The 70,855-nt window shown below is 42.1% G+C and overlaps 2 protein-coding genes across 7 annotated transcripts; one reads left to right on the top strand and one right to left on the bottom strand.

Moving 5' to 3' along the window:
- Positions 1–13,008: 13,008 nt before the first annotated feature.
- Positions 13,009–26,879, bottom strand: CCT5 (chaperonin containing TCP1 subunit 5). Of its 4 annotated transcripts, XM_086469007.1 has the most exons (12): positions 26,736–26,879; positions 25,837–25,897; positions 25,588–25,752; positions 24,875–25,073; positions 23,905–24,097; positions 22,824–22,973; positions 22,376–22,495; positions 21,777–21,962; positions 20,672–20,809; positions 20,099–20,279; positions 18,169–18,345; positions 13,210–13,245 (listed from the first exon to the last, which is right to left on the bottom strand). In XM_086469007.1, the coding sequence occupies exons 1-11, from the start codon at positions 26,838–26,840 to the stop codon at positions 18,218–18,220; spliced, it is 1,626 nt and encodes a 541-aa protein (XP_086325133.1). In that variant the 5' UTR covers positions 26,841–26,879; the 3' UTR covers positions 13,210–13,245; positions 18,169–18,217. The 4 variants fall into 4 exon arrangements, with proteins under 4 accessions (XP_086325134.1, XP_086325133.1, XP_086325131.1 ...); XM_086469008.1 differs by lacking the exon at positions 18,169–18,345 and having other exon boundaries at positions 13,009–13,245; XM_086469005.1 differs by lacking the exon at positions 13,210–13,245 and having other exon boundaries at positions 18,059–18,345.
- A 116-nt stretch (positions 26,880–26,995) lies between these two features.
- On the top strand, positions 26,996–37,374 carry ATPSCKMT (ATP synthase c subunit lysine N-methyltransferase). 3 transcript variants are annotated; one of them, XM_086469097.1, is made up of 5 exons: positions 26,996–27,022; positions 27,831–28,114; positions 30,351–30,488; positions 31,678–31,728; positions 36,617–37,374. In XM_086469097.1, exons 2-5 carry the CDS (start codon positions 27,836–27,838, stop codon positions 36,812–36,814), a joined length of 666 nt encoding a protein of 221 aa, XP_086325223.1. In that variant the 5' UTR covers positions 26,996–27,022; positions 27,831–27,835; the 3' UTR covers positions 36,815–37,374. The 3 variants fall into 3 exon arrangements, with proteins under 3 accessions (XP_086325223.1, XP_086325222.1, XP_086325224.1); XM_086469096.1 differs by lacking the exon at positions 26,996–27,022 and adding an exon at positions 27,149–27,274; XM_086469098.1 differs by lacking the exons at positions 26,996–27,022; positions 31,678–31,728 and adding an exon at positions 27,149–27,274.
- Positions 37,375–70,855: the final 33,481 nt, after the last annotated feature.

Below are 70,855 nucleotides of genomic sequence, written 5' to 3'. Positions count from 1 at the left end.
TGAGTTGAGCCTGGGTCTGTTAACTGGTTAGACCCCTTTGTCATCATCATCCTTCCAGTTAGGAATTGTTGGCAGGAAGAAGTGTAGCTGTTCACTAAACTGGGGCAGAGATGTGAAAGTGCAGGCAGATATGAAAGTGATTGCCCCAGGTTGTGATAATGGTCAAACAGTGTCACAGACCAGTCATCTCAGAATTAAAATGTTGATTGTTGAAGAGAGCATTTAGGCATATTATCTGGGCTAACCACAGCTTACTAATGGCCCAGACATATAGACTGTGTTGTGATGATGGCTGGACTCAGGACATAAAAGGGAGGGTAGGACCAAGTTGGATAATGGGGTTGGTATCATCTCCCCCTTCTGCAGAAAGGCTAAGGAAGGTCACTGTGTTAGACTGGCTGAGACAGTGGCCACAGGCAGAGCAGACATCCAGCCTTCAGGACCTCTCCAGTTAGGATTCTGGGGTCATTTCTAGAATCTTGCAGCTTATAAACTTCCTTCTGCTTTGTCTACTCAGGCGCTATATTACCTCCATCTCCTTCCCCTTAAACCCTGCTAAGTATTATTGCTAGGACTGTGACTGAAGGTCTTAGGAAGGATAGCAAAGGACTAATCCTCCATATTCCCCGGAGTTCCTTTGTGGCCTTGTCTCCTGAACAAGACTGCATGCTGACTATCCTGTGTGACACGTCCCACTCTGCACACAGATGTTAGGTCTTGAGACTGCAGAGGCACTGAACACCAGATCCCAAAAATGAGTGGGGAAAGCAATTCAAGCCAGCGAATAGGAGAGGGCAGATGCAAGACTGCATCATGCCTGTGCTTGTCTCCTCCCACACTGCTTGTTCTTGAGTTTTGACTTTTACTTCAAAGACAAACCAGGTCAGAGCTTTGATAAAAAACACAAAATATGACCTTTTTCTGAGCAAATGTCCTGCTGAGCACAAGGATGGAAAGAGACCATAGCTGGGGGATACAGATGGTGGGAATTCGTTATCTTTCATTCTCGCTCATGCAGGGGCAGGTTGGTGACAACTGTAGTCTGGCTGACGTCTTCTAAAGCCGCCTGTAGCTGAGAAGCCATGAGAAGTCATAAAGGTCCATTGTCATGCCAAGGGATCAAAAGCTGCAGGCTTGAAACTGGCTGGGTTAGAAGACACCTGCTCCCTGACTATGAAACATGCAACGGCTCATGGAGTTTCAGCCATTAGCCTTTTTTCACCTCTGTCCTGCAACCCTGAGTCGAGAAGCAGGAACCAGAGGGAAATGCCTTGGACAGAGAAATCAAAGGAACTGTCTCAGTGTTTACCACATCCTGTAGCTTGGGTTGCACAGTACTTCGCTACCCACACTATAATTTTAGTTCTCTTTGTGCTGTGCTGGGCTATCTGTGTCAGTGCTGACCACAAGAAGAGAATCAACTGCTACTAAATCCCATAACGATTCTCCAGTATCTTAGACTTCCCTGCTTATGATCCATCCAAGGTCTGACAGCCGGCCATGCCAGCCAATAGTCTGAGCTTGCCCATATACAGGCTGGCCTGTTGCTGTGGGTGTGTTTGTTGTTTTTCCTCTGGGCTGACAGGCAGCTGGGCATGTTTATAAGCCCTGTGCCTTGGCCCAGCTTTGTGCAAGAGAGGGAGGAAGGGGGATTTGGCTTGGCCCAGGGTGGTGACAGAAGGTGGTCACAGATGTCATACGGACTAATTGCACTTCTAGCCCTTCTTTGCTGTTCGCAAGCTGCCCTCCACCAAGGACTTGTGTCTCTGGCTGGTCCCTGTGTCTCAGGGTAGAATCACACAAGGCTCCTGCTTCCACTTTGGGCCCTGGTAGCCACCTTCCGTGTGCTAACTCTGAGTGCAGCTCCCACCTAAGCTATGCTTACATTTCTTAAGAGACAGTGAGAGAGACAATTTGCGACTGAACAGATTTATTTAAATAGGGTTCTTAGGAGAAAATTTATCTTAAGTGATAAAAGTCTGTTTTTTAGTTTGTATCTGACATCTAGCTATATAGAACTGGCTTCAGGCAAAGCAGTCCTGTTACCATGATTAGAGGCTGCTGAGATGTTTGCAAACAGCCATTTGAATAGGCAGCTCTGAGTCTCCTGTCCTTGTTCCCAGCGCTGCTCTGTGCCTGGCTCAGCCAGCTGTCTTCCTTTCCACTGGAGGAGTAGGAGATGGAAGCAGAGCAAGGACAGCAATGTGCAGACATTGGTTGACATCTGCTGAATCTGCTCTCTCCAAAGCCAGGTAGGGAAAAAGCTACAGCTTTCACATCCCCTTGTTCTGCCATTAGCAGTTGTTGCAGCTGACGCTCGGCCTTGAGAAATTATTTCATCTTCCTCTTCAGGAAAGTGAATCTTGCAGAAATTGCCAAACAGAGCTAACTCATAATCAGCTTCCCCAGGGGCATCCTGGGCAGGCTGAACTCCTGACAATTCCTTCTGCAGACCCTCTCTCTGCTTTACCTTACATCCCTCTCCAAAGCTACTGGATAACTTTGGTTACTCAGCCCTCTTGGTAGGAATCAAACCACATTTAATTGTTTGTACCTTTATGATACGCTAAGCCCTGTATCACCTACAGGTGAGTTCCCCAAGGCTCATGGGTGTGGACATGCTTACATGCCCAAACCCGTGAAACCAAGCAAGATGAGCAGATGGTAAACCTCCATACCTTTGGACGGGTCAATACAGATTGAGTGCAGGAATTCCACTGTACACCAGACCTATGTGGTGGATCTGACCACAGACAGACACAAGACTGTCCTAGCCCAGGATCATAGCGTTATTGCATACAGCCACACATGTCCACAGCAGCATGACAGTCATAGTTGTGCTGTGCTCAAGGGTATAGATTACCCCAGCTGGGTGGTGAGCGCTGCTCCATGTATATGAGGCTTTAGTAACATTACAGTGCTCACACTGAAAAAAGGCACTTATCGGGGACCTCTTTCCTCCTTCAGATCCTGAGGAGCTTTCAGGGATCTTCCTTGTGTGATGCTCTTTCTTTTCTCTCCTTTCATGTTTCTTTGCTCCACCTTTCTCCCTCCTTCAGCCTTTCTCACTCCTTCAGCCCTGTTTCTGTATCACTTACCCATCCACTATTTCACCTTCATGGGGGTCATCCTGCTGCAGAGAGAGTATCCCTTGGTACAAAACCCTGGCAGACTTTATGCTCTCAAGAAGCAATACATGGTGCTCAGTGTACAATTCAATGGCTCCTTTCACCGGGCTGGGAAAAGTGCTACTCTCTTTCACTCATGACTCATTTGAATCAATTAATTTCCTTGCACCACTGATCTGGGGAGCTGTAGCAAGAAGAGGCATGCACTTGTGTCCTCAGATTCCCCTCCCTCACACTCATACAGCTCATAGTACTTCAGAGACTGCAGCACCTTTATCCCACCAGGACTGTTTATCACTCAGCTTAAACCAGAAGAAAACCCGTGCACAAAGAGCAGCTGGTGGTTGGGTACAGCTGGTAGCAGTGTGGGAATGGACTTCAGCAGGCAGGTTGGGCGGCTTCTATTCCCAGCGCTGGAGGAGGTTAGGGCAGAGGGAGGCTGGACCTCCTGGTGACTATCTGCAAGTCTTTGAAGGCAGCTATTGCCAACCTCTGTTTGGGTTTACTGTTGCTGGGCTGCCCCACGATCTGCTGAACTGGTTGGTCTCTTCTGTACTGCTCCATAATGGAAATCTGGGGATTAAGTGGGAGTCACAATAGGCAGCAACTCTGCCCTGCCCTTGAGCATCCTGTCACCCTCCCACTGGTTCCTAGTGCACAAGGGCACAATCAGGAGTTGGATAGGGCTGGCAGAGACCTGGCTACAACAGGATGCCCCTATCCTTTCTTTTCCTTCTGTCAGTGTGGGAGACAGATGAGTTCATGGCACATGGCATGTGAGGGCTGCCAGGTGGCACTGGCCAAAGGAATGATGGGGCCTCAAGAGGGGAAGGCAACTGGCCACCTACCACCAAGAATGTTTGATTCAAAGGGTGGACACCTCATTGATGAGAAATTTGAACACAGAGCAAAGTCCTGAGTGGTAACTCAGGTCACTCAGCAGGCTGAGGCTGGGAAGAACATTCAGTAATCCCGACTTCAAGTCTCCTTAACTAGTAGACATATTACTGTTCTCCCAGAGTTAGGCAAAGAATTGGAAGTCTTGATTATGAGTTCTCATTTTCCTTTCCACCTCTTCCCTTCTTACCATTAGCTCCCACCCCTTGGACTTCAGCTTGGGACTGTATTCTTTGAAACCAGAGCCTTGACTTCCTTCCACCTTGCCTTCAGTTTGCAATTCACTGGACTCCTTGTTATACCTGCATTGCGGTCACCCTCACTTTCCCATTGTGTGTGCCAACACTGCAGTGCCTCTAGAGGTCAGAACCAATACTTCTTGTTTTGCTCACACTACTATGTGATTTCAGCCAACATATGAAGAATTTCAATAAGGCTTTCTGTGTTTCACCACCTCAGTACAGCCGCCCCGCTCAGAGCTCACCCATAACAGACCTGGCATTAGTCTCTTCTCATAGAAGGCTATAACGAGTCTCACAGCTCTGGAAAGACAATTCTGTTAGTCCCTAAGTAGGATTTATGTGCAGTTTGATAAATGCTATATCAGACCCACCCTGGGAGTCTCTGGGATGGCCATATTCTCCACCCATAGTGTTAGTCTACACTAATCTGGCCACAGCAGGAGCCACTTGGAGAGATCTCCAGGGTGGTCTGAAACTCCTACCTGAGACTCATGCAGCAACTAGTCAAACACTTAATTGTGAAGGTGGCTAGAAGTTCAGTCAATTGCTTGATCACACATTGGTCCACTGTCTCAGATCAGTCCATTGCCTCATCTATGCAGCTGAATAGTCAGGGAGTTCCTGGACCACCAGGGGAGTTAAGATTTAAGCATGCTGGGTGTGGATACAGAGTCCTGCCACCCAGCTACACAACACTTATAACTCTAGGACAAACTCGAGTTTCATGCTTGCAACTTAAATTCCATATCTCTTGCCACACACCAAATCACTACAGAACGAGTGACATGAAAGTTTAAGCTGGTCTTATTCAATGACATTAGTATTTTGCTGTAGTTCCAACCATTTTTGCTGGGCCGGTTGGCCAATAATTCATGAAGTCTAAGAAAGATAACTATCTTCACAAGCCCACAGAGTATTTCCACAGAAGCAAAATATTTGGGGCATTTCTGTTGCTGGAGCTGCATGAAAGAAAGGCACCAAAATCAATACCTCTCTGTTTAGTCAAAACAATTTCCTCAGGTAGTTCCTTTCTGGGTTGCTTAATGAATAATTTTTCTTGTCTTTATTAAAGTAGACCGGTCAATAATCATGCAGTTTGGATATTATATAAGCAATGTTAATCGCATAACTCACCACAATCCATATAGGCTCTAAATTCCTAACGTTGGGGAAAGCAGAGGCAATAATGCCTGTATGGACCCAGGTCCTGTTTCCTGTGTTCCTGGCATAGCTACTTATTTGGCCAAGCTCTAGTACAGATTTTCTGATTTTTCAGTGGCTCTTGGGACTGTTTTTGGCTTGCTAGCGGGGGATGGCTGAGTGGTGTCTGTGTGTTAGAATTATGCAGGGGAGAATAGCAGGTCAGGACCAATGCTCAGGTTGGAGTAGATTGGATTTCACATCCCTGCTTCTGAACTTTCTAAGCTTGTTCTTAAGGTCTGAAGGCAATGTCATGGGAAATTGCTATTTTCCCATAGGTAATCATAATCAGATGATCGTAAAGAAAAAGCAAAGAGAAATGGGAAACTCTGCTAGAGGTGAGGAACCTTTCCTTACCAAAAGCAAGGCATTCGCATTTGCAAGGCAGTATCTCTTTAGGATGGATAGTGTTCAGCTCCCTTTTCTGGATTTTCCCTTTATTCCAGGGTCTCATGGGATACTGGCAGAATTTTTTATGCTGATTCTCAAAGCTGTTGCTTTGCAAATCTCCCTCATTAGCCTTAGCTTCTTTGTGATTCGAACATGTATCTACTTCAGTGATAAATCTGCTCACCATTTCATTGCTGGATCATTTTACTGCAATGAGAAACCAAGGGCTACTACCTGTCGGCCTGCAGGCAAAGGAAGAGCTTGTGTTGACACATATTGCTTAGATTAAAAGACTAAAACTCACCCTTTGGTATAGCTTGTCAGGCAAGCACTTACACACCAGTCATGTCTGGGCAGTCAGTAAAGAAGATAATTCCTTGCCGGCATCCTAGGGCTGAAAACAAGCATTTAAGAACAGAAAATCAGCCAATACATGTCTTGAGACAGAATTCACAGCCTCAGAGCTGAGGAATTAATTGGATTGCCTTCAAATCTCCACATTTTCTTTCCTTGTAGTGCTGTCGATAGGGTAATGATTAGGGAATAGCTATGAACAGTTTCTGAGAAAGGGCTTTATAGCCTTCTCAAACCCACTTTTTCAGGCCTGCACCTTCACCGAGATTCAGTTATGTTAGTAAGCAGAGAGGATAAATGTACACACTTTTCTGTCAATGAATAAATTGTACACAAAATTAATTCAACATGCCTGGATTAGGGGCTGCTAAACTCTGGCAGCACGTAAACTGGGATACGTGTGAACAATTTCCTGCACGCTCTTTCTGCGTCCCTCCTCCGTGATGGAGCACAGCCTGGGCGTGCACTGCTGCTGGTCACTCAGGTCCTGTCTTCCACAGAAATCCTGGCACATAGACCAGAACCCAACAGGACCAGGCCTCTGATTTGGACAATCAGGACACCAGGGCTGCTGAATTACCTTCTCTGTGTGCTCAACAAGACCTCTGCTATTTCATCTGTGGCACTAAACCCCTCATAGGAGCTAGCCAATTTTCCTTAATGACCTAAAGCAGAGCCCACAGGTCAGGCTTGGAGGTAAGGATTATAATCCCACTGCACTACCTCTCGTGTGCAAAGGTCCTGTCCCCATTTTGCCTCATCTGTAGAGCAATTTCTTGAAGCAAAGTGGGATCTGGCTTTTTGCAGTACCTTAAAGGGACCGTTTCACTACAGGGATCCTCATTACCACATCTCAGTTCCTTGGATGCTCACACTGCTGTGTTGCAGTAGCTGAAGCTTCCAGCGCTGGGAGTGTGCCAAGGATTCAAACACTCATACCCACTAACCCCTGCCTCAGGAATTCAGATTTGCCTGGGACTTGGTAACACGACCTGTTTTCCACCAGCTCAAAACTGCTCCCTCCAGAACTGAGTTTCATCTTCTCCTATGCTTAGTTTCAGCCAAGAAATCGAATCACTGTTAAACATCCACTGAACTTTGTTGGCCCTGTTAGTTCTGCACTTCTGCTGAAGAGTGGGTTTTGAAAAAGGCACATCTCTGCTTATGTTCTCTTCTCTTCTCTTCTCTTCTCTTCTTCTCTTCTCTTCTCTTCTCTTCTCTTCTCTTCTCTTCTCTTCTCTTCTCTTCTCTTCTCTTCTCTTCTCTTCTCTTCTCTTCTCTTCTCTTCTCTTCTCTTCTCTTCTCTTCTCTTCTCTTCTCTTCTCTTCTCTTCTCTTCTCTTCTCTTCTCTTCTCTTCTCTTCTCTTCTCTTCTCTTCTCTTCTCTTCTCCCTCTCCCTCTCCCTCTCCTCTCCCTCTCCTCTCCCTCTCCTCTCCCTCTCCTCTCTCCCTCTCCTCTCCCTCTCCTCTCCCTCTCCTCTCCCTCTCCTCTCCCTCTCCTCTCCCTCTCCTCTCCCTCTCCTCTCCCTCTCCTCTCCCTCTCCTCTCCCTCTCCTCTCCCTCTCCTCTCCCTCTCCTCTCCCTCTCCTCTCCCTCTCCTCTCCCTCTCCTCTCCCTCTCCTCTCCCTCTCCTCTCCTCTCCTCTCCTCTCCTCTCCTCTCCTCTCCTCTCCTCTCCTCTCCTCTCCTCTCCTCTCCTCTCCTCTCCTCTCCTCTCCTCTCCTCTCCTCTCTCTCCTCTCCTCTCCTCTCCTCTCTTCTCTTCTCCTCTCCCAAGCAGGAGCTGGAAGATACATACTTTTTGTACTAGCAAAAGAGAAGAAACTGCTGCAAACTTTCTTTGTCAAGGAAGAGGAGACACGGCTTTGATGATCTGTCCATCTCCTGGGCATTCACCTGGTCCCAGCATGAAGGAGCAAGACAGAGGGCCTGACCCAGATCCTGAGGAGTCAGAAATGGAGCTCCCACGGGAGCTTTTCTTAGGGAGTGAGTCAACATAGCTGAAAAGCAAGGCAGAGCAACAAGTATTAAGAGGATGTGCCATTGCAAGCTTGTGCCAAAGTTACTCAGCAAACGGTCTTTCCTAGGTAGGTTTCCAGTCATTTCAGTCACTCCTACTTCCCCAGCACTCACCACACATCACCTTCCGTCCCTCTGAGCTCATTCCGAGCCACTAGCACTTGCACTCACTTAACCTTAAGTATTAGTGCTGCCCTTAAATCAAAGGCAGTGCTGGAAACTTGCCTTTCCCAGCCTTTGGCCATCTTCCAATTACAAGAGACGTGTTAATGAGAAGACCTCATATCTAACCGTCTAGTCAAACCACTTGCAAAATGATACCCAGCACAGTAGCTGGATGTGAAAAACAGGAAACCAGCTAACGTCAGCTCAGACCAAGACACAAATTCAAACAGCAGCAGAGAGCAGGGAGAATTGACGACCATCTGGGGAGAGCACATCAAGAGATGGATCAAGGGTCCTTGGAGAAGCGTTATGGTCACTGGAAAACCCAGCTGAGCATGAGGACTATCAGCTCCTGCCAGTGGGTTACGGGGACACATAGCTGGCAGCAGGCAGCAGAGGAGTCAGTGATGTACATGTGGGAGAAAGGTCAGGAGATTGCAGAGGGCTTTTCACTTGAGAGCTGGGTGGTGGGAATGGTCAGTGAGTGATGAATATGAGCAGCTGGCAGAGAAGTTCACCACGAGACAGTCCAGTTAGAGAGTGGGAACTCAGCAGTTTTAATGTTGGGCAGGTTTTTTTATGATACTCTGAGAACTAGGTGCCATAGGGCACATAAATCAAAGCAGCTTCTTGAAACCGAGACAGTGTGAGGCCCTGATGCCCTGAGATCAGAGCAGCTGAGGTGACACTGGATAGTCCCCTGCGTGCATTGGCTGTGTTTGTGCCAGCAGGGAACCACTCCCTCCTGATCTGGGGTGAAAAAATAAACTACATTTTGGAGGAATCATCTTGGTTACTTATGAGTATTAGGGAAAGAGAGGGTTTTCTTCATACGGTGTAGAAAGACACTATATCAGAAATCAGAAAATCTTTAAATTCAAAGCAGGCTTTTAAATATTTGGGTTATATTTATTTTTCTTTTTTAAAAAAAAACATTTCAAATTAAATGTGAATTCAATAAAATCTTTTCAAGACTGTTCGTTTAATATCCAACTAATAAAAAGATTTAAAGGGGGAAAGCAATGCTGCTTCAGCAGTATCTCTGCAAATTGTGATGAGTTAAAGCTTTTTTGCTTATTGAAGTGGTACAATATTGATCCAAACATAATTTTGTTTTATTTTATTTTATTTTATTTATTTACTTTTGCCAGAAAGTAGGGTATGGAAAGAATGTATTCTTCTTGTAACTTTGTATTATGTTCCAGGAAAAGAGGCATCTTTAAAGGCATGACCTAGTTTTGGCTAGAATTAAGTTAATTTCCTTGCTAGTAGCTGGTATAATGCCGTGTTTTGGATTTAGGGTGAGAATAATGTTGATACCACACTGATGTCTTAGTTGTTGCTAAGCAGTGTTTAATACTAAGTCAAGGACTTTTCAGCTTCTCATACTGCCCTGCCTGCGGAGGCTGGGTGTGCACAAGGAGCTGGGAGGGGACACAGCAAGGACAGCTGACCCAAACGAGCCAAAGGGGTATTCCATGCTGTATGATGTCATGCCCAGTATATAAACTGGGAGGAGTTGGCTGGGGGACACTGCTGCTCAGGAACTGACTGGGCATCATTCAGTGAGTGAGGAGCAGTTGCATTGTGCATCCCTTGTTTTGTATATTCTAATTCTTTTATTATTAATATTGTCAAATTATTAATATTTTAATTATTATTATTAGCATTATTATGATTTTCTTCCTTTCTGTCCTATTAAACTGTCTTTATCTCAAACCAGCAGTTTTACCTTTTTTTTTGGATTCTCTCTCCCATCCCACTGAGTGGGGGCAGTGAGCAAGCAGCTATGTGGTGCTTAATTGCCGGCTGGGGTTAAACCACGACAAGGCCTCTTTAAAAGTCTTAGGCAGCTACATAATTTTGACAGTCACAGAATCACAGAATCACAGAATGTCAGGGGTTGGAAGGGACCCCTGGAGACCATCTAGTCCAACCCCCCCTGCCAGATCAGGACCACCTAGAGCAGGTCACACAGGAACGCATCCAGGCGGGTTTTGAATGTCTCCAGAGAAGGAGACTCCACAACCTCTCTGGGCAGCCTGTTCCAGTGCTCTGTCACCCTCAAAGTAAAGAAATTCCTCCTCACTGTTTAGTTGGAACCTCCTGTGCTCCAGTTTGCGCCCATTACCTCTTGTCCTGTCACTGGGCACCACTGAAATAAGACTGGCCCCATCCTCCTGATGCCTGACCTTTAGGTATTTATAAGTGTTGGTAAGGTCCCCTCTCAGTGTTGATAAGGTCTCTCAGCCTTTCCTTGTGAGAGAGATGCTCGAGTCCCCTCATCACCTTTGCAGCCCTCTGCTGGACTCTCTCCAGTAGTTTCGTCTCTCTTGAACTGGGGGGCCCAGAACTGGACACAGTAGCCTCACCAGGGCAGAGCAGAGGGGCAGGAGAACCTCCCTCGACCTGATGGCCACCCTCTTCTTCATGCACCCCAGGACAACACTGGCCTTCTTGGCCACAAGGGCACATTGCTGGCTCAGGGTCAACTTGCTGTCCACCAGAACTCCCAGGTCCCTCTCTGCAGAGCTGCTCTCCAGCAGGTCGACCCCCAGCCTGTACTGGTGCATGGGGTTGTTCCTCCCCAGGTGCAAGACCCTACGCTTGCCCCTGTTGAACCTCATCAGGTTCCTCTCCACCCAGCTCTCCAGCCTGTCCAGGTCTCGCTGAATGGCAGCACAACCTTCTGCTGTATCAGCCACTCCTCCCAGTTTTGTGTCATCAGCAAACTTGCTGAGGGTGCACTCTGTCCCTTCATCCAGGTCATTGATGAAGGTGTTGAACAAGACTGGACTCAGTACTGACTCCTGGTGAACACCACTGGCTAAAGACTCTGCTGCTGATCACAACCCTCTGAGCTCTGTCCTTCAGCCAGTTCTCGACCCACCTCACTGTCCACTCATCTAACCCACACTTCCTAAGCTTACCTATGAGGATGTGTGGGAGACTGTGTCAAAAGCCTTGCTGAAGTTGAGGTAGATAACATCCACTGCTCTCCCTTCATCCACCCAGCCAGCCATGCCATCCTAGAAGGCTATCAGATGGGTCAAGCATGATTTCCCTTTGGTGAATCCATGATGACTACTCCTGGTAATCTTTTCCTCCACATTCTCAGAGATAACAGCCAGAATGAGCTGTTCCATCACTTTCCAGGGATGGAGGCGAGGCTGACTGGTCTGTAGTTCCCCAGATCCTCTTTCTTGCCCTTTTCAAAAATTGGAGTGACACTGGCTTTCCTCCAGTCCTAAGGCACCTCTCCTGTCCTCCATGACCTTTCAAAGATGATGGAGAGCAGCTTAGTGATAGCATCTGCCAGCTCCCTCAGCGCTTGCTGGTGCACCCCATCAAGTCTCATGGATTTGTGGGTATCCAGTTTGCCTAAACAATCCCTAATCCAGTCCTCCTTGACCAAGGGAAGAACTTCCTTTCTCCAGACTTCCTCCCCTACCTCCAGGTTCTGGGATTCCTGAGGGCCAGCCTTAGCAGTAAAGACTGAGGCAAAGAAGGCATTCAGTAACTCTGCCTTCTCCATATTCTCTGTTACTGGGGCACCCACCTCATTCAGCAGCGGGCCCATGTTTTCCCTGGTCTTTCTTTTGCTATAGATGTACTTGGAGAAGCCCTTCTTTTTGACATCCCTAGCCAGCTTTAATTCCAAGTGGGCCTTAGCCTTCCTTGCATACTTGCATACTCTGACAACATTCCTATAATTTTCCCAAGTGTCCAGTCACTTTTTCCACATTCTGTAAACCCCCTTCTTCCAACTGGTAAAATAGAGGAAAAGATAAATTTGGCACCAATATTTTTTACTTGCACCCCCAGGGCTTTAGTCTTCCTTGGTCCCGCTGAGTTTCTGGCTCACGGTGTCATTCATACACATGAAAGAGTAACAGCGGATAGTAGTCTGTGCTCTTGACAAGCTGTGGCACCCTCTCGGCAATGTCTCGGATCTTAGCTCCCGGAAGGCAGCATACCTCCTGTGACTCCCTGTCAGGTCGGCAGATGGGCGCCTCAGTGCCCTTTAACAGAGAGTCACCCACTAGGAGCACTCATCGTTTCTTTTTACAGTACCCGCTCTGTGCTGCTGGTACAGTTTCTTCATGCAGACCTTGCTTGTGGGTGTCTGTGTCTGTTAAAGCTTCATATCTGTGTTTTGTTGTGATGCTGGAGGGTGGAGACTGAAGCGGGGTCTTTACGCAAATGAGGAACAATCTGCCAGTTCACCAGTGTCAGCCAGTCATTCCCTGTTCTTTAAATCAGCTAGTTTTATCTATAGCACAAAGTTTGAAAAGCTTGCCTCAACATAGTTGTACTTAGATGACAAGGATGCCTGTACCATATCAGATCAAAGGTCTAATATAATTAAATATCCTGTCTCTTAAAAAAATAAAGATGAGGGCAATTATATGGTGATAATTCCTCAAAGACACTTTCCAGCTTTCAGCAGATTTTGACTTAAAAGGAGCCTGCAGATGGAAACTTTAAATTTAGTGGTCCTTGATTATTTTTTACCCCATGGATCTGAAAACCGAACTACACATTGGAGTTCATGGAAGATAATATACAGTCCTTATCAGTACACCCACTTGGTGGAGAGAAGGAAGAAAGAAAGGAATCTCCCTTGATTTTGATGGAGGTAGAGAAGAAGTGAAGTTGCAGCCAAGTAGGATGGGAATCCCTGAGATACGACCACAGGACAGGTGAGTATCCAAGTCCAGCATCTTAGTTCACTCTTAGCATTTTGAAGTTGCTCTTTACTGCTTTCTCTTTAGCCATTGCATTGGGATACTTTGAAGATGAAGCTGATGCAGTCATGATCTTTTCTTGTTGGCAGGAAACACTGTATCCCACTGCAAACAGAAAAAGAGTTAGAATCCACATCGAGCACTTATAGTCCTGTATTACTCAGATGCTCAACTTTTTTGAGAGGGAGAGAGGGCTTATGGTACCTCATCCCACAGAGCTGGTGCCTTCAGCAGTCCTTGATAACATTACTCACACTGACATTTGTTTTCCTAAATCTAATATTTTATTCTTCTTTCCCTGACTGAAGTCCCAAGTGCCCACCACTCACTGTAAGCAAGTGATCACATTGCGCTGATTTTCCCGAGGTTCCCCAGCTTCCCTTTGCTCACTCCACCTTTGCTTGCACAGTCCTTCTTACTCGTACACTGTGGGAGAGCTGTCTTCCCACTGCCCATCCCAAAGAGTAAGGACTCCTTCAATGGCCTTCCGAGGTGCTCCTTCCATACAACTTCTGGCCACTGTTCTTCTCCAGAGCTCCTTGACTTCACTGTACTCAAGCAAGAAAAGCAGAGCAGGTCCAGCCGCGGTGACCAGGATCAGTGAAGAGTCAAGGTCACCAGGCAAGTCCAACTTGACAAGGCAGGGCTACGGACAAGCCAGGAAGTCAAACCAGCATCAGTATCAGCAAGGCACAGGCATAGCCGAAACACAGCTCAGGCGAGGAGCAAGGGCACGGGCCTGAGCTGAAATGCAGCTCTGGAGCAAAAGTGGGAGGGCTTCTCCCAGCTCTTTCTCACCCCCAGCATTTTCCCCAGCAGTCTGATTCAAGGTGACACAGGAGTGCCATGCTGGAGCTGGCCTTGAGCACAAGTAGCCAAACCCCTGGAGGGGGAGCAAGGGGAGCGAACTCAAGGCCCTGACAGCAGCGTCCCATGTTCAATGAGCACCCCCACACCGGAGAGCTGGCACAAATCTGCTTCTCTCAGCGCCCGTGGTGCTGCTGCTGTTCAGCACTGTGGGGCAGGAGCCTCACCATAACACAGTTACCAGGCCAGACAGCTCGGGGAGGAACCTCACAAGGATGCGGATTCTAGTGCACGTACACCCGCCAGGTATTGCGGGGTTCACATCTTACAGAGAACGTACTGGAGTTTTACCCCCCAGTCATCTGAGTTTAGCAACTGTCTGTCTTGTATCACAGAGATGAGTTGTTTACAAAGCAAACACTGTCAGTCCATTTAATTGGCTCTTTAACATGGTGAGAAATGTTCCCTGGCAGAGAGTTCCCGGGAAACCCTCCAAGATATGAAATGGAGAGGTACTTCTGTGCAGGGAGGACAAACAAGGCTAGTCTACCAGACCCAGACTTCACAACTGAACCATCCCTCCTTGGATGACGTTAAGAATCCAGCGGGTGTAATAACCATACCCCACAGGCAATATAACAGTAATTTTTAACAGAGCAAGGGGCAGTCATGCCATTCTGCCACAGCGGAGAGAGGCTCTCACGGTGCACTCTTTTCTGTACAGCCTTAGCATAAACACGTACAGCCCAGGCAGGTTCTGGAGCCAGTCAGCTTAGTTTAGGTAGGTCTGGGTCTAGATATCCTAATACCCAGGTGTCCTGGTATTACGGAGAGAGCTGGCAGACCTGCCTATTAGCATGGCTGCTTGGCTTGCTCCACTTGTCATCCTCTCTGTGGTTGCCTGTAAGCTTGTCAGATCGGATCGTTTGGACAGGAACTGCTCACATTATGAGGCATCTTTCCCTGACGCCTAACACAGAAATGATCAAACAGAAAGTTTTTTTTCTTAAGCAAAGGGAAAATATGTTGGCATTAAAAAGCGTCAGTTTGTAGAGAAACACGGATGTTGTTTCACAGCTCTGCTTAACCCTGTTCCTGAAAAAAATCCACTCAGACCTGATTTCTCTGAATCGCTGCAGCGCACCCAGAGTCAGAAGCCCAGCCCTGGGTGCAGGGCACCCCGCAGCTGCCACGGGCCAGCTGTGACTGAGCTGGACGGAGAGGAACCTGCGAGCTGAGCTCCTGGCAGCCTCGCCTCCTGGGCCTGCAAAGACGAGCGTTGTGTCAGCGTGGAGATGTGAGACAGTGGAGAAGGAAAGGAGCCCAGGCCTGGGAACGCAGCAGGAGAGACTAAGAAAGGCTGGGAAAAGCTGGTTGGTAATAGGGGAAGCAGAACTAGCGGGACAGAGGCAGGGCCAGGGTAAGGTCCTAGGCAGGTAGGGAAACTTGGATTTAAGAGGGCACATGGGGCCAGTCGTGAAACTGGCTCAAATAACTGAGCCCTTGAGGGGAATTCGGAAAAATTCAGGTGCTGCTGCTGCTGCCACACGGGTGCCATGTCAGTGACGCTGGGAAAGACCTGCCAGGCTGCTTCAGCTCGTTTTGGAAAGGCGGGAATGCAGCCCGCTCCGGCACCGGTATGCCTGGGTTGCCCTCCGGTGGCGAGCCTTGCGTCTTCCCTGGAGCAGTACCTGAAGGGCCCCCCGCCCCAAATACACAGCTAGGCAAGGCTTTTATTTCCTGATGGTTACAAACACACCATGATTAATTTGAGTATCAGTGTTTGTCTCCCGCAACCTTATCGTTATTCAGATACATTTGCTCTGTTTTATTTGGCCAGAGGCAGACCACAGCACAAAATCACTGGTATTCCCACTGTTCTGTCAAAGCAAGTTCAATTAATCCCGCTGTGAAAGTGTAGCAGTTTGAGCTGCACTGGTTTCATTAATTTGGTTTAAAATTTTCAGTTGTGTGTAATAAAGGTTGTTTGTCTTCCAGTTACCTCTATGCAACCATCGTTGGCAATGCTAACACACATTTGTTATGCTGAAGAGCTGAAGCCCAAGGCTCTAAAAAAAAAAAAAAAAAAAAAAAAGACTTCCAGACTTCCTTTTCTTACAATTTTTCAAAGCTCCATCACCAAGCTTCAGACTTTCCGTACTAAGATCTGGTTGAGCATTAAAAAATACTTAGGCACAGAGTACAAACCCCTTATTTCCGTAAGTCAGAACAGCAAAACCACATGATTTCACAATTTTTAAAATAAATTCTCCTGCGCTCCTAGACACTTCTGAATTACGCAGTTCACAGTCAGAACCTGCTCTTGCAAGAAAAAAAAAACAACAAACCAACACACCACCACCTAATTCTGACCAGCCCTCAGCTCACACACCCTTAGAAGGTACCAGCATGGCCAGCTTAAGGTTACCCACCTTAAGCTGCCATGAACCAACCCCATGCACCGCCCGGGGAGCACAATCACGGCTTCCCCCCGAGCTGCAGCACTGCCCTCCCTCCTTTGCCTCCTCCACCTCTCCTGCTCAGGACGCCCATCAGCAGAGCCGTAGAAGTGCTGTGCAGTCCTGTCCCTTTAAAGCAGTCACCATTTCTAAGCCCCGCCAAAAGAAAATGTAACTGGAGGAGAGTCAGCTTTGAAACAATCTGCCAACAGGGGTCACTGGTGGGGACAGGACAGGCGTCCTGGTGCTGGCTGGGATGGAGTTAATTTTCTTCACGGTAGCTGGTACGTGATGGAGCCCTGCCTGCCGCTGGGAAGCCGGGAATGAATTCCTTGTTTTGCTTTGTGCGCACAGCTTTCGCTTTCCCCATTAAACTGTCTTTACCTCGACCCAGGAGTTTTCTCACTTTTACTCTTCCAATTCTCTCCCCCACCCCACCGCACGGGAGTGAGCGAGGGGCTGGGTGGCGCTCAGCTGCTGGCTGGGGTTAAACCCCAACAACAGGGGACAGGAGTTGAAGGGAAAAACTAATAAAATGTGAATAACTGTTTTCTCACTTCCTTGCTATCACCTGTACAACATCACCATGAGGTGGAAGGGGTACATTGGTACAGTCAAATTACTCTTCAGTTCCAGCTACCACTGTTTTCTTTTTGTATTACTGAACACAGTAAGAGATGGCTCTACGTGAGCCAACGTGTCCGTGAGATTTTAGATGCCTCAATCCAGAATGCCAGACTTCAGCAGCAGTAAAACTGATTAAGTGCTGTTGTCCACTGAATTGCACGGAAATAAAGCTAATTTATGCTTTATTATAACCAGGCCTGGAACTTTCCCACCACAAGAGTCAAACTTGGTATTTCTACCCCTCATCCTCTAACCAATACTCTGGAGGATTTTGTTTGACTCCAGTAATGTATAAGCACGGCAAATCATTAGAACAAGACCAGCTAGCTAACAGTGGTCAGTAAAGAAGAGTTTCCTCTGTACTGTCATGCTCTGAGACTATGCACACGAACTGTAACACAAGTGATGTTATTTTCCAAACTTCCCTATCTTTTGAAATCTGAAAAAAAATTGCATAGTGGTTCTGGTCTACCACTTGTTTCTTGCTTGTAATTTCACCAGCAAGGCACCTCACTTGTCCATTTTACTCTACCCCTCAAGGCCATACTTGGGACTTAACAGAGTAAGCACACTCAAGTGTACTAGTACAGACAAAAGTTTTGAGGGGGAAAAAACCCCCACTTAGCTGAATGTGTGTGCCCCTGACAAACTGCTCCCTGCACATAAATAAGGAACACAGTTAAAGGGTACCACAAGAGGAAAAAAATGGAAGCAAGGGGAAGGATGAAATACAGGTCCTTTACATCTTCAGACTGAAACTTCGTATTTGATATATTTAATGTATGAGAATTACTGGAAGCTACAGTAATTCTCTGCTTGCTCCACTGAACAGTGACAGACCTTTTAAAACGAGTCTTGTATGCTTTGCTCACCAACAGCTAACAGCGTTAGCTGCAGGAGCAAGGGAAAAGGACCCATGGAATTTTCTTACTGCATTATCAATCTTTCTCCTATACATTCAAAAAAGTGTTTTCTATGAATATTCATACCTAGGAAAAGATGCAACGATACTTCTGAAACAAGTCTTGAACGACCAGTGCTAAATTGTATTTTATTTCCAACAATTAGCCATTACAGTATCCGAAACAAAAAGTATCCAAAATAAATAGCTGAAGATGAAGCATCAGAACACTACCGTCTTCGCTACTGCTGTGGCCCCCTTAACATTTCTCGCTTTTCAACCTTCACTCCTCAGACTCTCCAGGCCGACGGATATCATCAATCTTCAGAATCATTCTAACAACCTGAGTCGCCAGAGAAATCTGCTGTTTCTTACCAATCAAGGTTTCTATAACATGCTGCTGCTTCATATCTGCCAAGAAGAAGCAGAAGAATTAGATACCTTCTTCAAATCTAGATACAACATTTCACTTGAGGCAGGTAATTTCCATGTAATTTTAAAGAACATTTTAAAATTACTACTCTTGGCCACCACACTTGACAGACAACTTGTACGAACTAGGGTTTTATGTCTGGGCTCTTAACATAGATCTTGGAACATTAAGATCCAAACTCTTTTCCCAACTAAGTCTTCCCCAAGTGTAGCTCTTCACCCTTCTGCACTATTTTTTGAAGAGTATAGTTTCTGTATACAAGTGTTAGAAGCATCCTAAGGGCCAAGCAACCACTAAAGAAGTGAAAGTACAAATGCTATAAGGCAGAAACACTCAATCAAAGAAGGGTTATGAATTTACATAACACCACGTCTTACATTGTGTTCCAAAAATTACCACCTCCTTTTCTGAAAAAAAGCAACAGAATAAGAGTTTGAGAAGTGTGTAGAATCATAAGTTATTAAGGCTGGAAGAGACCTCCAAGATCATCAAGTCCAACCATCAACCCAACACCATGCCCACTAAACCATGTCTGAAGTGTCACATCAACACGTTTTTCAAACACCTCCAGGGACAGTGACTCCACCACTTCCCTGGGCAGCCTGTTCCAATGTTTGATCTTTCAGTAAAATTTTTCCTGATGTCCAATCTAAACCTCCCCTGGCACAACTTGAGGCCATTTCCTCTTGTCCTATCACTTGATACCTGTGAGAAGAGACCGACCCCCACCTCACTACAGCCTCCTCTCTGGTAGTTGTAGAGAGCAATAAGGTCTCCCCTCAGCCTCCTCTTCTCCAGACTAAACAACCCCAGATCCCTCAGCCGCTCCTAACAAGACCTGATCTCCAGACCCTTCACCAGCTTCATTGCCCTTCTCTGGACACGCTCCAGCACCTCAAGGTCTTCCTTGCAGTGAGGGGCCCAAAGCTGCACACAGTACTCGAGGTGCGGCCTCACCAGAGCCGAGTACACGGGGGACAATCACTTCCCTGGTCCCGCTGGCCACACTATTGCTAATACAGGCCAGGATGCTGTTGGCCTCCTTGGCCACCTGGGCGCACTGCTGGCTCGTGTTCAGCCAGCTGTCAACCAACACCTCCAGGTCCTTTTCTGCCGGGCAGCTTTCCAGCCACTCCTCCCCAAGCCTGTAGCGCTGCATGGGGTTGTTGTGACCCAAGTGAAGGACCCGGCACTTGGCCTTGTTGAACCTCACACAATTGGCCTCAGCCCATCGATCCAGCCTGTCCAAGTCCCTCCGCACAGGTCCAGATAAAAATAAGTTTTCATACATTGGTTTCTGAGTCTTCACATGCTTGTTACAGGTCTATATATGCGCAAGTACTGGTGTGAACCACACTACCTAAAGACCCTTCCAACCTTTTGCTTACTTCTTCACAAGTTGTTTCTCAAAACAACTGATTGTCAGGCTGCAGTATTTAAAACACAGCCTGCTTTGGCCTCAGAGTGAGTAGCTTTTATTCCTGTACCACAATGTCAGCCAACATCTTCAACTGATCTTGCAACCAAATAAAGGTTTTCAAGCAATTATACATTTTCTACCTGGTAGATACAATATCTCTCCACCTGTACTCCTGTTTATCATGAGAAGGTGCAAGAGCTCATAACTTCAGTGATGCACACACAAAAAAATAAATGGCTGAGGCAAAACAGTCAACGTTTTTATCTTCTGAGAAAGAAAATGCTCCTCTTTCTCCACACTGCAGTACTTACCATTTGTTCCTTTCTGCAAACAGTCTATGCCGAGGGCAGGATTGTTTTCTTTCACTTGCCTAGCCCGCACTTCGGTCATAGTCTGTATTGGATTCATGCCACTGTTCTCCGAAAGGGCCATGGGAATTACCTCCAGAGCATCTGCAAAAGCTCTCATGGCATACTGCTCCAGAGATGGGCACTGGGGGAAAAGAAATTTGAATTCATACAGCTGTAACTCCAGTGGCAGCAAAAGCAGATTTTCATACTAGCTATAAAATATATACATGATATGCAGATTTTCTTGGGAGTATGCATCTCAATAACCGCATGAACACCTTTGATGATAATAAATCAAAACCACTTTGAACTGCTCTTATCATAAAAAGAAAAAAAAAAGGAAAACATACTGGTAACGATTTTTACAAAGAGGGGAAGGAAAACTTTTAACATTTGTTATCAGCAAATGTCAGGAAGTTCCATAATATGCACTTTCTGGAAACTCTTAGAATTTTTTTTGGAATCTCTTAAAACAGAATTAATCCTAATTTTCCCTTCATAAATTAAAGGAAGTCGTAACTGTTCCTTTCTTACCTTATCTGCCGCTTCACTGACTGCCAAGGCACAAGAAATTTCAGCTGCACCACCACCATATACAATACGATTATCACGAACAAGATTCCGGATTACACACAACGCATCATGAAGAGATCGCTTTGCTTCTTCGATAATCTGGAATCACAGAACAGCGTATGTTTTACGATACACACAACTGAAGATATAGTTCCCAATACAGAAAAGGAAACTGCAAATAAACTGTAGGATCTTTTCATGGCTCTAGTGAAACTCTACTGCTGCTACGTCATACTATTTCAAAATATAAAAGTGTTACACACCCAGTGGCAGAGAAGGAATTAAAAAACCCCCACACCTTTTCAATGTTATTTGTTAAACCTATAAATTGAAATGACAAAAACTCACACAATAAGGTTTTCAATCTTCACGCACACAGACACAAAACACAAATTTAAATGCCAACAGATTGCTATTTGTGTCAACTCCCAACTTCACCAGATGTAGAAGGATTTAACAAGTTATGCTAACCTTTAAAGCAGTATTTTTGCTTTCTTAAAGAACTCTTCAGACTAGGGGTTAGGTTGTTTTCTTCCTAAGGTTTTTTTCACTCAGAGTAACAGTAACAGAACAACCAAGAACCAGGTTAAGTACATCAGCATTTAAAATGGTCTCATTCTGTGTGTGGAGGGTTGTGGTGATTTTTTGGGTTTTTTTTTGTTTGTTTGTTTGTTTGTTTTTTTAAACCAGACTAAGTCAGAAGTGACATAGCTGGGTCTATAATAAAACCAAATCTTTCAAAAATGCTGGTATGTCTTTACTTATAAAAGTGACCCTCCCATGCAAAAAAAGAAATTAGAACATCCACAGGTAAAATTATTTCTATATTTATGAACTACATGGTCTAATAGTGAGAAAACAGTTTTCATTCAAAAACATAGGGTATGAATCTAACAAGTGACTTCTAACATGTAGTCAAGACTGCCTACACCCCCCCCGCCGCTTCTATCGGTCCACACTGCAAGGAAAATTTAGACAAAACCAAGAAGAGTTAACAGGCTTTTGAAAGAAATGACACATTCCGCAACTTCTGTATCAAACATTCGTAACAAACTAGGCATCTCACCATTTTATTTCCTCCTCTAATGAAAATGGTCACAGCTCTGGAATTCTGACACTGCTCAATGACAAGCATTCTGTCCTTCGTTGTTCCAAAGGAGATCTCTCGGACAATACCAGCAAAACCCAGTTTCTCCGCCGTGAGTTCACAGAAGCGGGGAACAATGCGTCCTCCGGTTGCAATGGCGATTAACTGAAGTTAAACAACCATCAATCACCTCGAGAAAAGGCTTTTCCATCATGTTTTTCATAACACAAGACCAGTGGAAGAGGATCTGTCAAATGGCTATTCCAAAAGGTTATCTCTTCCCACCGCTTCACAGTACTTCAGGCGATGCCGTTTCTGCAAACGGCGAGACCGAAGCAGAAACATTCCTGGCCTCAGGGAACTTTTAACGAGCAGCACGGTTGGTAACTGCGGCGTACGCACAACCCTATCCATTGTAGGTTCTTCCCACGGATCCCCAACGGCTCCTCTCCAACACCTACCCATACGCAGGATTATGCAGCTCTACCCACGAGGCCTGAACTTTTCACTGGACAGAATACTACTTAACCAATGTTTGAGAACGGGTACAAAGCCCAATTTTAGAAGATTTTACTTACTTCTATTTCAGGTCCACCAACCCAACGAACAGCAGGCAGCTCGTTCTGGAGCAGCAAGTGATTTGCCTCATCATCAAAACCCCACTGGCAAATAGCAAGGTTTGCACCGGTGTCTTTTATCTGAAAGCAACACACAACATCACTCTTCTCATCAGAGCTAACACAGGTATGGCAAACCATCTCTTGATGGTTTTAATTCTCCTACTTTTCTCAGAGCACAAATCTGAAAAAGAACCATCTGGCACACACAGAGATCAGAGTAAATCTCAAACCAGGGTGTAACTTTCTTACATAAACTTAGCTTTAATCCATAGCCTTACGATTGCCTGTACGGTGCCTCCTATCAGGATTATTAACTCGTTTCCAGAAATAAATCAATGCACTATGCTGTTCTGTGTAAAAGCTACAAAAAATGTAGAATGAACAAAGAAATAATCTTAAAGACTACCTGTTTGACCATCTCTTCAAACTTCTCCTTTTCATATTTCTGCAGTGCCTTGTAATCTTCCACAGATGTGACATCAAGCTTATGCTTGGTTTTAGGCTTAGGTGGTTCAAACGGACAAGTAAGGATTGCAATTTTAGCATCTTTAAGCTCCTGTACAATTTATAAAAAATAAAAATAAAAAAGAAGTTTTGACTTCAGTAACACCTCTTTCTTATATTTGCAAAACATACAAACATATTTTTAAAGACACAAGGAAACTTGAAGATTATTTGAGTTATTCTAAAGTGAAACTAACTATATCTAAATAATTCCATCAAAAGCCTCTATAATCCACTTAAAACATTCGACTATAAGAAGACATTACTGGTAAAGATTGGTAAGGACTTAAACAATGTCTTGAAGGTGTGGAATTTGTTTTAAAAAAAAAAGCAACATAAAGAAACCTTCAAGGGAACCCTTACTTGCCCTATTCACAGTGACCATTAAGAATTTAAGAATACTACATACTCATCTTCACAGCCACCTTTTATGTACTACACAACTAATATTTTCCACCAGTTTTCCTTTTTATAGGATAAACAGTGTCACCTACTAGAAAAGTATCTTAGAACAACAGAAGTTTGAAATTGCCTCCATCATTCCTGAAGTACGCTGCACAAAGACTTGGAGACCTTATCTACATCAAATATAACAAAAGGACAACTTCTGGGATGTTCCAAATAGGACAACATGGCAACTCATACAGCTTAAGAAGCATTTCTTGACACTCAGCTGCATTAAGCAAGGGTGATTATTCCTGCTTCAACAGAGAACTCTGCACCTGTCCTCTCTTACGGTACAGCAATATCCACGCCCCCATCATTTCTCAATGTCTCAAGACTTGTAAATCTAACTTGGTCTCTTCCAACATGAAGAATTTAATGCTCCTCCCCCCTTTCTCTGTTGATATATGGGTGAAAATCCAAGCCAAACCACAACACTGTTTAAATATTTAAGAAATGCTAGGACAGCATTTGAAGTGGGCTAGACAATCTTATTTAAGCTGTTACAGATGAGACACACACACAGGGACATCACTTACTTTAGGCATCTGTGGATGACTGAAATCTTTATCCACAATCACTCCTTTAACCAACTGTGTATCTTCCAGTCTACCTCCCACTTTGCCTTGTACTTTGATCAGCTCAAAATCAACATCTTTACGTTCCATATCTGCTACGGTCAGTACAGCATTTACAGCAATTTCTGCCATTTGTCTGTGACAACGATTGACTCTAGGTTTAAAAAAAATACAGTAAAGTTGCATCACATTTCCACAATTTGGAAGAAAAAAACGATTCTATCAATCTCCAACAGAAAAAAGTATTGCTATAGCCAACAACTTTTGAATGCTACATTAAAAGAGGGGGTCCTGCTTGTTTGTTCACAGAAATAAAAGATGCGAAATATGGCAGGAAACAGAACACACAATATGGTTTGTCTAAGTAATCTTTGCGGACATAGTCTCAAGACACAGCTTTGGAACAAGTGAGGAGAATTAACTACTAAGAAACATTCAAGTCACAGAAACCACTAGTAAGACAGCTCTGCAAAGGAAGCCCTTACAATGTCTGAATTTACATACTACACATACAGCCTATCATGAAAAATGCCCTTATGGAACTATCCTACAATATTTTTGTTCTAGGAAAAAAACCAAACCCCAAACCAAATCTTTGAAATCTAACACATAATTGTTTTTAAGAGGTTTGCATTACTCTTGGAATTTGCTACGGTGCAGAAATCTGGAACTAACAGGTAAGAACGAAATTGATTTTGCAGCTGTTTAGCCTCATGGAATTGACCCTTTAGAGAAAAAGGATCCACAGTTTCTTATCCCGAGACAGGAGTTCATTGAGAAATTAGCCAAAAACAAACATAGAAGAGCCTTCAGCTGCCGCTCCAATAACACAAAGAATTTTGTGCTCCATCAAAACACCAGGATTTCTCCTTTCAACTTGAAGTGTTTTTAAGGGAAACTTAGATACTCTTACGATGTTTTTGTGACTTACACTTTAGAGCCCAGTGTTGTCTTTGCTGTCTGGATCAGAGGTTCAATGTTCTGTGGATCAACAGGAAAGCTGTCACTGATTTTGTCTAGATGCTCAATAGCAATGCGGGCTGCCTGCTCGTAACCATCTGCTATTCTGATCGGGTGAATACCACGATCTAGTAATTGCTCAGCTTGTTCCAATAATGCTCCAGCCAGAACTACAAAACAAAATTTTAAAATAACGTTTACTCTTCCTCAGATCGAAGAATCATTTTTAATACATTATCAAAAGATTAAAAAGTATACTTTCTGCATTTTTTTCTGTAGTATTTTAATAGTTCGCGGTTTCTTAAATGACAAAATAACCCAAGACAACCTCCTACTTGCTATGCTTAGAAAGAAAACTGCATTATGTTAGACCAAAAAGAAGCATGGGCACCAAGGCAGGACAGGTGGAGGATCATGGGTGAAAACCATGCATACGAATTTCGAAAGTACAAAGAGGACTCTCAACACTAACTTAAAATGTAACTATAGTTAGAAAAGACATAAAAGTGTCTTTCTGATTAAAAGATTTCTAATACAAAAACTGAGAAGAATACTAAAGCAGTAGATACTCCAAAATTGTGCTACAGGAAAGCTGTTATTTCACACAAAATGTCTTAAAATAGCTAAAGAAGCTTGATTTTAAAACTGGAAAAGCTAAAAGTTAAATTTAAAATCTTTTCTTACCAACAACTCCAGTAGTTCCATCCCCAATCTCATCATCTTGAGATTTAGACAGCTCCACCATAAGTTTGGCTATCTGGTGATCCACATCCATCATATTCAGGATGGTAGCACCATCATTTGTCACAGTCACTTCACCATCTTTGTCCACCATCATTTTATCCAAGCCTAAAAAAATATGTTTAAGGCATGAATGAAAATCTAGAAAATCCCCAAACTCAATTACTGAGAAATAACCATCAAAATTGTTACCATTGGGCCCAAGAGATGTTCTCAGGGTACTTGCTACAGCCTTTGCTGCCATTATGTGAGACTATAAAACAAAGGAGAAATAAGTTAAATTGTACACCCCAAAATCATAATAACAAGCTAAGAAAAATACACAGGAAAAAAGCTAATACAAATATTGTAATTTAACTGACAACAGCCAATTATGACTGAAAAAAACCCAAACCCAATATATGCATATTTGTTTTATGCTAGAAATATTTCCTGTGCCTTCTCTTGCACAGCTTGCCCTTGCACCGCTAAAGCACGCAAAAGCAGAGCAGCTAAAATGACAGGCCTGAGGTTTAAAGCAGGGAAGCATCAGAAGCAAGCAACACTAAAAGGAGAAGCCAATATAATTATGCTCCGCTCTTCCATCGGTCTTTAACCCACGCGTACTCACACAAGGCTGCCGGCTCGCTCAACCACGGCCCTTCTTGGGAACAAGGACCAAGCTTCAGAAGGGGAAGGGGGGGCTGTCTAAGGGAGGGGGCTGCGGTGAGCCTCCCTGCCCGCGGCGACCAGGAGCCACCGGGAGGGGCACCTACACGGGAGATGGCCCCGAAGCCATGCCACTCAGGAGCGGAGTCCCGCCACGGAGACCCCGCAGACCCCATGCACGGGTGGCGGATTCCCAGCCCCGGGGCGATGCCTTCTCTCTCTCCCGCTCCATCCCTCCCACACCTGCGAGCCTAGGCCAGACTTCATACGCCCTGCGTCTGGCATAAGGCAGAAGACAAGCGCTCGCCCCAGCGGGCTCCATCTTCCCGCCAAGGCCTAACGGCGCCCCCTCCCCGCCCTAACGGCAGCATGGCGCGGCGCGGCGCGGCCCGGCCAGCGAGAGCCCACGGACGGATGGGGGGTCCTGGCGGCCGCCCGCTCACCTTGAGCGCCTCAAGCCCCATGAGGCGCGTCTTGCGCTCCTGGTCCTTGAGGATGAGGAAGGGGCGCCCATACTCATCAAACGCCAGAGTCCCCATGGCCGACATGGCTGCTACCGCACACCGGGAGAGCAGGAGCCGGATGGAGCCGCGCCCGCCGCGCCGTGACGCAGCACGCTCGCCCGCCCGCGCACGGCTCCGCGCCTGCGCACTCGACAGCCCCGCGACATATTTCGCGGGCGGGACTCATATGGCGCCTCCAGCGGACCTTTCTGGAAGCATCCGGCACGGTGGGAGCTGCGCGGCCCAGGCGGCCCCTTCCCCCAGCTGCCGGGGGGTGCGTGGGGGGGGGGTGGGGGGTGTGTGTGGAGGGGGAAGATACCATAGACGGTAGAATGCGGGCGCGAGGCGCGGCGAGAGCGCGCTGCACTGGGTGACGTGAACGAGAAGGAGTCGGGACCGACACACGGCGGAAGGGTGCGCGCCGCTTCGCTGCTAAGCGCCTTCAGAAAGTTTCCGGTCACCCCCTGCACAGCGAAGTGGTATTGCCCTTCCCTATAAATACAGCCGGCCGACAACCGCTGCTGTTGGTTCGGCGGGCGGGCGGTGCTGGTCGCGGGCTGCTCAGGGGCGGGCTTGTACCTGGGGACTTGTGCTCTGCAGGAAGGTTCTCCCGCAGGGACGGACCGCGGCTGCTCGGGGGCGTCCCCCTGCGGGCGGTCTGGGCCGGGCCGGGCGGTCTGGGCCGGGCCGGGCGGTCTGGGCCGGGCCGGGCGGTCTGGGCCGGGCCGGGCGGTCTGGGCCGGGCCGGGCGGTCTGGGCCGGGCCGGCGCCCCCTTGCGCTGCTGCCGGGCGCTGCTGCCGGGCCGAAGGAGCTACGGGTTTGGATGGAAACCGCGCTCCTGCCCGGGGAAATGAACCCGGCGCTTCGGCGTCTCAAAAGCAGTCATGGTAGCGTTTCCCTAGGGTCTAGGCATCGGCTAGAGGGATACACGGTTTTTCCCTATGTCATATCTCTTTGATGTAATACACCGTTTTGTCTTAAGTGAGCACGTAATAAAGCTGTTAGAGAAAATACTCTTTAACCTCCGTCTCCAGGTGTGATGCCCGAGGCAGTAGCGAAGGAGAGCCCCGCGGCAGGCCTGCAGGAGGACTGCGAGGGCGGCTCCCGAAGGAGGAGCTGGGGGCTGTTGGTCACTGCTGGTGTCGGTGGGGCCTTGGTGGCACTCTATGCTGTGGTCACCCCCTTCGTGACCCCGGCTCTGAGGAAGGTGTGCCTGCCCTTCGTTCCTGCGACGTCCACACAGATCCAGAACGTGCTGAGAATGTTAGAAAACAGGAGTGGCTCCCTAGTTGACATTGGTAGCGGGGACGGCCGGATTGTAAGTTACAGGCGTCGCCTTCCCTTTATATCACCTCTCCAAAAAGCGCCAAATACTCTAGCTGTGGCTGCTGCTGTTTTCTCATGTTTATGAATGTCTTGTCTTTGGCATCCAGTGCTTTTGTTTGAGCCTTAGGAAAAGACTCAAAGCTGAGAAGGGTTTACATTCAGCTTAGGTGAGTAATCAGTATTTTTATCTCCAGTCTTACCTGCAGCTTGACAAGGTAGCGTACAAAACGATAACTTCATCCTGTTGGCTGGAGGGAATTGCACTGTGTTCGCGTAAAAAGATGCGATCCAAGCATTGGTACTGTGATTGCCAAAGAGCTGTGGTATCACATAGGTTTATAGCTGCAGCATGTAAAGCTGTGAGATTAAATAGTGCTGTGCTTTTGGAGTTTGGGGCTGCAGCTCTGTGCTTATTCTGTAAAGGTGACACAAGAATAAAAGAGAATGAGAAACGAGTGATGGATTACAAAAATAAAAATGCTGGTATTGTTAGAACTGTAGTCTTTACACCTTTGTGCAGTGCTGACTGCCCCGCTTCAAAATCAGTATGGTGAAACTAGAGTAATGACCAAGAGAAATGGTGAGAATCACTAAAGCCAAAGCGATACTGTGCTTCCAGGACATTGTCTGAACTCCAGTTTGTGAAATGTGGCAGTGAGGGTATATGGAGAGTGGTGTGGGTTTTCTTGTAGTTGTGATGTTTTATGTACCACTTCATCTCCTTCAATTCAGTTTTAGCAACAGGATTGTGCACTGAGTGGGGTTTTGATGGAAACAAGTAAGTTCTTGAATGCTACCTTTGTCCATATTTCATGTGAATTAGTCAACTATGTGTCCACACTAAAAAATTTGGTTTGGAAATCCAAATCTGTGGTGGTGGCTTAGAAGAAATTGTACCCAAGTAGGAAACAGAGGAAAAGTACGTAGGTATGAGAGAACTGCAGTTTCTGATGCCCTCCCTGCTCAGAATTCTGGCTGTTGACCCTCACCTGAGTCATCTAATTAGACTAGGTACTGCGTGTTTAATTCTGGTTGTGTGTATATATATTTTCTTATATATATGTATACATGCCTAAATGAAGGCTGAAGACTACTTGGAGAGCCAGGTGCCTAAAATTGAATGCTTGGTGTTGCCTTAATGCATCTGTCCTGATAAAGCTGAACTTCTGTTCAGATACTTTTAAATATTTAGCACTTACTCAGGTGTAATAGGTGGATAAATATGACCATATTTTTATTTCCAAGCGTGGTAAAAATGTCTGATACTTTCAGTATATTTGCAAATGCTGTGTGCATGATGAAAGATGCATTATTTTAATAGTGTAAAACACACTGTTTGAGAAGTGCTATTAAGAAATGTGTACTTCTTCCTGATTTCACCTTGCCTGTTTTGTAACTCATAGTTCATCAGGCCTTTCCTGGTTAAAACTTGTCAGTAGCCTTTTAAATTATGAATTAAACCTTAATTCTAGAAACTGGTGCCTTTTTGTATTTGCTTCATTTTTTTTTTCTCTGTTTAAAAAAAATCAGTAGGCTTTGATTGTGTTTGAAGACACTTGCAGTACAGTTTAACAGTTCTAAATCTCAGGGTCTAATTTAGAGGAATGTCTTTGAAAATCTATTTGTTATCTGAATTACCTTTTGCCTTTTTATGAAACTTAGCATTGGATGAAAGCTGTACTATGAGATTTATGTGTAGAGTTTTTTCAGTTTTTTAACCTACATTTAAATTTTTGACCTACACTTTTTTAAAATGTAGGTCAACAGATTACTTTTGTACTCTTTTCTGTTGGTAGGTCATTTTGACTCTGATTCAGGGGTCTGTCAAGTGCCTACCCATCACTGGTTTTCAAATAAGTGCTCTAATTTTGAGCTTGTATGTTTCACTGTTCTCTCCATGGTCGATTTTTGTACTCTTTAATTCCAAGGTAGGGTCATGAATATGTTGAATTAATTTTTTATGTAAATCATAGGCTTGCTACAAGCTTACAGCTTTGCCCTGTGAATGTTTAAGTGGTTCATTTTGTTCATCTGAATATATCTGTTAATTTCAGTGGGACTAGTCATAATAGTAAAATGTAGTTTGAGTTGTTGTCACTATACTACTGATCTGTTGGGGGTTAAAGCCTAAGTGACTTACAAAAGTGCATTCTTTTGATTTATATTGTAAATAAAACTATAATACACTTTCTCTGTTCCTAAGTGAAGATTTATTTTCTTCCTTGCAGGTGATAGCAGCTGCAAAAAGGGGATTCAAAGCTGTTGGTTATGAATTAAATCCCTGGCTAGTCTGGTACTCCAGATACCGTGCCTGGAGAGATGGGGTACATCACAACACCAAATTTTATATTTCGGACTTATGGAAGGTAGGTGGTGAAGTATGTAAGAATGAATCTGGAATGTTTGAGAGATTTCTATAATTTGGAAATGCTTTCCTGAAAGAACTGGAATGCCGCCTGACCACAAGGTGCTGTAGTGGGCTTTGAGAAAAGTACCTGAGCCCACAGAAGCTGGACTCAGGACACAAAGCACTGCTTTGCTGGTTTTGAGCTTTGGTGAAGTGCTGTCCTGCTTCAGTACAGGCTCCTCAAGTGTCCTGTGTCATGCTTGTGCCTGGTGAATGGTGTGGGGTGTAATGCCAGGCTTCACGGAGAGCTGATTCTGTGGAGTCAGTAACAAGACCCTTACCTAATGTGCAAGATCACAGTCTCATCTGACACTGCATTAGATGTGTGTTCTTTCCTGGCTCTGCGATGTGTTACCTGGTTTTGAGTGTTGCTTTAAGGTAACTTACAGACATGTGACTGAGAGTTTTTTCACAGTTTGCAGTCATGTTTGCTTGCAGTCATGGTTCAGTCAATTGCTTCTTTAATGAGGCATGCTTTTTCGGATCGTATTTACGTGGACCTTTCCCCTGCTGTTCCTGTCAAAGTTATGGGGGGTTTTCGTTTGATTTTGGTGCTTTTTTGTTTTGGGTTTTTGTTGTGTGATTTTTCTGGTGTGTGGTTTTTTTTTTTTTTTTTGTTAAGAATGGCATTTTGTAATTGGTAAAGTGGATACCAGGAATTTTGGGGAGAAGTGTGAATCTACTGCTTTTATCTTTGTTCAGAGAGGGGTGTAGGAAAACTTCATGGCACTGACTGGAAGAACCCAGGCATTGGAATGCCTGGCAAGTTTTTATAGCCAGGTAACATTTAACAAAAGTGGGGGCAAACTTAAAACATAGGTCATTTTACTGTATACAAGAATTGTAGAATAACTCGGCCATAAGTAAAATCATGTAGGTATTGTGTAAATTAATACTTTCTGTGCTGCTAGAATTGGGGCCATATTCTTGGTCAGGCAGTAGAAGTTTTCTGCTGTTTAGCAATATAAAGTTGTCTTTGTGTGGCAATTTGTGTGATAAAGAGTTGATATGGGATTTCCTTTCTTATTTTTCGTCTAAATCCCTGTTGAAAGGAGTGCAGCTAGAGGGATTAGGGGAAAAGAACGGTGAGAACTTCTTCAAGTATAAATGCCGTTTTCATTAAGACTTTTTCTCAAATTTTATTTTAGGTTTCTTTTTCTAATTATATGAATATTGTTGTTTTTGGGGTACCTCAAATGGTAAGTTTACTATTTTTGCATTGTTTAATTATTTTAATTATTTCATAATTTAATTAATATTTAATACTAACACTGAATACAAGTCATTGAAATGAACCGACCTGCAGGATGTCAAAGGTAGTTAATACTCATATTTTGATATAACCATGATAAAACCTGGTAAAACTTGTATACTCCAGTGTGTGCGTGCGTGTGTGTGTATATATATATATATACACACACAAAAAACCCCTATAATACTCCAGTATGCAGACTGGAGCTCTGAAAATGTATGTGGTTTTTTGAGAAGTATTTTCTGTCCATTAGTTCAGAACCAAAATGAAAACTGCTGTGCTCAGGTTGCTTGGGGGGAAGGTGATGGACTGGTTCTTGAAAATTTCAGTTTTTCATGCTGAAAAAATGAGGAGTTTGCAGGGAAAGGATGGAGTAGGAAATTGCCTACAGCTGATTTTTGGGAACCTTGTTAGAGGAGAATATTGAACTTTGCTTATATTCTTCTCCAAAAACAGGATCACTTCGAATAGGCCAGCAGCTGGTATATTGAAATAATCTCTTGCCCATGTTAGACTGAGGGTTTAGAAAGGGAGTCAAATGCTTCAAGTATAATTGCTAGAGTACAAGTCCATAAATTCTTTGCTTTTTAGGAAGGCTTCGTAGCCTATGTTCATCATGTCCCTGGGGAAAATGTGTTCTTCAAAACTGCTGTAGAAATTGAGTTGCGTAGTGATTGCTTTAGTAATATATACAATAAATTCAGTCAGACTTTTACATTTGCTTTGGCTCTCAGCTTGATCTAGTTTTCGTTTTCTCTTTTTTACTAGAAAAGAGGAAAAAATCCTTGAATATTTAAATATTCTTGGTATTTTGATTTATTATTAGAATCTTCTGCACACGGAGGAGTGAAAGAGAAATATCATATAAATGCTTCTGTATGGCTGCTTCCTCTGCTAAGGCAGAGGTGGGATGAAATGAATGAAGAGCTTTATGTGATGCTATACTATACAACATACACTGACAGCATTTCTGTAGTTGCAACAAGAAGCATAATAAAGCTTCTCTATTCTCTACTTTTTCCCGAACAACGTTGGAATTAAATACCTACTTCAGATTCAAATTGTAACTCATGTTGGAAACTGAAGTGAAAATGCATATTATTTTTCTCCCTAATTTTGTGGGTGGCAGGTTAGTGAGAACTATGGATGTTAGTTGTGCTACGGATGTTGCCGGGTTTGGATGTTATGTGCTGTCTAGCTTGAGTGCCGGGAGGGGGCAGTATAAATATTTGCATTTGCAGCCACAGATTCGGCAATTGCACGGAAGGGAAAAGTGCAAGTGAAGAAAGATATTTCAGTCAACTAGAATAAATGCCCTGAGAAGATGCGAGTAAACCTAGCAGAAACGCTGGCTTAACTTTAAATGTAATAGTATAAAGTGAGATAAATTAGTAACAGCTATGATCGAAAGAGTAGCTATAGGGCTCAAACTTCAGTAAATACTAGGCTAAATTCTTCCAATAAAAATACTGTCATAAATGTGACAGATCCAAACATATAAACTGCTGTTTCCTGAGCATTCATTTGCTGATGGTCCCCTTTACATTTACTTCGGAAGTTGTGAATACTTAGCCTCTGGAATGACTAAATTGACTTTCTAGAAAATTTAATGCGTTTTCTCTTTTTTACTGAGGGCAATAGATCTCTTTAGCTTTTTTAATAATACTGGTCTGATTTGGTGCTGTCACACAGTTTCATATCCAAGATTAGCTTACAGAACTTGGATTTATTGATCTTCAGGGAAGACTAGGGCCTCTCTGTTGTTGCAGGCATCTGGGGGAAGGTGTGTTTATCTAAGTTTTTACAGAGAGACTTTTACTTGTTCAGAGTGGGAGAATTCTTGCCAGGTGTTCATGTTCACAGCTTCTGTGTATTTTGACTGATTATGTGCTGTACAAAAGGTTTACTAAACTGTGTATCTATGTAGACACACAAAAAACCCCCCAACCCTGGCTTGATACAAAATACTGTATGATTAAATCACCTAATGTTACTGAGGAATTCATCTTAAAAACTAGTTTGACTGTTTGGTTCAAGGGTACATTTCTTTTTGGCTGAACTATTAATGAAGTTGTCTAATTTGAGCTAATATAGACGTGAGAGGTCACTAATTTTCATAATTACTCATTAAAAATTAGACTATGTTTATATTTGTAATTTCTGTAACAGCTTAGTCCTTTCTTTTCTGGTGTCTCAGCCCAGTTTGGGATACCAAAGTGGGTTTATTCTTCTAGTTTATTTAAGATGTGGTAGCAAAAATGTTTAAAAGCATTTGCTGTATGGATGAAATCAGAGCATAGAATGCTTAAAAATAATCAGAGGTAGCTCTGGTATATTAGATCTATGACTATAATTTTCTTAAAATATTCCATTGTAAGCTTAAATGTAGCTATAATAGGATGTTACATCAAAGGCACACCCTGCATGTGTGTGATAATGGAGGCTATCTGCAGCCTTTTGATATACATTTTCTTCAGTCAGTCTTGTTTTCTCCTAATGTTCTGTTGTGGTTTTTTCTTTTTGATGAATTTTTTTATATATTTTATCCTTCGTGACTTAAATTGAGCTGTATTTGTAAATAATTACTGTCCTTTTAACTTTTTAACTTCTAAATGTTATATCATGATATCAAAGTAAATAATTTTTACATGTAATAGAAGTAACGTGTGGAGCTTGCTGTTATAATTACTCCCTGAGATGGATACAGTTTGTAAGAATAAAAGGAATTCCAAATGGATGTTCACTGATCTGCTGAAGCATAATATCAAGCTTTTCCAAAGGACAAAAATGGCTAAATCTATCAAGTTGTTTCTTCTTTTTTTTTCTTTTTTTTTTTTTTTTTATTCTCAGAACATAATCACTGTCTGGGATGGGAAAGAAATTTCTTTGAAGTCTAGATGTGTTATTTCATTTCTCACTTAATCCATAGCAGAATTTGCAAAGTACTTATTGGAGGTAGAATATCTGACTGGGCAGGGTGTTGCTCTGTTCTGGAAGAGCAGTGGTATTTCCCTTGACTTTCATATCTACTCAGTTTTTGCAAATGGAGGAAACTGAAACTGTACGTCTTCGACCAAGGCGAGTTGCATAGTGGTATTTGACACGGTCCCCCACAACATTCTTCTCTCTAAATTGGAGAGATGTGGGTTTGACAGGTGGACTGTTTGATGGATGAGGAATTGGCTGGATGGTTGCATCCAGAGAGCAGTGGTCAATGGCTCAATGTCCAGATGGAGATCAGTCATGAGTGGTTTCCCTCAGGAGTCCATATTAGGACCAGTACTGTTTAATGTCTTCATCAACGACATTGATCGAGTGCACCTTCAGCAAATTTGCAGATGACACCAAGCTGAGTGATACAGTTGACACACCTGAAGGACAGAGTGCCATTCAGAAGGACCTGGACAAGCTTGACAGGTGGGCCCATGTGAAGCTCATGAGGTTCAACAAGGCCAAGTGCAAGGTCCTGCACTTGGGTCGGCGCAACTCCTAGTAACAACACAGGCTGGGGATGAAGGGATTCAGAGCAGCCCTGCAGAGAAAGACTGTGGGGTACTGGTGGATGAAAAGCTGGACATGAGCCAACAATGCTCGCTCACAGCCCAGAAAGCCAACTGCATCCTGGGCTACATCAAGAGAAGTGTGACCAGCAGGTTGAGGGAGGTGATTCTGCCCCTCTGCTCTGGTGAGACCCCACCTGCAGTACTGCATCCAGCTCTGGAGTCCTCAGCACAAGAAAACACATGGCCCTGTTGGAGCAGGTCCAGAGGAGGCCCCTCAGGGGGTTGGAGCACCTCCCCTATGAGGACAGGCTGAGAGAGTTGGGGTTGTTCAGCCTGGAGAAGAGAAGGCTCCAGGGGGACCTTATAGAGAGGCCTTCTAGTACTTAAAAGGGGGCTTATGAGAAAGATGGGAACAAACACTTTAGCAGGGCCTGTGTGATAGGACAAGGAGTAATGGTTTTAAACTAAAAGGCGGCAGATTCAGACTAGATACAAGGAAGAAATTTTTTTACAGTGAGGGTGGTGAGACACTGGCATAGGCTGCCCAGAGAGGTGGTGGAAGCCCCATCCTTGGAGACATTAAAGGTCAGGTTGGACGGGGCTCTAAGCAACCTGATCCAGCTAAAGATGTCCCTGCTCACTGCAGGGGGGTTGGACTAGATGGCCTTTAATAGTCCTTTCCAACCCAAACTATTCTATGATTCTATATGCTGTTTCGTGCAGCACTGCTGCAGGGACTTCTAGGCGTGTGTCAACAGGCTGGAGCCAACAAAGCTCAATTTCAATAGTGTTTAACGTAGCAGTACTTCACCATGCAGTGACAGCAGAATGTTTGCTTTGGGTTGTTGGCTGTATGATGTTTTGAGTGTCCCAGGATCTGTCTTGCAGTTAGACTGGAAATTGAGAGGCATTGGCCTTTGAGTATCATATAACAATTCATGTGACTTGAGGTGTCGTAAATAGCTTAAATTCAGGGGGCTGAACTTACATTCTCTACAGAGAACAACCCCACTGAAGAGAATCATGAATTGGAACATGTAAAGCCTTTTCTTAATTTGTGGGGTTTTTATCTAAGGGATTATTTACAGTTTTTGATTGAATTTTTAGAACTTAGAGTTAATATTTTCTTGAGCTCACCAATCAGGGCACAATAACAATTTCCTAGTTTTAGATATTATTTGTTAATGCATCAAAGCCAAAATGTCTATCATGAATACTTTCCTACATTTTTTCAAAAAATTCCTCGAACCTTGGACTTCTCTTGAATTAGATTCTGAAGAGAATGCTTCTGTTTTTTACTGCTTCTGAAGGCTTTTTATTGTTGCTCAACAGATGCCACAGTTGGAGAAGAAGCTGGAAGAAGAACTTGAATGTAATGCCAGAATCGTTGCCTGCCGTTTTCCTTTCCCTTGCTGGATCCCAGATCATACTACTGGAGAGGGAATAGACACTGTGTGGGCCTATGATATGAAGCGTTCTAGAGGATGTGAAACAAAAAGCTTGGAAATTACGCCAGAGACAGAACCCTAAACATCTAATTCATTTTTGTATTGAAATTTTTGGCTTTGACTTCCCCTTAGTTAAAGATAAGATTAATGTGAATAGAGCCCCAGGATATGGAGATATATATTCACTAAAATAACTGAAGTGCACTGGTTATCTGAAAGCACACAAAGGTTAGTGAAAGGTGTAGTTGAATGGCTTAATGTAGTTAGTAAAAATTATGAGAAAGTTTTATAGAAGCGGCAAACTGTAATATGGAAAATGGGATAAAACACGGTTCACTACTGTTAAAGGGAATACATGTAGAAGTTAAAATGCTCAAATTGGTGAACTTAATATGTGCATTCTTTCTGGGCCTATATAGCAGTTGTTATTGGTGTTGGAAGTGGTGTGCAAGTGGCTTCTTAAATGAGCCGTGGTTCCCAAATGTCTTCATTATGTATGCCAAGTAGGCATAATGCTGTGTACATCAAACTGATGCAGACCGGGTATGATGATGATACCGGGTTTTACGCCTCAGCCTGGAATGTGTACTTTTTGAAGCTGAAGATGACACAAGGATCAAATACAAGTTGCTTATTCATTAACGCAGGTGCAGCCCTTGATTATACGCACATATTTTTATTTTATTTTTTATGTGAAGACAGAACTGCAGAAATGTGCTCATCTGAACTTACTGGTGTTTGGCCTTTGCAAATGACCATTTTTCCTAACCTTTCTGATTTAGGAAGGGTTTCAAAAGTTACCTACATGGCAATGAAGTGTCACCACTTCTGTGTGTTCAAACGTTGGATAATGCGTGGGTGAGAGTTGCTTAGTTGAATGTATCATGAAGACTGATTCCAGTGCTGGTTGGTCTGGCTAGCTTGGTTGAATCTGGTTAGACCTCATTTAATTTATAGTGAGATGGGAAGGGAAGTTTTTGATCAGGCTTCTTTTCCCCTCTGCTTTTCTGTGAGATCTCAGAAACCTGTGGCATTGCTGCATGGCTTTTCATTGGAAGTGAAGCAAGTTCTCCCTGTCTTTTTGCTGATACTGGTTTGCGGGGGGGTACTGTCATTGCTGGGACATTTTTCCTTTTCTAACATGGTTACAGCACTTGTCTGTTTTGTAACAGTCTGCTTACTTGGTTTTTGTTTTCGTTCCCAGGTAAAGTTTTACTGTTTTCACCTGTTAACAATTAGTCAAAGTTCATAGTTAGCCTCCCCTGGCCCCAGTTAACGAAGACTGTTTGTTAAGCAGTGACCACGTAAGTCTGTGTTGTGTTTTGAGCCCAGCCCAGCAGGCAACAAAGCCTCCCCCTAGCCACTTGCTCACCCCTACCCTGGGGTGGAGAAAATACAGCCAAAAGGCCCAAGGGTCAAGACAAAGGACAGGGAGGGCTCACCAGTTGTGGTCAGGGGCAAGAGACAGACTCAATTTGGGGAAAACAACATCAATTTAATGAACAACAACCACCACGAAGGACAATGAGAAATACAACTAGGTCTTAAAACTTACCTTCCCGCGGGGCCGCAGCTCCCCAGAACCCCCCGGGGCGGGTCCCTCCCGGGGCTGCCGCCCTCCCACCGACGGGCGGCTCCAGCGCGGGCTGCCTCGGAGCCGCGGCTGCTTCGGGCCCGGGCCCTGCTCCTCCGGCCCGGGGCCCTCCGCGGGTGCAGGGCGACCTCTGGGCCACCGCGGGGCTGCAGGGGCTCAGCCGCCACCCCGCCGCGGGCCGCGGGGGAACCTCTGCTCCGGCACAGCTCCCCCGCTCCTGCCTCGCTGACGCGGGGGGCCGCAAGGCTGTTTCTCTCACATCGCCCTCCTCTTCTCTGCTCACAAAGAGTGAATCTGCCCAACAGCTTTTTTCCCTCTTAAATAGTTATTCGCAGAGGCGCTGATTGGCCTGGCCTTGCCCAGAGGCAGATCTGAATTGGAGCCGAGGGGGCTTCTCGAAGCCTCTTACAGGAGCCACCCCTGTAGCCCCCTCCCCTGCTACCAAGACCCACTAGACAGCAAACCTTTGCATATATGATGCCCATAGAACAAAGCTAAAACAGACCAGGGAATTGTCACCTGACTTCCAGGCAGTCATTACCAAAACTAAAATTAGCTGCAATTTCAGGTAAGTGTGGTACTTTATTAGGCATTGGGAAAGTGCATTTGCTGGACTATAGTATCTGACTTGAAGACAAGTTAGGTGTTATTTAGGGTGTGTAGTCCACAGTTACACCTGTACCCAGGCTTTTTATTTTTGGTGGGAGGGGAGGAGGAAGGAGAATTTAAAACACAAATCGACACTGAGGATTTGAAATGCAGCAGTGGAATGGTTTTGTCCTGGTAACGTATACAAAGCAGAAGAAAGGGGCAAATGTATCCACTCTGGAGTCTGCAAAGGAGAGAGGATTTCAGCCTCCCATGGTGAGGCACAGTTGTAAACGTGGAGACTGTAAGTATTGAACAACACAGATTTCTGGTCAGCAGTCTTTTACAGCCTTTCACTGCAGTGTAACATGATGCATCTTGTAAAACTACACTGAACTGTTTTTACCATGATTTAAGTGTTATGAGTATTACACAGTGACAGAACAGGGCTACAGTAGTTTCTCTAAAATGGCTGAATTTACTTTAATGTCCCAAGGCCATAAAACTGGAATGTCAGACATAGGAAATCTGAAGTTACTTCTATTGGAAAAAGACCATACAAAGGGGAAATAAGCTAATTAAACAGAGTCTTTCCATGAATGATTATAAAGGAGGAGGCAAAAGATTTTTGATGATGTGAATTGAGACTCATCTGCATTGCAGTGCTTTGACCCGAGTTTCTACTGCCTGCTTTCACAAAAATTAGTTTGCAGGGAATGAAGCGAATATTTACTTTTCCTACTATGTTTGACTATGTATTTATGGCGTTATTGTTTGTCTGTTAAAAGGTAAAACTGAATTTCTCAGTTCTGCCGGTGGTAAAGGCTTTGGGTCCTGTACTTCGTAGTTACCACCTATCAGTCTAGAAATACTGGAGGAGGGCGAGGTATAATTAATGATGTGACGGCCTGAACTTTAGGAGCACTAAATTCTGTCCTCAAGGCAAGGAGGGATTTATGAATGCTTTTAAAGTGAAACAGAGAGCTGTTTCTTACTCTGGCCATCTACTTTTTGGGGCCTACACTGAGACAGACAGTGGTCTGAGGGTTCAGAATTCCTTATTACATAAGGAAATGCGCTGTATTTCCTGTTTCCTTGGCTGAAGTGTGAAATGGAAAGCAAATTGCTCTGATTTACACAGGGGCACTGGGAAAGCAGTTTCTTGTCATGGTGTCCTCAATTGTTCTATCACTTGCTATGTTCATTTGATAGTTTACAAGATTAAATACTGAACCATAACTTCAGTTATCACTGTATGGATTACTATGTTGATACACTTCCAATTGCTAGGGTAATGTATCATGATTTTGTTGATATGCTACTTCAGAGTACAAATTTGTTCTGAAAACCAGGAAAGCCTTAGAGAACTGACTTAATCAAATTATAGTGTAGGTTTGAAGCCAAAAGAAGGAAACCTTCAAGCTACACATGCTGTTCAATACCAAAGTAATTCAGATACACAGAAAAACCTATAGTTTGTCTTTGTTTACGTCTTCTAGTAGAATCACTTGCCTTTTGGGAGTTACTTGTTTTATTCCTTCCTTGCCCTTCCAGATCTTAGCAAAAAAGTTGCTACATTGCTGAATGAGTAATACTTTCCTGAAATGTAGAATTTGATCTGTTTGAAAAGAATACAGATCAGAGTTCTCCAGGAGTCAGACTTTATTTTTTTTTTTCTTTCTTTCCTGTTGTTTGGTTGAGTTTGGTGGGGTATTTTTGGGGTTTTTTTGGTTGTGGTGTTTTTTTTTTTTTTGCATTGTGACCCATTATGTCCCTGCAGGCTTTGTGATGCAAGATCAATTAACAATGCAGCATCTGAGTGCTGTGATTCTAATTTTGTAGTTTTCTGTTTTGCATAAATTGGCTTTCTAGGGAGGAGGTGAGGGATGATTAGGGGGCTAGAACATCTCTCTTATGAAGAGGGGCTGAGGGACTTGGGGGCTTTTTAGCCTAGAGAAGAGAAGACTGAGGGGGAATCTTGTCAATGTTTATAAGTACTTAAAGGGTGAGTGTCAGGAGGATGGGGCCAGTCTTATTTCAGCATTGTCCAGTGACAGGACAAGAGGTAATGGGCGCAAACTGGAGCATGGGAGGTTCCATCTAAACAATGAGGAGGAACTTCTTTACTTTGAGGGCGGCAGAGCCCTGGAACAGGCTGCCCAGAGAGGTTGTGGAGTCTCCTTCTCTGGAGACATTCAAAACCCACCTGGACGTGTTCCTGTGTGACCTGCTCTAGGTGGTCCTGCTCTGGCAGGGGGGTTGGACTAGATAATCTCCAGAGGTCCCTTCCAATTCCTAACATTCTGTGATTCCGTGATGTGGCTACAAGAGAGCCATCTGATACACAGGTTGCTCTATATACTGCACGGTCACTACAGCTACATGGCAATGTCAACCAAGCTTGTCCAGATTTGTTTGTGAAATATGCACATAGTTTATGAGCTTTAGGCATTTCTGTATTACTGGTATATTGAATTTCTGGACTTACCTTCTGCTGTCATTATATGCTGCCACTTAATCTATTATCGGTCCAAGGAAGTTAATCCTCTGTCTCTGAGCTGCTATTTATTTCTGACTCATAGGTTTTCGCCAGGTAAGAAGGTACAAAATCAAGTTTGAAATAAAGTACCACATTTCACAAGCCAGTTGAATGACTGTGGTCTATGGGGAAAACAAATATTCAAAGCCCAAGCGTTGGGAAAGTCTTTCATGTTTAATGAAGGCCACAGGTCATGAGGTGACAGAGATCTCCTGAATTCAGCATAAATTTAAGAGTGACTTGAATTTTGCTTTTCTCATTTATGTGTTCTTTAAAAATTTTTACCACTGTGATACCGTTTTAAGATCTACAGGGGAAGTAAGCAGAGGTAGCATTTTGTTTATCTTTTATATTTTGAACTATGGGAGGAAAGGAGGAAGGTAATCTTATGGCCCAAGTATGGCAGTTTGAACTATTTCAAAAGCGGTTTGACAGACTTGTACATCGGCTGTGTGTATTCCTCATTTGATAGGAGCATCCATACTAAGACTGGGCTGTGATGAGCATTCACTCAGAAATGGGTTCATGTCCGATACCATTACACTTGAATGAACACTAATATTCGTAGATCACCTCATACTTTTCACTTTTCATGATAGTTTACAAATACTGAAGCATTTATTCAAGAAAGGACACAAATCCATCAAGTTCATGGTTGAAGAGGGCAGCCTAACATCGGATTTAATGCCAGTAAATTCTGCTTTGAGTTATTTTTTTTGTTTGCCAAGTTTGCAGTTCTCTAGTTTTACAATGTCAGCCCAACTTGTTTTTCAGAAGTAGCATATGTTTCTTCTAGAAGACTTCTTGTGTTCTTGATAAGACAGTGAGATGCCTATGTTTAACGTAAAAATCACCCTTGAGTGACATAGCTGCAGAATTAATATTTTAGTATGTTTCTTTGTATGATAATCTTTCTATTCATCTTTGTATGCTTTACTGAAGGAGACTTAGGTATGGATAGTTACAAATTTTTTCCTTCATTCTCTTTTGGAATTCTCCCTCTTATTTCAGTGTTTGCTTTTATTTTTCATATTATCTTTTTACAAATTGACTGTTTGACTTCATAAATTCATCAAATCTTCTCATTTCCGTTTTTTTTTTTTTTTTCCTGTAAATTAATTGCCTTTTTTTTTCCCAGCAACTTTGCAGGAAGACCAAGTATGTTAAGTTTTTCTCTCTAACATTTTGACATGTATTTAACTAACCTCCTTCATTTATTTAGCAGTCCATATGCTGACTTAGCATGACTTTTGTTTCCAGTAAATGAAAGAAAAACACATCCACCCATATGGTATTTAGACTGAAAAATAGACTTGGTCTACAACAATTGGGACTATTTAGTAGTTTTAAGTACTTAATTTCACATTTTTATTATCTTTCATCACTTGGCACGTGAATACAGGCCTTTTACCCATTCAGTAGTTCTTTGGATTCAAGTTATTTGTTCAGGTGGCACTTTCGCCGATTTTTCTTAGTATAATGTTGGGGTTTCTATTAGAGGCTTTGGTTGAAATGTTGGACTGATGTTTTTCCTTTGAATTGCTGTGTAGTCCTTGAAGAATCACTGTAATATAATCCAGTGAATTGCTAGCATTGGTAAAAATTCAGTAAAACTTGCTTACCAGTAAATGTGTAGGGGTGTTTTTCAGCTTACTGTATATGTTGTGGTTTTTAAAAATAAAGTAGGTTTTTGAAGAGCAATATAAAGCTTGTGGCATAAAGTTTTGAGGTAAGCAGAGGTCTTTGCAAGGTCAGAAGCAGTAGATTAATGACTTTCAATCTGAGGTTTGTGGGTACCTTCTGAGGAATCCACAAAAAGTAATTTAAAAAGCAGATCTGCTATGAGTAGGTTTATATTTGCTACCCATGGTTGTGTTCTTCCACTGGAAAATTTTAATGTGTCTGAAATGATCATTTGAGAATCCCTGAACTGAAAATATGGGTTTACGTAAGACATTGGCTAAATGGAAATGAGTTTATCGAAGTGAGGAGTTTTTTTTCTTCTTTCTGTTGTTGCTTGCATGGACTGTTGAGCCTTGAACCTCTGCAGTGTACAAATGTATGAGCCTGTGTGTCTCTTCTGGTAAGCATGTAACTTCATATTTCACTATGTGAGCGCAGCTGCATGGTTTTGCACGTTCTCATTGTGTTCTAATAACTAGCTTTTTTGGTTAAACTATGATAGATCTGGTTTAAGGGTCCAGTGGACCTGGTGAAACTCCTTAATGCTGTAATGTCTGCAGCTGTCCATGCCAGGACTCTGGCTCAGATGAGCAGAAATGTGCCTAGCTCTTGCATAAGCTCTCTTATTCTTGATTGAAAATGGAAGTCTAAGGAGATGACACAAAATGAATGATATAATCTTGAGGATCAGTGTAAGTCCTCAGAGAGAAAAATGTGAGTGGTGTGGGTTATAGCCAAAATCCTATAGGGGGCCTGCTCTGTCACTGTCACTCTAGCCGCTAAGGTTTGATGCTGTTTTTTTTTCCCCCCAAAGATTACATAGCTCTTCTTCAAAGTATGCTTCTCTTTCTGTCTTTCCCATTGTTTTTCAAGCTTTTCAGAGTGCACACAAATCAAAATAATTTATATGTCCAAATGTACTAATCTCTAAATTGTCTGCAGGGATTCTCATCTGTGTTCATGTATATTTTATTGCTGCTCCCTTTTTTTCCAGCACACATATAAGCCAAATTTATACTCTGACTACCTTTATGCTCAACACGTAAATAAGCTTTGTGGGTGCGATCAATACCAATTAAGCTTGTTTGCAAATACAGATCTCGAACTGAAGCAATTCTAAAAAGATTTTGAGCAGGAACAGGACAAATAATGATCATGACATGAAAATACTAATGTTACTTAGTGATGGGGGTGGTAGAGTCTCCTGCCATTGAGGTACTTTTAATTTCAGTTGTCAGTCTGTGTCAAGCAAAGCCAGGGAATGAAAGACTAGTAGCAAAGCAGCACTGATGCATGGTATTTGAAAATAAATTTGTTTTCTAACACTTATCGGAGGCTGCCTTCTGATTTCATCTAAATTGTTAAGTACTGTTATTGTTCTGATAAAAGAGTATGTTGGTGGGAGAATATGATTGTCTGAGCTAATACAACTAGTGAACATCTTGAAGTGTTTATTCTATAGTACTTTCAGATAATTACCCTTTCCTCTTTCCCCCCTCAATGCCTTCAGAGTGACAACATTACAGATTTAAAATGGAAACTACATTTATCACCCTTAGAAATTAAAGATTAGGAAACAGCTTCTAAGATGAAAAATTTGCCAACTTCAGCAACTGGGTCTTATTTACCAGAGTGCGTTAAGTGTAATGTAGGTCATATCCAGACTGACTTAACGAACAGTTTAAGTTTCTTAGAGAAAATTAGCACTTCTTGTGAGTCTCCTGGACATGCAATTTGAATTAGATTATTTGCTTATTCTAATAAAAATGCTGATCAAGCAGCGATCTTCTCAGGATTATTTGTCTACTGCATGAAAATTAGGTAGTCTAAGCACTTTCCAGGAAACAGGAAACCTGGGCGCTGGATCTTTCATGAGGTTTTGTCTATAGCTGTTTTCTCCGTGTTTGTCTGTACTTCGGGTGATTGTGAACATGAGATGACGGAGTGGGGACTTTTGCCTGCTTGGATGATACTTATACGTGTAAGGACAAAGGACAAATTAGAGATTGAAGCCTACCACTAATCCATTTCAGGATAACTAATAAAAAGCAATCCTTTCTCTGATATTGTTTTAATCTGGTAAAGTTTTCATTTCTGAAGGTGTAAAGCTAGATGTTGCTTATGATTCATTTATCTTTCTACTTTGTTGTATGCCTGAAGAATCTCTGTTAGCAATACAAATCTCTTTCCATTTCTGTGCAAAACAATGGATGATTTATTGGCCTTGAGTGCCTTTATTACCATGGTGAGACAGTGCTCCCTCCTGGTGTTGGATATGCAGGTCATTCACTGTCTGAGCTTCTACCAGGGTTGTGAATGATGCAGCTTGCTTGTTAGAGTGCTTCAAGCAGCTCTGAACCCAAGGATGCTGGAGCTCAAGCTCCACTGCAGGTAACCCAATCAAAAGTATGAGCTTCACATTGCATTTATTGTTGTTAGCAACCTTCTCCTCCCCGATCACTAACCTCCTCAAAACAAACAGCCCCCCCAACCTCATCCATCAGAATGTGTTCTTTGTTTTTCAGCTGCTGGTGCAAATGACCGCATTACTTTCTGTCTTTGTCTAGGCCATAGGCCTAGAGAGGCCTTCCCAGCTTATGTTGCAGTGTAAGCAGCTCAAGTTTTAGCTTCAGATGTCTCAGTCAAGGGTCTGCCTAAGAAACCGTCATAGTCTCTGAAGGCACTGAAGCAAGTGGGCTCTGGATGCTGAAGAGTTCCTGAAGCTCACTGATACTGGGCCTGGTACAGAGGCTTGGAATAGCAGGACTCTCTTCGTCAGTTTGCCTTTTTGGGGAATGTCAGAAATCAAATTTTGCACCTTACAGTAGCATAATTTCTTTTATGTGTCAGTAAAAATATCACAGTGTATTGATATTAATGAAAATGTAAGAATAATCTTCTGATACTAATACTCTGGTGACAGACTAAGCTGAATGTTACTGAATGGAGATTTCTAGGTTGGAGAAAGAAACACAAGTCTGTTCTCCCTTCAGTAAATGCGTGTCGTTCCTATTAACGTTGAGAGAATTTGTTTGCATGTGTTTTTTAAAAAAAAAAAGTAGGTGGTGGCAGTTGGAATGCTAGTTATTAGTTTACATTCAGCCCTGCAGTAAAATGCAATGTTTATACAGCAATATTCTTTTTCAAACTGCTACTGAATAATATCTAGCAACACTTGTAGGGTTGGCTGGTATTATCTTCACCCTTTACAGCTGCAAAAGCTGTTGCAAAGAGCTAATTTGTTCAAGACCACAAAGGTAACCGGTGACAATGCTGTGATTAAAATTATTTAAGTCTGCAGCTGCATGTCTGTGTCTACAGCTGGAAGAATGTATTTTTTAAGTGGCTGCTCCTGAGGGTAGCAGTACTTGTGCACTTTGACAGCTGATGGAGCCAGAGATACAAAGGTCAGATACTCACATGTGCCGTTTAGTGCCTTCTTACTGCTTATGACGCTAAGACATAGCACCTACAGTGGTTGTGTCTGTCAGGTTCATGATCTTGGTTGTTTGCTTCAGTCTTACCTTTTTATTAGCTGTTGCTACATTGGATGTCTCGTGGTTACTGCTTTTAACTGCATTTGGATCCTTCTGTCACTGTTTGTATGTGCTACTTTGTAGTAAAGCTTACTTCATTGAAGTCTGTGACTTCGCATCGTGTACTACATCTTGGTCTATTTTTGTGCGAGTCAGTCTGGTTCTTCTCTGTTTGGATGGTTTCCATTTTTTATGACAGAAAAGTTCAAATTTTGGAACAACTTAAATATGTTGTTAATGGGAGTGTTAAATATAAATGGGCTGCAATCCAGCATAGGTATTGTGACTTTACTTTTTTACTTGCCTTATAATTTTCTTTTTTAACCTTTGTGCATGGTCTGTGTCTTAATTCCCTGAGGATGCTTCGTTAAGCATAAATGGAATTTGATTTTTATGAAGTCATTAGATTGACTTCTGGGAAGACCTTATTGCAGCCTTTCAGTACTTAAAGGGGCCCTGTAAGAAAGATGAGGGCAATCTTTTTAGCAGGGCCTGTTGTGATAGGACAAGGAGTAATGGTTTTAAACTAAAGGAAGGTAGATTTAGACTAGATGTGAGGAAGAAATTTTTTACAATGACAGTGATGAAACACTGGCATGGGCTGCCCAGAGAGGTGATTGAAGCCCCATCCCTGGAAACATTCAAGGTCAGGTTGGACTAAAAGATGTCCCTGCTCACTGCAGGGTGGTTGGACTAGATGGTCTTTAAAGGTCCCTTCCAACCCAAGCCATTCTGTGGTTCTGTGATCTGTCATGGCCTATGTAAGTAAGCCTATATGTTCTCGTTTCTCACTTTTCTTTCTATTTTTGTTCATGGGTACAAATGAGAAACTGAGGGAAGAACTATTTTCCTTTGGCCTTAATAACTTTATCATTCATCAAAACAGCATGTAAAATTGAATGAAAAAGTTAGTGTGACTCGTCATGCTGTTAGAATGTTCTGTCCTGACAAGCCCAAACTCATTTTACCCTGCCATAACCATCAGTTTTAAGTACAATTACTGTCTTGATCTTCTCGTTCAGAAGATGTTTGATAGTGATCAGCTTAACCAGCTCAAAACAGCACTGATGCATGTTACATTCATTTGCTTGGATAACAGGCTGCTGAAATCACATGTGGAATCTTACTAGATTAGTTGCTTTGACTAGATTTTCTAAAATAAGGGGCAACAACTTGACGTCATCTCTAAATACGAACAAACCCAAGACAAAATACCATATGCAGGAACATGTGTATTGAGGAATATATGAACAAATACTCTGTCTCCACCATGGCAATCAGATCTCTTAGCTACCAGTTCAGTCAATATAGTCAGTTTGTTAGTCCAGGAACAATGCAGTAAACAGCATTGCTGGTTTCAGCTTCTTATCACTGAATCGTGAAAAGTGGTTGCAAAATCAGACCAGTCTCACCAAATAAAAAAGCAATTCAGAATGGGTATACAGAAAAGGCTATTTGAGACAATTTTTCTACACAGCAACATGAATTATTTGTTTGTATTTGTTTTTTCCCCACTAGTTGAAAGATTAGTGACAGCCCTTCCCCAGCCCTGAGACTGAAAGACTTCCCTTTGCATTGCCTTATGCAGGGTACTACTTTGCTTCAGTATGTTGATACGTGTAATTAAAATAGGAAAAAGAGAGAACAGTAGTTACTACCAGTTAGGTAGCGTTGTCCATAGTAACGCTTGGATGTTCGGCCTGCACTAGTTCTGTCATGCCACACTGATGCCAGAGCAAGAGCCATAAGTTCACGTAAAAATCGATACACTTTCTCAGCTAGGGCCAAGAAGGGAATGAACAATGCAAAAAGGCCAACTGAATTGAAAAAGATAAAATCTGCTTCTGAGCAGCCAGAAGCCTATATGCTACCTGCTTTCAAAATGTTTATTGAAAAGTGATAGAGAGGAAATGGGTATCTCTTGATTTAAATTGTTTTCCTTATTATGGGGTTGTTACAGCATCTATTATATCGGTTCTGTAGACTGCTTTAATATTAATGGATTATGCTGATAAAAACTGTTTGAAAAAACATTTGTTTTGCAGTTTGTATTAAGACCTGTTTGTTAAGCGTGAAAAAAATGTAGGAAACTGGTAAAAACTCTGCCTGTCTGTGTGTAGTTCTGCCATAAAGCAAGCTGTTGTTTTGTTGTTGTTTTTTTTTTTCCTTGAGCAGTTGTGCTACAGAACTTTAATTTTCAAGGATGAAATATCTTTACTGCAGATGCCAATTTTCAACGTGTTCAGGTGGATAATCTGCTGGATTAATTACAGTCCTTATCTTTCAAATTTGTTTCCTGTGTAGAGCACTCTGAATATGACAGTCAGTCTCAATAAAAATGGATTTTCTTCTGTGTTGTGGGCTAGGCATGTTATTGGTACATGGTACCGATAGGCACCAAAGATTTCAGAAGCAGATTTCGTCTCTTTTATTTCGTAACACTAAAGGCACTGTGGCATTAATGAACCGATTCTTTAAAAGAATAACTTGATACCATCTCATTTTTAAAATAAAATGTTTCAAAATCTTGGCATATTCCATGAGTGTGATCTAGTTACAATTGATTGATATGTTGTAATTATAGGGGAGGTGCAAAGACTGTAATCCTTAAACTGGAGGACCTGCAAAGACTCTAATCCTTATTCTGCTTTTTTCAAATTGCTCTTGCTTCTTTCACTTGCCTTCCAATTTCTAGGTCGAGTTCTGTTAGTTGGTCTCCAGCTAGAGGTCAGACTTGTACCTGTATATCAGCAGTGCCCTGTTTGCCATTACCCCCCACCCCCAGGCCCTTTTTTCCTTCCTAGGTGCTATGTTTATGGAGTTCTAGCTAAATTGGTACAGTTTGTACAACTTTTATTTCTATGTTAGACATAATTTCTTAGTTTAGAAGGTACCGATAGGATGTTTTAAGTCAGCACCTTCACCAAACGGGTTGAAGTGTATTTTCAAGCAGCTGTATTCCTGGATAGAAAAGCCCCTTATGACAAATCTTTTTCAAGGTTCCAGACAGCAAAAGCAGTAAAGTAGATGGTATCTTCTAGAGAACAAAGTTTATAAAGAACTGTCTTCATGCCTGACCAAAATGAATCTTTAAAACACACTTCAGGCTGCAGTTGCTGATTGCCTCAAAGAAGGTATGGGGGGGAAAGCAGAGACTGAAAATCAGATAATGGCTACCCTGAATATTGCTAGACCAGCTGTCCATCAAAAATACACAGAGAAGAAAGAAATGTTGAATACACAGTGAATGGTCTTCATGTTAATGCTGCTCTTTCTTAAACAGTCTTGCTGACCTGATACAAGGATCAGAGACTGTCTGCAAAATAGACTGACAGGGTGGTGTTTGCCCCTTTGCCAGAGATCCAAGTTGTACCTATATGTTGGCAGAGTGACAGCTAGAGCAGCTGAAAGCCCCAATTCAGCACATGTCCAGCAAGCAAGGAGAGCCTGGATGTTCACACAGGGAAGTTTCCATGTGGGCTTCTGCCCCTTCTGGAAGGATCAGGGTTTTTTAATTGCTGTCTTCTGGTATTTTCTGAAACAAACTGGGCAAGTACATGCCAGCAGGCCAAATCCGAACATAAGACCTCATTACGAGGACTGAAATACTACTAGACAAGAAGAGAAGGTGCAGCCTTCTCTGGAGTGCATACTGCAGAGGTGACCAGCAATGTCACGTTACAGTGAGAAGCTCAGAGCTTTTTTCTTGATGTTGGCAAGACACCAATAGTTGGTACTGTTCTTGTGATTTACAAAGTAGAATTATTTTTCTGTCTCCTAAAATAAATCAAGATGGAGGGAGTAAAGATATTAATTAGCTTTTTTTGGGTGATAAATCCCTCTGAAAGTGTAATTGGTCTAGACCCACTACACTTCTGTATTTGCTGGGTTTTAGCTGATTGAACAGTTCCTTGTTCTTTGGCCTATGGAAAATGAAGCTGATATCAACACCAAGGTTGCAGACCACTTCTGCACATGGGGATTTGTATGATCATATGCAGTTATGCAGAATCCTACTGAGCTACTCTGAATTCCTCAAATTAGTCTGACAATTTAATGAAACTAATGAAAACAAAACCTGAATTAGTTTTACTCTGGTCGCTATTCTATGCCTACTTTTTACATACACTTAGATCATTTAGAAGGCTCATTTTGGCTATTCTGCTTATCTAGTTCCTGTCATAACATACATTCTCCTTTATTAGTATTCATTCAGTATGGATAATGTAAAAGTACAGGAGAAAAATAGTATCTTTCAGTGGGTTGCAGCCTTCATTTTGTGAATTAACCTTAGTGGAGGTCACTTAGAAACATTTGAAGTTGTTGGAAAGAAAATTGAAACAATAGAGATGTAGACTTTTAAATCAATGGTAAACCTTTTATCTAGAAGAGTGTCTTTTTATTGGTACTGAATTAAACAGCAGCAAAGCAGTCCTTAGCTTTTTACTGATCAGTATTGCATGTCACAATATTTGTCATGCAATGTATGTTTTACACTATAATACTTACAGAGCATGTTCAGTTTATTGCTTCTAAGCCTTTCTAGATATAGTTGAATCTCTTTTCCTAGGCAAATTGTTAATGGTAAGGTAGCCAAATAATATTTTTCTTGTAGCATGCAATTTTGTCTCCACAAATAGGTGACAGATATATTAAAAGTAATTGAATACATGGAAGATATAACATTTTATCACAGAATTCTCTAGATAAATGCCTGTACTTAAATTTTTTTTACCCACTATAACTTGTATTTCAGTAACAGTTGGAAGGCTGAACTGTGACTGAAGCCTGTTGTACTCTTTAGTCTTTACCTATAACCATATGTGAAGAGACTTCCTTGGCGTAATTAAGTTGGGTGTGATTGTTTGCCAGCTGTAGTAAGCACAGGGGCCCTCAGTCTCCACTTTAGCTATTTTCAGTGAAAAGTCATGATTTGGTCAGTGAACTTCCTTGGGCAGACAGAATATGTGTCACCTTTTATAATGTAGTAGGCTTCTAATATCTCCAAATGGCTGAAAGAATCTTCAGAGTTCTCATTAACCAACTAGTGCTGGCAGGGGCAGGACTCAGCAGTCACAGGAATATCAGCTATTTCCCATCCTGACCTGCATCTCGAGGCCCAAGTGTCACTAGCTGGAAAAGGGGCTGTGGGCCTGACAGGTTTTGTCCAGGTAATATATTATTTGGGAGACTAGCAGTTGGTATAATGGGAATAATAATGTCTCATTTATGTAATGCCAGATTTTTTAAATTACATTGTATAATTTTCCAAATTTTTGGCCTAAACACTGTTTGGGTTTATATTGGATATAACCTAATTTAACTGAATTGAAATATTTTTCCTTGCTGAAATTAAATATAAAAAAGTGTTCTGTTTTTCAGTGGAAAATATCTAGTTGCCTGGATGATAATCCTTTCTCTGCCTGAGGGAATTTGAAGTCTGTGCCTCTTGGTGCTAGGGCGCAGAACTCTTTTATTCTGTATGGATAATTAAGCAGCCCCTGCTGCAGGGGCTGCAAGTTGGGAGCCCCACATCCCAGCAGTCGTTACTGAAGGACAGCCTTGGCATTAAGGTCCTAACCAATGCTACCACCAGAGGAAAAGACGAAGCAGCAACTCCTTTAGACTTTTCTTACCTCTCATGTCCCCTGTTGTCCCTATATTTTCAGCAAATCAGCGCTTTCCGTGTATTATTGTGGTGTGGAGGTGACATGGAAACTTCTCTGCCCTAGAGAGGCTTTTCCTCAGTGTTCCCCACTGAGGAACTGCTGTCTACTCTGCCGTCTCCTACTTCACCCAACTGAAGAGTGAGGGGTGCAGGAAAAGATGTCTGCCAGCATTGGGTGTGGTTCTCCTTGCTTTGCCCAGCCCCCAGGCTTCAATGATGCCGTAGGTGATGAGGACAAACCTGTTCATTTTCTGTCTCTAAACACTTCAGGCAACACTAAGCCTTTTTTTTTCTGTCATCATAAATCTTTTTTTGGACTTAAATGACAAATAAGAGATAGTTACCTATGCTGCTCTCCAGTAAAATGTCCTTAGCTCTGACTACCAATTACATGGTATGTGTAAACTGGAAAGTCTGTCTTGATTTCCTGATCTGTTATTTGTAAACTAATTGATAGAAAACTTTAAATATAGACGATAATTAACAGCTTCTTAATATGCAGTTCTTTATGATGTGTTCTATTTTATAGTCTCTTGTGATGCATAATTCAGTAAAGCATTTGGTTGCAGCACAGTGAAAACATGTACAGTACCATGTGGAAGTATTTACTGTAGTCCATTATATTTTCATATGTGGAATTTTTTCTTTTGCTTTTGAAATACCTTATTTTTTTATGTGCTTTGGGATGACAGAAGCTAAAAACCTGGCAAAGATTTAACTACTACAGTGTTGCAACTGAAAACATTATAATTTGTGGTTATTAATGGAAAAACTTTTTTTTATTTATCTCCAAAATGATTTGAAATATTAACAAATTTACAACCAGTCTTTTTTAAGACAAGAATGTGATATATGTTACTTGGGAATACTGGTCAGTAGGTGGAACTAAAATGCCTGCTTTCTTATTTACACAAGTTTGCATCTTGCATTCATGCCAAGAAGGTGAATAAGGTATTTCATATTTAATGTAATTTAGATGAATAAGGTATTTCATATTTAATGTAATTTACTTGAAAACTTTCAACAGTCAGTCATCAATTCCTTTCTACAAATGGAATTCAAAATTTGTGATTGAATGACACTCAAATCTATGATGTTACTTTGTGAAGATGGATTTTATTTGGAAGTTAATAAAGATGCTAAAAAGAAGAAAGAAATTGAGGTAAAAATTGAAAGAAAAGCAGTCATGGAAAGTATGTTAAGAATTGAAGTTATAATTCTTGTAGCAATGAAGTGACTTTGTAAAGCAAACAGAATTTCAGAGTGCAATAAATTTGCTAGTTGTATCAAACTAAATGATAAGAAAACAAGAATGGAATAATACCAAGAATGTTACAATTTGAAAGTAAATCTTGCAGCTCAGTTCCTGCATGCTGTACTGCTTGATTTTTCTTGTGAAGAGTTCCTATATAAATCTGTTTGTAGGATATCTATTTTTGTGTAATTTGTTCATCTTGACAAAGACTTTCTCATTGAAGTGTTGCATCATGAAAAAGGATGATGGTTTGTTTACAGAGTCATAATTTTCCTGTAATTGTTGATAAAAGTCTGTAGTTGGAAGGTTTTCAAGCAGTTACTGTTCTGGGATTGTTTTTCTTTAAACGGGAAATCAGTAGGTGTGAAGATGTTTCTGAAATGTATTTCGTGCTGTTTCATGCAGTATATCACCTCATGATTTAGTCTTACGGTAAATAGCTTTTTCGGAAAAGCTGTTTAGGAAACCTTTGCCTTAACAACAATGATTTGAGGTCAAGCATGCATATACTTGCAAAAAGTCGATTTCAAGCATTCCCTAACTACTTGCCTGCTTAGCTGTTGTTTTGGTAGTTGATTTGCCGTGAAAAAGTGAAACCATGTTGACATTGAACAAATTCATAATTCAACATAACTGTGTTCAAATCTGTCACATAACAAAAAGTCTGTGTTTTGATATTGGTACAGGGAAATGAAGGATTTTTATTACTGAAGAGCAATTTCAGCAAGGTGATTTTGCTGGCTAGAGTTAAGTTGTCACATAAGCAGAACAGTTGGAAAAGAGTTGTTGATTTCCTTACCGTAGAAAAATCAATGGATGCATCTTAAAAAGAGGTGAAATTTAAATATCAGCTTCCACATTAGATTTCTTTGAATTTTTGTCAAGTTATATTTTGTACTTTTTTGAAAAATATATTCAGTCCTAAAAAAAAAGAATGGACAGTAGTTGTACAAAATATGGATGACATTATTACGAGGGGAAAAATAAGAACATTAATATTTTTTCCTAACATAATGGAAGCTCATCACAATATCATCTAAATACTGCAAATTATGCAGAAACTGTTGTTTTCTTAATATGTTTGCAGATAAACTTTGGTATAACCAGAAATTAAATTTTTAGTAGTATTTTAGAAACATGAACTTAGCCAGTGAGAGAGGTGATCTGTTTTCAGAAAACTGGATGTCAAGACAGTTGTGTCTGCATTAATGTTCTATATTTTCATGCAACCATCAGAAAATTTTTAGCATATTTAATCTTTGAATGGAAAAATGTGTGTAGGTAAATAAAGATAACTGCATGAGGTTATTGGAAAAGTGAATAGAGGTCATTCTGTCAACTCAGTAATCTGTCAATAATGTGTATGGGTATTGGGTTTGTGTTCAGTTTATTTTAAAAGTTGAAGATAAGAGATTACTTCGTTACTTCAGGCAGGTGAATGCACTTCAAAAAAGCCATTAAAAATATTCAGATGATGACTGAGATAGTGCTGTGTCTGGCAATTTGTAGTCTGGGAGAAGAGTAGGGAGTTATTAATTTTAAAAAAATATTACTATTCACGTATCTTGAATTTAGTTATATACGTATGGATAAAAGTATACTAAAGTTCTTAAGTCAATTACTTTTTTAAAGGCGGAAATTTCAACTATGAGAAGGACAAATACTTAACTGCTTGCACAGTTTGGTTTTTTTTTTCAAAATTTGTCTTAGAAGTGGTTCTATAAAAATCCCAGGCATTTCTTATACTTTCACAAATTTTTTACTTAGACCTCTGTCAGGACTGTTGTGAGAACTTTGGCCATTGTAAACTCTAGAAGAATTTTCAGAAAACTGTGGAGAAAACAAAAGGTTGTGAAAGGTCAAATGTTCTCTTCAGTAATCATAAGCATCAAAGGAGATGTTAGTGTAGCTGTAAACCCTTCCTGGTTCCTTCTGACCGCTGTAAAATGTCTGGATAGCATATCCAACACGAATTACATTTATTAGCTGGTATTTGGCAACAGTGGGTTTGCAAAGTGTTTGTGCTGCGAGTCCTGTCAGTCTTCTCTGTGGAAACCTCTTCCTTTGTTTTTTTTTAAATCTGCTCAAAAGTTTCTGCTGCCCACTCTAATGTGTGTTGAGAGACAGGACATGCAGGGAGCGTGCAACCTGTGACACTTGCTCTGCCTACTTGAATACGATGCTTCTTTGAGCTATTTCTGTTGTACGTCTCTGTTGGCTTGAACTTAATGCGTAGTGGTCAAGCGAAATAAATGGATTTGTGAAAAGCATGCAGTTAATTATTTTTGTCACAGCAGTCTTGATGTGGAACAGAGCCTTTGTGTCGTGTGGCATCGTGTGCCAGCTGATGGATGAGAAGAATAAATACCATGCAGGTATCAGAATACAAACCAGTAGCTGTGATGAATGTGTTTTCTAATATCTGCTACTTATTTTAACTTGTAGTAGTTGATTTGATTGGCTTGCAGTTCACGACAGCAGTTAACTTTATAAAAAGGAAGTTCCTGTATAAGACAGTCTGAAAGTTCTGAAAACTGAAGAACATGTACTTTCTAAAAAAACCTGCAACCAAAACCCAGATATTGAACTTTTGATACTGTCCCTGTAGGGAGAATGTGATGAATGTGATTATAACCTACACTATTTCACCTTAGACTCCTTAGAAATCTCTGTTGCCTCAGCCGTTGAAATCCACCAACAGCCCTGAGACGGTGGAAGTGCTTTCTCTAATAAGTACAGTAAAATAAGCAAACCTTTAACTTCGTCATTTTAGTAGCACTTTTACAACCTAAAGCTTGTGTCAAAACACAATTCAAACCTTTAAGTTAATTATTAAATAAAGCAACGAGTACTGGTATTAGTGGTAGTTACATAGCTTTATATTATGGGCTTATTGCTTATTTGCCTAAAAATTTCAGGTTTCAACTTGTCATAGATATTTGTGTTTACAGCTCATAACTACATTGTAGGAGTGAGCGTGGGGAAAAACTGTAGGCTTCTGTAATTGTGTCGGGAACGATAGGTGTGATCACTGGGACCAGTTTGGGATCTTGCATTCTCAAGGTCAGTTAAGGCTTTTGGAGTGTGCAATGCCCTTTTCCTTTTCCCTTAGGAATGAACATAGAGGTGTTTTATGACATCAGGGGACTCTGAACTAAATTTCCCATTCTGTAAAGTTTTAAGTGCACCCGCTTGCCTGTTCTGCTATTGGATAATGTAACAAATGGATGTGTTAGGTGTTTGTGCTGAGTGATCAGCCATAAATGTAATAGCACTGAATAGCACTGTTGGTGCCATAAAATTAGCAGTGGGATACGAAGTTAACGTTTAATTTTGTGCTGAGAAGATCATGACTATTCAAATCTTGCACTACACTCACCCCCCAATGTATTTGCAGGCTGAAGAAGGTACCCTTTTGTGTTCTGTGCTACATTTGCAGTTATGTGTGCAGTCATTAAGCTGAAACCTTTAGCTCAGCATCCTTTATAGTGCTGTTTATAGAGGGACAAACACATGACCAGACTACTCCTAGTTGGTACTGGTGGTGATTCTGCGTGTCTGCTGTCAGAGACCAGTTATGTTGTTATCGTTGATCACTACTCAATTGTGTTGAATTTTAAAAAAATCCAAAACAAAGATGAATATTCTCACAGCTCAAATAGTATTCCACTCTAATTATTGTCTTAACTATAAATATTAGAAAGAAATTGTACTTTATACAGTAAGGGAACAGAAAAACTGATAGATGTGAACCTTAACATGGCACAATGATACCTTGAAGTGGAGATCTTGAACATTGTTAGTTTATTCAGTAAAATGCTTCCTTTGCTTTTGAGTTATCTCAAGAGACTTTTGAGCTATCTTAAGAGACCGTTACACTGATGAGCAATCCAAGGCACTTATTAACATGCTGATATGAAGAGTGGAGAATATAGTGGAAAGGGAAGATCAAGGTCTGTGTACAACCTCATAAGCTTTACTCAGAGCTGCTTCAATTTTTTTCTAGTTGAGACAAAACCCCCCAGCTTGTATCTGGACATCTCTTACTGCAGCATTAGCCTTACCTTCCAGGTATAGGGAGATGTAAATACAACTCCGTGCTGAAGGTGGGAATCCTAACCCATGCATTAAGGCAGATATGACCAATTTTCCTGAGGCTGTACACTGTAAAACAGTGTATCTCAGAAAGCTAAGGAGAACTTTAGGATGTGGCTCATGAGAAGGAAATAGGAATGACTTCCCCAATTCTCCAATTCACTGTACAGGTAGGGCCAGACATGGACATATATGTTGCAGCCAAGTAGTTTATTTGTGTTTGATCGTTGGTTTCTTGCATAATGGGAAATGCACGAGAAATTTCCTTTATTCCCTTTTCTTTTGAAATTTCGTCTTCTCCCTTCATATAAGCAGATGGCAACAGTTCTATAGAAAATTTTTTTCATCTGCATAATTAATTCTTCCTCTTGAGGCACAAGTAGAAAATGCATATAAGATAAACTTTAATTCTATATCTTTTTGTGCTAAAGTTGGCAAAGAATGTTCATTTAATTAGGTATTTAAAAATGCTATGTTATAGTATAAGGCTTATATTGGTCTAGGTCTGTATTAAGAGCCCTGCCACATGTTCTTAAACAAATTTCAGTGCCTGACATTTGATCTCAGTGGGAGCTAGACATCTAATGCACTGAGATCCAAGTCCTGTTAAGCATCTGACTTCTACTGATGCTCCTCTTGTTGATTTTGCCATTAACAGCACCCTTCCTTTATCTGGATTTGTTTGTAAAAACATAGTTATAAGAAAAGATATTTGAAAAGTGCTAAACAACAAATGATAATAATGAAGAAAGCTATTTTGGGATGTTAGCTGCTCATATTCTGGGAAATCTCATTTTTTGCCTTTTTGCAGAAGTGTGATCTTTTATTTGGATAACACATCAAAGGAATTTGGGATTTTTTAATTTTTTTTTTTAAACAGAACAATAAGCATACTTTTACAATACGTAAACTTTTTCCTCAAAGGACTGGGAAAATGACTTTGTATTTATTACAAGTTGATAGTGCATTTTTACCTTTCCTGGAGTATTAATTCTCCAGGAGAAATAATCGTATGTATTTTGATGAAAATAATTCTTCAAAATATGTGTGATATAATAATAACAATAATTTAAAAAGTATTATTTCTATATATTCTCTTTTTGCATCTTTATATTTACCTGTAAGGACATGTGTTTGAATATCCAGAGATATTGTTGGCAGTGAGTAAGTTAAAAGGGGTTTGTTCACCTATCTGTAGTTGAAGAACTTCTAGAAATAACAAGAGAGGTTTTTTGTGCTATTCCAGGAGAGAAAACAGTCCATATGGTCTTTAAAAGGCTTGACTGACTCAAAGGACTGATTCATTTTTCTATAGAGAGTTTGGAAATGGCATGAGTTTATTGATCCATGGCTGAAACCGCCACTCTTCAAGTAGGAAAACCATTGTTTTTTTGTTACTCTAGGATTAAGGTCTCCTTATTTTCTGAGTTCAAAAACCTTAACCAAACCATACCCACATGAACGTGATCCATGTGCTTGTTGCATGCTGCCAGTGCTTTTCATGGTACCAGAAAGACTGTTTTGTTGACTGGGAAACACCGGAATACCGTATAGTTTCAAGAAGGAAAAATAATTAGGAGGAACCTCTTTCTCTCCAAAGCTAACAACAAAATCTTGAAGAAACTTCTAATGGGGAAAGGCTTGAAAGTGTTATGTTTCATTTTTACTTGCTTATTGAATTGGATGTCTAAAGGAGGAACAATTTACTCTATAGGAGTTTTGGACATCTTGGTTCCAAATTGGGGTCTGAATTCCAGCTACAATTTCTAACTGCAGTTTTGTTTTTCCTGTGACTCCCTATTTCTCCTTTGCTCAAAACTGTTACAGTTTGGTTAATTTGTGAATTGTTGCTGAGATGGGTTTGAGATGTATAACCAAACTACATGGGAAAATTTTTCCTTCCTCCTTCCTCCCTGCTGGTTTTGCATAAAGTGTTTAAAAGCGGACTAAACTCCTCTGAGGCTGTGGGAATTCCCAGAGACTTCCTTTGCAAAATGGAGATCCAAGACAAGCCTACATCTTTTCTATATCAGGCTATCTTTTCTATTTAATCCAAATTTAAGAGGTGATTTGGCATCTAAGTAAAGCATAAGATTCTGCTGGAGACTGCAGGATAAAGATAAGAGGAGACTGGCATAGAAAGAGTTACTTAGATCTTTGGCTGGCTTTACAGCTGTAGATGCAGTTCACTCTTGCCAAAGGATACTTTTTCGACATTGCTTGAATAAGTTACTTGTCTAAATATGCCACCTAACAGTGTCTCTGGATTGAAAAGCAGGGGGACTTTGGGGTTCTCTTCCTTTCCAACCTCTTTGGGTCCAGGTGCTTGATTTCCTCCACTTATAACTTGGAGGGGAGAGGAAGGAAGGGCCAGGTACTTGTACTCGGTTCTCAGCTTGACATGGAATTAAGGACGTGGTGATTAGTATAGTCATAGTCAGTATTTGCCCCCAGGACTTTTGCTGGCATGTCAATATTTGAGTACTTTCACGCTGACGTTATGCCAAAACTTTCACCAGTATAATAAACATAGTTTTAGGTCCTGAGTATGAAGGTGGATAACTAATGCTTTATGGGTAGATTAAAAAAGAACAAGACTGGAAAAGTATACTTGAACCAATGACTAAATAATCTAACATTGCCATGTGTTATGTAACAAAACACTCACCAGAAATAAATCCCTAAAAAAATTATAAATGAGCATTGAGTTTTTTCTCAGTTTGTTACTGAGCCAGGGCCATGCAGTGATGTCCATATAGTAACAGAAGGTGGTAACAAAAAGCATCTGTCAAATTATGCATTTTCCTAACCAGTTGCCGGACCTAAAATAGTGGGGTTTGGAAAAAACCCCAAAGAAACATGCAGAAAAACTTCCATATAAGCACACCTTTCTCACTGTAGTTTCAATACTGCCTCTTTTAAGCAGACTGTGGTCGTGAGCTGGTTACCAAAATGTCATGAGCCCCATTTAAAAATCAGGAATTTTTAGCTGGATGGCTTTCAGCTGTCCTCCATAGCTATTACTGCCATGTAACTTTCCTGGTGTGCTATTTCCACATGCTTCCTTATGCAGGCAGAAACTTTTGTGGAGCCATGAGCAGCTTTACTAAGTATAGGAAACTGAGGGTGTAGGTCGGAAAATATCTAGTTGAATAATAAAATAAAAACATGCCCAAGATGTGCACTTTCTTGGGTGAGTGTATTATATTCTCTCCTGGTACCTCTACAGTGGAAAAAGGAACAACAAAATAAAGCATTGTTCATTCAGGACATTAATTTACAAATGTCTTGAGAGGTTTCCCTGAACAGGTTGTGTGAATGCTCCTAATCTTCTAGGGCTTCATTTTATCTTGGAGACTGTCGTGGAGAGTCAGATGTAACTCTTTGATTTCTTCTCTTTGCTTAAGTGTTCCAGTCATCGTAGTTCGAGTTTTTGCCAAAGCAGATGAAAGGTTTATATACTTTAAGACGTGCGGTGCGGCTGCTTAAGGTGTGACTGACTTAACAACAACAACAAAAAAGGCAACAAACCTACGTTGGAATAAGAAAGAGCTAGATTTCAAATCTTTTAGTCTCAAAAATAAGAAGGAAGAGTTGTTAACAGCTAAGCATAAATTCTCTGTGGCCAGCAAGCAGATTCAGAGTAGTCTATCAGTATGATCGCAGGAATGCCTACCGCTGCAGCTTTCCATTCTGTTTCCCTTTACACATTAATTCCTTGCTCCCTGCCATGTCTTTCCGTGATGAGTTTTCATGCTTAATCTGAATATGAAGACAATATTTCTGTAGAAAACTATAAACAAACTGAATATTCTTTTTCGTTCTTGGATACTGGAATATTTAATATTTTTCATTTTAAACAGGTATTTTGCTGTTTGTCTTTTCTTAACACACAGGATTTGTGTTTAGCAGGCCAGGATTTCGTAGCCTCAGTTTTGTCAGAGCAAGTGCATCTGTCTTGTTGGAAAATAACTTTATCTTAAGTTTTACAAACTTTGTTATATTTCACATGCTATTTTTATGGCACTGAATCCAATCCTTCCTCCTGTTAAGCGCTTTTATCATAGTTGTCACTGGCAACAGAAACCATAGTCTTTAATCAATCCTTCCAACACTGCTGCCTGGTAAGTTGCTGGAATGGGCATATGATTTAGAAATGAGTAACTCAAGCAAATGTGATAAATGACCTGTGGATCTCTAAATCTTTATTGGCAGATATACAAGTTTTAATTGAGAAGGGATGAGCAGGAGCACATAAAATGTGAATTACTGTGAAAGTTCAATCTGAACTTGAAACTGAACTCAATAGTTTTTAATATTAAAAAAAATACTTCTTATTTCCATGCCCTTTTATATATTTTTTTTTTCCTTTGATATAAAGCTTGCTGAGCTTTGGGACAGCAGAGAGGCAGTGTAAGTACCCAGAAACTAGGAAATATAGAAATGAAAATTAGTTCAGTATTAGGATAGTGTTGAAGTACAAACCTAAAGGGTTCAGCAAATAGAGTAGGAGTGCAGTTTTTGTACTGGTAGTTACCTGCTTTGTTACCTGCTTTATAGTATCTTGGTTAGTGATAGCCTTGGCAAAAGTGATCACAATATTTTGGAGTTTGGGATCCTGCTGAGCATGTGGAAGGTTAGTACTAAGACAAAGATTTTAGATTGTAGAAGAGCAAACTTCAGCTCACTCAGAGCTCAGTTGGGAGGGATTCCACAGGAAGCTTCCATGGAGGATAAGTAGATAGCAAGTGCTGGGAGCTTTTCAAGAACACTCTCCTGGAAGCAGAAAACCAATTAATCCCCTTTAAAGGGAAGGAAAGTAGGCGGAGCAAGAGACCCCCTTGGCTTAACTGTGAGCTTCTGAGTCTGCTCAAAACCAAAAGAGACGTGTACCAGAGATGGAAAAGCGGGTGAATATCTCTTGAGAACTAAAAGGGCATTGCCAGGGCTTGCAGAGATGCAGTTAGAAAAGCAAAGGCTCAGCTCAAATTGAAATTGGACAGAGATGTCAAAAGCTACAAGAAAAGGTTCTCCAAGTATGTAAGCAACAACCAGAAACAGACGGCAAATATTGGCTCACGGTTAAACAGGAGGGGTGAACAAGTCAGCAACAATGCTGAAAAGGCAGAGGTTCTCAACACTTTCTTCACCTCCGTCTTTACCAGCACTGTTGGGCCTCAGGCCTTGTGAACAAAAATCCAGGTTGATGCAAACACAGACCCACTGTCAGTGAAGGAAGAGTTGGTAAGTGGGCAATTACAGGGACTTCCCCCCTACAAATTGATGGGCCAAGATGTTATCCACCTAAGGGTGTTGAGAGCTGGCTGACTGTTGCGAGGCCACTTCCCATAATCTTCAAGAAGTCGTGGATATTGCAGGACATACCAGAAGACTGGAAGAAGGTTAATGTCACCCTCATCTACAAGAAGGGCTTAAAAGGAAGAGCCAGGAAATTACAGGCCCATCAATCTTACTTCAGTCCCTGGGAAGGTTATGAAACGAATCCTCCCGGGGTCTATCACAAGTCAAATGAAGTATGTGACTGGGAAAAGCCAGCATGGATTCACCAAGGGCCAATTGTACTTGACAAACCTGATCACCTTCTACAACAAGGTAACCTGCTCAGTTGATGCAGGGTGAGCAGTGGACATTGTCTACCTGGATTTCTCCAAGGCTTTCTGTACAGTTCCCCACAGCCTCCTCCTAGAGAAACTGATGCATTATGGTCTAGACAAGTGGTCTGGGCGATGAGGGGGGGAACCAGCTGACAGGCCACACCCAGAGGGTGGTGGTAAATACATCCTCTTCAAACTGACAACCTGTCACAAGTGGGTCCTGCAGGGATCGATATTGGGCCCAATGCTGTTTAATATCTTCATAAGTGATCTGGATGATGGGATCAGGTGTGCCCTGATGAAGTTTGCTTATGACACCAAAATGAGTGGGGAAGTGGACACTTTGGAGGGGAGAGCCACCCTGCAGGAAGACCTGGATAGGCTGGAAGAGTGGGCTAACAACCACCTTAGGGAGTACAACAAGGACAAGTGTAAGGTCTTGCACCAGGGGAATTGTAATCCAGGAGTGCAGCACAGGCTGGGATCCACCTGGCCTGGAAGCAGCTCTGTGGAAAGGGACCTGGGGGTCCTGGAGGACAGTAAGCTCCATGTGAGTGAACAGTGCTGGTGTGGCAAAGAGCCGACAGGATGCTGGGTTGCTTCAGCAAGGGCATCACCAGCAGAGACAAAGAAGTCGTTGTCCCACTCTGCTCAGTGCTGGTCAGGCCTCACCTGGAGCACTGTGTTCAGTTTTGGTCCCTGCTGTACAAAAAAGCTGTGGACAGGCTGGAGAGGGTCCAGAGGAGGGCCACAAAGATGATCAAAGGCCTGGGAAGCCTGCCATGTGGGGAAAGGCTGAGAGAACGGAGTTCGTTCAGCCTTGAGGAAAGCAAGCTCCGGGGAGACGTCAACGCCATGTCCCAGTATTTAAAGGGTGGCTACAAAGAAGATGGAGACTCCCTTGTTACAGCGAGTCACATGGAAAAGGCGAGGGGTAATGGGTACATGTTAACTCCTGGGGAGATTCTGCTTAGACACTAGAGGAAATTTTTTCACAGTGAGAACAATCAGCCATTGGAATAATCTCCCTAGGGAAGCTGTGGATTCTTTGAAGATTCGTCTGAACAGGGTGCTGGGCCATCTTGTCTTGTAGGGGCTTTTGCCAAGAAAGGTTGGACCAGATGATCCTTGAGGTCCCTTCCAGCCCTCTCTGATTCTATGATTCTCTATGATTTGAATGGCCAAAATTTAAAAAGAATAGTATGAAAATTCCTCCATATCTCACCCAATGCCTTTATTTAATGAATGATATAAATTTTCTTTTGAAGAGACGGTTTCTAAAACTAAGTTTCCTACTGTAGTGTGAGTTTCATGAATATCTTAGAGATGCTGTGAAAAGAATATCTAAGAGGAAATAATTTGTCTTCATTTTACAGAGAAGGAAACAAGGTACAGGAGGATTTAAAGCTAAAATTTCAAATGTTCTCTAATTTTGTATGCTCTTTTAAATGCCCAGATGACTTGGAATGATTTAATTTTTTGTTATGAAAATAGACTTCCCAGTGTCTTCAGATGTACCTTTTTGCGTGATCAGCATTTCTGTAAGTTTCAGCAGATGAATGCACAGAATACTCAGTGATCAGCTGTGAGAAGTTTAGTTTGCTTAAGACAGAGCTCCAGGACTAAGAAGGTAAAGATCAAATCAGTCAGGTCTACCAGGAAGGCTTTGAACTCCTTAACCATATGACCATCCTTCTGTCTGCTGCAGTCCTGGGACTCATTTGGTACAGACCTTTCCAAGTCCTTTAACCAAGGGTGCAGGCATCCCACAGACAGAAGACTACTTCACTGGGTGACTCCCGTGAGAGGAATCTTTCAGTCCTGTGCATGGAAGAAGCAAGTCAGGCTTCATCTGGAATGAGGGGCAGGTGCAGAAAAACTGAATGATACTGCATTAGAGTTGCAGAGTGGGGAAAGTAGAAGTTGCAAGAGATTGAAGCAGAGATTCAGTGTGGAAATAGACTGTTTTAAGTTTGGCAGTCTTTTATATTGAAGTAAAAAGGGGTGTTTTGTGTAGCAGCCTTCTTGCTGTTTATCCTGTCTTCTTCGAATCTTAGCTCTCGGAAGAAGCCAAGCAGTTTTGGTTTTGTTCTACGTAAATGTGAAGTGTGTTGTCAAAGGTCATGAGGTGAACCCAAGTGTCCTGACTTTTAGTCCAGAGTTCTGTCCAATGGATCACAGTTGGGAACTACATACAGAAGATTAGTTGCCTGTCTACTAAAGAGTGTTTGGACTGGTTTCTAAACTCAGTGATGAGGCTTAGTTGTAAAAGCCATACTGCAGCCCAGTAGTGCTGTGCTGTTACTCCAGGCTTAATTATCAATTTGATATAATGCTAGTAAATGACTGTAAACTTTTAAAAAATTTGAGGTTTTGCTGCATAATACAATGTTTTCTCTGTAAGCTAATTAAGAGCAAATTAAAAACCAGACACTTATTTGGCGTACATGGACAGTTCTAGAACACAATTAGTATAGTGTCTCACACATGCTTTTTGAGTAACAATCAAGTTGAGAGCCTGAAATTGTTAAGGAGGCATAGTCTGTTCAAAACGCAGATGAAGAGATATATTAGCACTGTCACTTGCTTGATTAGTGCTCTTGTTTGTTTGACTTTCAACACTGAAATGCAATAAATGAGGTGATGCAAAGAGAATAGGGCATTGTAGTTGCTGTCTTTGTGGTGTCTAACTTTGTGCAGTCATACAGCAATGCTCTGATAGCAAAGGAATTCTGCAGTGTAATTCAAATGTTATAAATTGGTGTGAGTTCATTGTTTCTTTTTATTGCCAGGCCTTTCAAAATTAATGCTGAAATGTTTTAGCAAGAATTTCCACAGAAATTGGTGTACCGTGTTTCTGCTAAACTGCAGCTTAGGAAAGTATTCCTCTAAAGACAACATCTTCAGTCTGTTCTGATATGTACAGGAATTTATTGAAGTGCATATTAGGAAAAAAATCCTGTCAGACAGCTCTATCTGAGTGTCATGGTATGCTTTGAGTTTGCAATATATCTGTCTGGACAAAAATCCTGCTTCATTTTGCATTTTCACTGTACTTAATTCTACATGTAGCACCTATATAAATGGCCTTTAAAATAATGCCTGAACTCTCCTTTACAAAGTCATTGAGAGCATAATCTTGACCTCCTTGGCAGCTTGTTTCTCCAAATGAAGTAACAATAGCAAGCACAGCCCATCCCCTGAAACTGGCTCAGCTGGCAGGCCCTGTGGGCAGTTCCAGGCAACTGAGATTCCCAGCTATGCTGTAAGAAAAAATGAAAGAATGTGGCTGCTTACAGTAGTTTCTTTTACACCTTTTGCACCAGCTCTGTTGGATTTAATTGTTGTCAGTACTGATGCAAACAAGAATTTTACTACTGCCCAGGCATCAGGTTCGAACAGACGAAACAAGGACACAGATTAAAAAATTGGAATGTTCATACCACAATGTGAAATCCTTTTGCTATTTTCATTCTTGTCATTAATATATTGTGGTTTCATTCCTTCCTGAACAAACTCTTACTTTTCCAGAAGTACTTACACTACTCGTACAAGAGGGCCATTCAGTTAGAAAATGCAATCTTTCTGATTGTGGTTTTAGCAAAGGAATGCATTTTACTGCTCACCCAAATGTCAGACTTCTCTTGTAGGTTGTCTGTATTTTATTTATCAAGGAGTATTGGAATGGTACAGCATTTAGTTCTGGGGCTTTTAGTTTCAGAACAGTTTGTGAATGTGCACAGAGTGATTAAGTCTTTAAGAGAGCAATGGCAGAGCACATTGAACACCATAATCATTTATGCTTCAGTAGCAGTTGTATTTTAGGAGGGGAAAAAAAGACGTTATACTTTATTGAGAATTGTGTTGAGAACTAATTTTCACAACAGCTGATTAAGAATTCCATCAGAGATTAACACACTGCAGTTATAACTCAAATTTCTGATCCTTAATATGCTGCTGCCCATGAGTTAGACCAAAAATATTGTATTTGGTTTGCATGGCAAGGTTTTGGTACTGGGGAGGCTACAGGGGTGCTTTCTGTGAGAAGATGCCAGAAGCTTCCCTTTTCTCTGATGGAGCCAATGCCAGCCGGCTCCAAGACAGACCCACTGCTGACCAAGGCTGAGCCCATCAGTGACAGTGGTAGCACCTCTGGGTTAATGTGTTTAAGAAGGGAGGAAAAGTTGCTGTGCAACTGCAGCTGAAGAGAGGAGTGAGAATATGTGAGAGCAACAACTCTGCAGACACCCAGGTCAGGGAAGGAGGAGGGGGAGGAGGTGCTCCAGTCACAAAGGCAGACGTTCCCCTGCAGCCTGTGGTCAAAACTGTGGTGAGGCAGGCTGTGCCTCTGCAGCCTGTGGAGATCCATGGTGGAGCAGATACCTGCCTGCAATTTGTGGAGGACCCCATGCCAGAGCAGGTGGATGCCTGAAGGAAGTAGGCTGTCACCCCATGGGAAGCCCGTGCTGGAGCAGGCTTCTGGCAGGACCTGTGAACCCATGGAGAGAGGAGCCCATGCTGGAGCAGGTTTGCTGGCAGGACTAGAGACCCCACGGGGGACGGTTGGAGCAGTCTGTTCCTGAAGGACTGCATCCCATGAAAGGGACCCACATTGAAGGAGTTCGTGAAGACCTGTAGCCTGTGGGAAGGATTCACATTGGAGCAGTACATGGAGGACTGTCTCCTGTGAGAGGGATGCCACGCAGGAGCAGGGGAAGCATGTGAGGAGTCCTCCACCTGAGGAGGAAGGAGCAGCAGAGACAGCGTGTGATGAAGTGGCCACAACCCCCATTCCCTGTCCCCCTGTGCTGCTCAGGGGGAGGAGGTAGAGAAATTCGGGGTGAAGTTAAGCCTGGGAAGAAGAGGGGGGAAGTGTTTTAAGATTTGGTTTTATTTCTCATTATCCTGCTCTGATTTGACTGGTGATAAATTAAACTGACTTCCCTGAGTTGAGTCTGTTTTGCCCATGATGATAATTGGTGAGTGATCTCTGCCTGCCCTTCTGTTGACCCATGAACCTGTAGTTATATTTTCTCTCCTACATCCAGCTGAGAAGGGGAGTGATAGAGCGGCTTTGGTGGGCATCTGGTGTCCACTGCAATATGGAGGTGCTTAGTATTCTTAGAAGCTGCTGATTGTATTCCTCTACATGTTTCTACCAAGACATTACCTTGAATTTATTCTGAGCATTCCTGCGTAATTCCATGTTCTTTATTTCTGAATTACAAGAGTAAACACCTGTAAATTTGAAAGTGAAATGAAGCACATGCTTTTGAAAATGGGCAGAGTACTAGTATTTTTTAGCAAAAGATCACAGTACAGAAGTGCAGCATTGTGACTAAAATGGAAATCTACCAATTCCAGTTTTATCTCAAATGAATGTTTACTTCACCTTTCAGCTGCCCAACTTTCTGAATGACTGACTGAAATGAATGATGTATACAGCATAATGATGTGCCCTCTGTTTTAAAAAAGTGAGATTAGTTCTGTTACATGGCTGATGTTTAATGAAAACTTAGAAACTAGAATTGTAGTAATTGCAAAATAAAGTTCTTAAAGGTCTCCAGAAATGCAAAGCTCCATGATACTAATATTGAATCGAAGATGGCTTAGAAATGTTTCAGTGGCATATTTTGTACATAACATGGTATTAAATGGTGGACATTTTGCAGGGGAAGTTGAGTAGTTTTCTGTGTGTTTTGTTTTTTAGCTTAAATTCTGTAAACTCTGCACCAGTTGGCCTGTTCATTGATTTATTTGACTTCATTGTTGCTATCATGAACAAAAGACTTTGTTTTCTACACAGGTATTAGCAAGCTCAGTTTTTGTATAAAAAATTAACCCTTTTGTTCTTTGTCTTTTTTTAATCCCTCTTTTCTCAGTCATTCCTTTGCTACAGCTTTTAGATGCCATATTGAAATTTAACATACATATTTTATTCACAAACTTAGTGAGACAGAAATATTTGATATGGTGGAACTCCGCCCTCCTTTCCCCTTCCTTTTTTTTTTTTTAAATGCCACACGTGATCTAGTAGTACCTCAATATTGTGAAGTCCTGTCTGCAGCAACTGTTATATGCATGTTGTTGAAGATGCTGGGTAGCTGCTTTTCATCACACAGTGGAAGAAGATGTCTTAATCGGTTTTCGGCACACTGCTTCTGCAGCGTTCCTCACCAGTTATCTTAGGTTTGCACTGTTAAGTGGTGGGTTTTTTTTGTTTTGTTTTTTTTTTCTTGAATGTTGGTGGTGTTTCTTGTCTCATCTGTTTCTGCCAGCGGCAGTTGGGCCACTGAACAGCACTGCTCTCTGGATGAAAGCAGATCTGTGTGGAATGTCCTTCATGAAGTGTTGCTTCTGGCTATGTTTTTGCGTCCTGCCAGCAGCCTGATCCCTGCTCCTGAGAAGACCTAAATTTGACCCTTGCTTCCTGAATATCTGATTAAGGTGGGTCAGTGTTTTGAATTGTCTTAAGTATTTGGGATGTTGATCTTCTAATCTAGGACCTTCAGTTGCCTTTCCATTTTTGGAGCCTGTCTAGTTTAATTTTCTAATTTATTTTTTTAGGTGCCTTCTGCTACCTTACTTGCTCATTTTTAGAGGCAGAAGCATCCAATTAAGTCTGTCAGAGAGATATGCTGAACTTATCCCTCCTCTCTCCTCCCTTCTCCCTCCTCCCCCCTGCTGTGCTCTCATCTGGAGCACAAAAGAAAAGAGCAGAAAGAACTGAGCAGTCTGGGGAGTCCGTATAGCTGGAAGTAGCAAACACAATTTCTCTGCTCTTTTATTCTTTTACATTTAATGTAGGCAGGCAATTGGGGGTTCTGCTAAGGCCTGTCATGACCTGAGAGAGCAGAGTGAAGAGTACTTGGAGAAGAAATGAAGCTGAGGTTCAGTCAGAACTTAGGGGTTGAAGTCTGGGGTCAAGAACCTCAGAGTAGTTTGGGGTAGGGACCAGGCAGGTATGCAAATTGGAGTTTAGAAAGGACTTACAGCATGATTACATCAGAAAGCATTTATATTATATATCGGAAAAAGGCTTGATTTGGAGTCTGGGCAGTGAAATAAAAGGGTTAGCAGGGAACTGATAGTATTGATCTATTAAAATTGCTCTTTTGTCTAAGTACCTTCTAAAGAGCTATATTCCCTTTCATGGCAATGACCATGGAATTTAACCTGTTCTTTTTACCACTGTTACAAAATTGTCTCCTTCCCCCAGGCCTATTACACCAAGTTTTTGACCAAGCTACTGTTTCACTTGAGAGTATTTGACTTGTGATGACCCAAACATTCTGGAAAACATTCCCTAAAACTTTGCTTTTTTCTCATTTTCCAGGCTTTACGCTCCAGCCTGGCACTTCTTGTCCAGAGAGATAAGGGCTATATAATTTGTAAACCTGTGGAATGTGTAGGTCTTTCTCGTATTTAGATGAACATTTTAGCAATGTCAGATATTGTTTAAAAGTCTAGTCCTGTACAGTATAAAGCAAATTGCATCCTGGACTTCATCAAGAGAAGTGTGGCCAGCAGGTCGAGGGAGGTGATTCTCT

Source organism: Leptosomus discolor, chromosome 8 (assembly GCF_034619465.1).
Source record: "Leptosomus discolor isolate bLepDis1 chromosome 8, bLepDis1.hap2, whole genome shotgun sequence".
Lineage (NCBI taxonomy): Eukaryota > Metazoa > Chordata > Aves > Leptosomiformes > Leptosomidae > Leptosomus > Leptosomus discolor.
Note: the sequence above shows the minus strand (reverse complement) of the source record. Positions and strands in the feature narration are given on the sequence as shown.

What these genes read in the sequence shown, in the direction of transcription:
- ATPSCKMT (XM_086469097.1), top strand. Translation starts at nt 27,836, where the DNA reads ATGCCCGAGGCAGTAGCGAAGGAGAGCCCCGCGGCAGGCCTGCAGGAG. An exon ending in GTAGCGGGGACGGCCGGATT is followed by an intron (nt 28,115 to 30,350) that starts GTAAGTTACAGG and finishes TCTTCCTTGCAG; the next exon opens with GTGATAGCAGCTGCAAAAAG. An exon ending in TTTTTGGGGTACCTCAAATG is followed by an intron (nt 31,729 to 36,616) that starts GTAAGTTTACTA and finishes GTTGCTCAACAG; the next exon opens with ATGCCACAGTTGGAGAAGAA.
- CCT5 (XM_086469008.1), bottom strand. Translation starts at nt 26,840, where the DNA reads ATGTCGGCCATGGGGACTCTGGCGTTTGATGAGTATGGGCGCCCCTTC. An exon ending in TTGGTGGACCTGAAATAGAA is followed by an intron (nt 21,963 to 22,375) that starts GTAAGTAAAATC and finishes GTTTAACTTCAG; the next exon opens with TTAATCGCCATTGCAACCGG. An exon ending in TCAGTGAAGCGGCAGATAAG is followed by an intron (nt 20,280 to 20,671) that starts GTAAGAAAGGAA and finishes CTTTTCCCCCAG; the next exon opens with TGCCCATCTCTGGAGCAGTA.